We start from the raw sequence: 72089 nt of genomic DNA, 5'->3' as shown, positions 1-72089 counted from the left end.
ACAAACGGTCCTACACGAATCACTAGAGAAAAAATCAGAAAGTTTACAAGGAAATCATTCTGATAGTGGCACAAGAGAAAACCGCAGAAGTAAAAAAAATCGGGACAGTAACTAATAAACTGATTGAAGTATTATTCCATTTTCACCCTTCGCAGAAAGCTGTTAATAGTTTAATTGAACCCTGAACCACAGGAAACTAAATTAGTTCACAAAAAAACTACATAGTGACAGCACAATGACGCAATCTTATTCTGTCACCACTATAAACAAAAATAAAATTACGTCCAATTTGAAATTATCGGCACTTAGGAATTTTTGTACGAATCGGCGATTGATATTGCCCTGTTACAAGAAGTTCTAATGTCGAATTTAGTAATCCCCGGTTATGACAGTTACATAAAGGTGCCTCACGAAACAAGTGTTGGAACTGTTGTTTTGGTGAGGAAAGGGATTCCAGTAAGTGAGGTGGAACGATTGGAATCCGGAAGGGAAATAGTACTAAATATCTATGATGTGGATCATCAACTTGTATGCCCCTTCAGGAAGTTCTCACCGCGCTGACAGGGCACGTTTCTTCAAAGATGAACTGATATACTTCTTAAGGAAAAATTCAAGACAGTTATTACTTGGCGGTGATTTTAATTGTGTTTTAAATCGAAAAGATCAGTTACCTAATTTTAATTTCCCAAGTGAAATAGAACAACTAGTTACTGGTTTAGAATAAAACAACATATGGGAAATCAAATACCCCACCATTTTTGACTTCACGTATGTCACAGCAACCTCTCGTAGCAGGATTGGTAGATTATATATTTCTAAAGATCTTGAAACTTCCGTGACAAAAGTAGAAACCATTCCTACGTACTTTTCAGACCATTCAAGTGTCTTAGCTTGCATAAACCTAACAAGACAGCCAGTTCGCCGATTCAAGAATCAGTGAAATTTGAACATTTCCTTGTTAGTAAATCATGATTTAGAAGATCTGATTAAAAAAGCATGGGCAATATGTCTGCGTGCTCGTAGTAGATATGCCACTGCCATCGACTGGTGGGTTAAAATGGCGAAGCGAGGAAGGTTCTTATTCAATACAGTGCTCAGAGCGCAAGAGAAACGAAATGCACTATAGAATATTACTATTCGGTTTCGAGAGTTGTATATGATCAGGTCTCAGCAGGTTCCTCATTTCGGATAGCAGACATAAAAAAAGTCAAAGCCAAAGTACTTAATATCAAGAGAAATTAGATGGAAGGTTTGAAAATAAAATCGAAGGCTAATTAGGTCTCAGAAGACAAACTACTTCCCTGTATCATTTAGTGAAGCATACGAAAAAACTGAAGGACTCTTATGGATGAAATTCGAGAAAAATCCGGTACTATTCTCAGAACCCAGCAGAATGTCATGGACGAGATTTATCGCTATTATTGCGAGCTATATACTGTAAATCAAAGTAGTGATGCATCCTTGGAAGAATTCCTTGACATTCTAGCCCCCCAGCTGACGCAAGATGACAACGAAAATTTACTCGAGGTTGTTAGTGAAGAGGACGCGTATGACACTCGCTGCGCTTCACCACCAAAAAAATCCCCGAGGCCGGACGGTCTACCAGCAGAGTTTTACATCCGTTACTGGCCAACAGTGGGTGCGAAAATCAAGGACATTGTTAATGAGGTTATTCAGGGTAAAACGATTCCGGCTGAGTTTAAGGACAGTGAAATTGTTCTTGTGTCAAAAAATAATGGAAACAAAGATTTAAATAAATTTCGTCCAATTTCACTGTTGAACTCTGATTATACATTAAAAGCTAGAATAGCAAACAAGAGAATTTTACACATTACAGATAAAACTATTAGTAAACATCAGAACTGTGCGCAAGTCAGAACCATTTTTCAAAATCTAGCAGAATTCAGGGATATCATTTCAATAGCTCCTGTAACAAATATAAAGTGTGCCTTTTTTTGGATTTTTATAAAATCTACGATATAGTAAATGATGAAGATCTTCTACAGACGTTGAAGAAACTAGGTTTCAACGATAGGGTCATACAGTTGATAAAGAACCGGGCAACTGGAATAAATGCAAAAATAGCGGTGAATTGTCAGCAATCCAGGCCGATACAAATAAAACGAGGTGTTCTTCAAGGAAGTCCTCTGTCCATGTTGCTCTGCCCCATTTAACTAGAACCTTTCCTCCGGCATGTCCATGCTAGATTGAAAGGCTTAACATTATCAGGAAATAAAACAGTTATAAGAGTTTAAGCTGACGATACAGGGGTCATAATAAGGAATAATGAAGAGGTAACCACGCTAGCAACAGTGACTGATACATACTGTAGAGCATGTGGAGCCATTGCAAATGAAAAAAAAGTAAGATGTTAAATCTCAGAGGTTTTGATAATATCAACGTCGAGTGGAAAAAATTAGTCCGCCAAACTAAAACACTTGGAATCACCCTGACAGCATGCCCAATAAAAATTACTGCTTTAGATTGGAAAGTTGCAGCAGATTAAGTGCAAGAAGCCATTATAGAGAATTTAACTCGATATATGAACCAAGTTCAAAGGACAAAGTATATCAACTCATGCATTCTTTCTAAAGCTTATTATACTGGCCAGCTGTTTCCAATACCGAGACTGATAGCGAGGAGAATAATGTCCAAAATCACAAACTTTTTGTGGAAAGGTGAAGTGTTCAGAGTACCTGCTAAAGCAGCCACTTTAGATCCAAAAATGGTGGACTAGGATTAACTGATAAAGCCTCTGCACTTTTTATCAAAAGGCAAGTTAATTTAACAAGAGGCTCGCGAGAAAACATAACGAGCCAACTTTTCGAGATCATTAAACCTCGAAGCCTGCTTCCCCCGATTGACGTGCAGAATACCAACAGTCGTTTACAGCATGTGAGGGTTTTTTATGTTGAGTTCAGTTATTTACGTGCCGAAGTCAGACAGTCACGACACTTAACACCAAGAACCATAATGCGGAAACGAAAGAAAAGCGAAGGCAGGAACAAAATAGAACGACAGTTTCCAAATATTGATTGGACTGAGATTTGGAAAAACATTAGTTCTAGTGTACTCATGTCTAATATAAAAACATCATGGTACAAGACAGTTAACAACATAGTTAGCACCAATGAAAGACTGTATGCAATCGGACTCAGTGAAACAAATTTATGTCAACAATGCCATCTAGTTGACACAATAATTCATAGATACACCTGCAGCGGTCACATGCATAGTTGGAAGTGGATCCGAGAGCAAACAGCTCTGATTACAAGGACATCCCCTGAGAGTATATCGCTGTCATTGATACACAGGCGGCAAGCACGCTATTTCCCAGAGGCAAAAACTAACGCTGTTTGCAGGTGGCTGGGAATCTTTGTTAATTACGTCATTAACAAACTAGGATCCGGCAGCACCATAGAGTTCAAGGTATACACGCTGAGCGAATATCACAAAATTAGAAGTTATACGAATCACAAGAAGTAGTTCGGTAATATGTTAAAAATTATATTTGAAAGAATGGACATTGGTTAGTACAAAAAAAGAAGGCTCTGTCGACAGTGATGTATGGTAGTTAACTTACGGATATTATTAAAATTTTTACTGTAAATTTTTTATGTGTGCTTTTTCTACTACAGGAAGTAGTTTTTGAAATTTTATAAGCTAATGAACTTATGTGACAGTTAGATTGTGTGTCTGATAGTGTCAAAACACAAAACATTAAAGCTGCATTATAGGTTTATAATATAAATATGAAAGTTCACAGTTCTTATGGAAATATCTTTATCGATTGGTTAAAACCATAAGATTCTATCTGATATAATATTCAGTGGCATGTAAATTGTCCTGTTCATTTTTGCACTGTGATGTGTAAGTCAGTTTTCCAGTGAAAGATCCGTAATATAGGTCTGATCACTTCAGATAATTAACATTCCATTAATGTCCAGAAAGTGTAGTTGGACGGCTAGTCATCTTTATAACATCTCTCTTCTGCCATTCTCTAGTCTTTAAGAGATTGTCTAATATGATTATTTAATTGTTTTTATGTGAAAAAAGTGGCAACGTGTTTGCCTACCATGCAGCGGGCCTAGGTTCGATTCCCGGCCGAGTTGGAGATTTTCTCCGCTCGTGGACTGGCTGTTGTGTTGACTTCATCCTCATCACCGACATGCAAGTCACCCATTGTAGCGTTACCTGAAATAAGACTTGCAATCCGGCAGCCGAACTTCCCCGGATGCAACCTCCCGGCAACAATGCCGCACGATCATTTCATTTTATTTATTGTATCTTCCTACTTTAACTCACCTTCGATATCTTCCCGTACACCTCAGCATCATTAGAAAACAACAGCGGGTTGCTGCTAATCCTGTGCACGAGATGGTTTATGTATTTAGAAAATAATAGCGGCCCTATCACACTTCCCTAGGGCACTCCTGACGATACTCTGTTATCTGATGAACTCTCGTCATCGAAGACAACATATTAAGTTCTGTTAGTTAAGAAGACTTCGAGCCAGTGACATATCTGCGAACCTATTGCGTATCCACGTACCTTCGTTAACAATCTGCAGTGGGGTACTGTGTCATATTCTTTTCAGAAATGGAGGACTGTGGAATCTGTCTGTCGCCCCTCATCCATAGTTCGCAGAACATCATGAGATAAAAAGGCAAGCAGAGTTACACAAGCGCGATGTTTTTTAAAACTGTGCTGATTCGTGGTAGTAAGCTTTTCGGTCTCTAGGAAATTTATTGCATTCGAACTCACAACATGTTCTAGAATTTTGCATTAAACAGGTGTTAAGCATATTGCTCTGTAGTTTTGCTCTTTTTGAAGTAGTAGTAATAGACTACTTTAATGAAAGTAGCAGCAGTTCAGGAATGTTCTTGCTGATATTTTAATTGAGTCAAGGTCCCCTTAAGCACAATTGTTATGTAACACGGGAGCACTTACTTGGGGCAGTCTTAAGAAATAAACACTGGAATATTAATTTTATGTCATTTAACTAAATTTCAAATTTGTTTCACACAGACAGAATGACACAAAAATTTTCAGAGTAAAACATTACAGCTTCCAGCCAAGTACCCCACCTAGTAAAAATAGGCTGAGGTGGTACCGGTATCGTAGGTATACTGTGTTTGTAAGCAGCTACACGTCCAGGGGCCTTTAAAAACACCAGTATAGAACAAAATATCATTTTAACGTGATTAATTTATTTTTGCAGCTTTGGGAACATTAAAACTGATTTTCCCGCTAAATTTTTCACATAACGTTTTAGTTGATGATATCAAATTATTGACACTGTCGTAGTTAGAGCGTAATGCTTCTGCAAAACTATGGCGCCCATTAGTAAGACATGTAATGTGTTTTACATCTGGATAGAATGTATTAATTGCTTTCCCTGCTTCCAGAATGTAGGGGTCACTTAAGAGCAAAAGAACTATGCTTCTATTTAGATTATTTGACCATAGAACATCTTAAATATAAAAAGAATTTCTCAGAAAATGATTTATACAAATGGAGACTGAAATTTGAATAAAATAAGCATCTAAATGTTGTTCACTTACAATATCTGATTAAAACTTACGCAACCCATCATCAAAGAAATTAGCAATTTTGAAGATGTAAGCTTTTTGCGGGATTTTACAGCACACTAAGTGGTGTTGACCAGGTTCATCCTCAGTTAATTTTTACAATTAGATTAGCAACATATCGCCCCGTAGTACCAGTTGTTTCATCTACAGATGTTTGTATCTTTGAAGTTGCTATGTCATCACGAATTTTATCCACTACCTGGTTAGCAAAACAACAAGTATTTTTACGTGTGTGAAAATAAGTTTTTCTGTATTTTTACACAAATTTAAATTTATTTTGTCAACTACATTACATAGGCCAACCTCCATATAGGATTTTTGAACAGAATTTTCTCACAATGTTGAGGGATTAGAGACATCTTTTAATACATAATGCGCCAAAAACCCCTAATATTTTGGTTTCTGAGTTTCTCATACGATATATTTGCTCCTACAAAAGCGTCACATAAATGCATGTACAAATTGTTTTGCAGTGCCTTAGGTGAAGCAGCAGTAATAAATGACACTATTTGGTGTGTTGCAGATTCTTTGGTTTTTCACATTCTCGCAATATGTGAACTATATGCGACATGCTGTCCGACTTGAAATTATATTTTGTCTGAAGTTATAGAAAATCTTCCGGTTATATGGATATGATTTTATTAAAAAAACTGGCATTCTTATTCAATTCATCATCTAAAACTGATTTTGGAATGTTTCACAAAGACCAAGTGCCGTATAAAATATTCAGAAAGAGAGTAGTTTACCTCTTCACTACAACAGTCACAGAATACAGTCAGTTAAATAAGAGCGTGATCGGAATTACACACAGATGGTAAAAGATATTGTCTTAGTGCTTTCACAACCCAATACAGGGAATCTTTGTTCATCATGCTATGTCCATAAGGCATTAGTTCACTTTGAATCCTCAACTAAGATACACAAGAAGAGACATGAGCGCTGCTTATGCGTCACGTTTTGAGGCTTTATTTCTCTGTAGCCATCCCAGAGGTCGGAAAACGAGTCATACCACGGCGTCTGAATACGAATACATGGGGAAATAAAAGTCATTTATACAAAGGTGGGTAATAGACTATAAATTGGTTAAAAACGTGGATGACTATAAAGAACGTGGCTCAATCTGTTAAGTGATTCGAAAAGAGGAAAAAATGAATTTTAACCTTTTTTTGGGAAACCCATTCTTAACATTTCGTCTAGTGCGAGTAAAATTCGCTTTGAAACAGTTGTCAACGCAAATTGCCAAGAAATTACCAACACTGTGGGTGAATGGGCGTATTATTAATTGTAACTGCAGCTTTCTTTTTGTCATATTTGGAGTAAGTATACGTTTTAGTGTGTTGTCAAATTCTGATTAACCCGGACACGATATTACTTAACGCACTGCGCAGAATCTCCACCTGATCTGATCTGCTCTGATCTGATCATCTACGGAGCAAGGTGTACACTTCCGAAATTTTTAGTTGAAGGCATATTAGAAGTACATATGCAAACAGAATACTACAGACATTTACCACTTACGGGGTTCATACACACTCTGCTAAGACAGTTTATCGAATGATTCCATTTTTAGAAGAATCGAAATATCCAGTGAGGATTGCTCAAATTCCATAAGACCGCTCTGCAGCAGTAGAATTGTTGTGTCAGCCGCGGTAACTGACTTCGTGGGCTAAATTTCCATTCTCATAAAATGAAAGGCTTGACGGTGGTTGTTGAGGATAAATAAATCTGCTTATGACACGCATTCTGCAGATGATTATTTCCTAGTGTGAGAAACTTAATTTTCTATTTCTGTTATACCACTCCCCTTTTCTTTCTTCAGTCCTGAGTCCTGAATAAAAGAAAGGACCATAAAAACCGAAAAAGGGAGGTGTCTGCACAAAGCCATTAAAATATGCATTTACATGGAAAATAACGCATATAATATCCATAATTAAACTAAAATTCGTTGTATATGGATCATACATGTTTTTATCTCAAGAAAGGCCAACATATATATATATATATATATATATATATATATATATATATATATATATATATATATATATATATAGAGGGTGGTACATTGATAGTGACCGGGCCACATAACTCACGAAATAAGCATTAAACGAAAAACTACAAAGAACGAAACTCGTCTAGCTAGAAGGAAACCAGATGGCGCTATGGTTGGCCCGCTGGATGGCGCTGCCACAGGTCAAACGGATGTCAACTGTGTTTTTTAAAATAGGAACCCCCATTTTTATTACATATTCGTGTAGTACGTAGAGAAATATGAGTGTTTTAATTGGACCACTTCTTTCGCTTGTGATAGATGGCGCTGTAACAGTATCACGTAACATTCCGCCAGTGCGGACGGTATTTGCTTCGTTACACATTATCCGTGTTAAAATGGACCGCTTATCAATTGCGGAAAAGGTCGATATCGTGTTGATGTATGGCTATTGTGGGCAAAATCCCCAAAGGGCGTGTGCTATGTATGCTGCTCAGTATCCTGGGCGACATCATCCAAGTGTCCGGACTGTTCGCCGTATAGTTACGTTATTTAAGCAAACAGGAAGTGTTCAGCCTCATGTGACACGTCAGTTACAACCTGCAGCAAATGATGATGCCCAAGTAGGTGTTTTAGCTGCTGTCGCGGCTAATCCGCACATCTGTAACAGACAAATTGCGCGAGAATCAGAAATCTCAAAAACGTCGGTGTTAAGAATGCTACATCAACACCGATTGCACCCGTACCATATTTCTATGCACCAGGAATTGCATGGCGACGACTTTGAACGTCATGTACAGTTTTGCCACTGGGCGCAAGAGAAATTACGGGACGACGACAGATTTTTTGCACGCGTTCTATTTAGCGACGAAGCGTCGTTCACCAACAGCGGTAACGTAAAACGGCATAATATGCACTATTGGGCAACGGAAAATCCACGATGGCTGCGACAAGTGGAACATCAGCGACCTTGGCGGTTTAATGTATGGTACAGCATTATGGGAGGAAGGATAATTCCACCATTTTATCGATGGCAATCTAAATGGTGCTATATATGCAGATTTCCTACGTAATGTTCTACCGATGTTACTACAAGATGTTTCACTGCATGAGACAATGGCGATGTACTTCCAACACGATGGATGTCCGGCACATAGCTCGCGTGCGGTTGAAGCGTTATTGAATAGCATATTTCATGTCAGGTGGATTGGTCGTCGAAGCACCATACCATGACCCGCACGTTCACCGGATCTGACGTCCCCGGATTTCTTTCTGTGGGGAAAGTTGAGGGACATTTGCTATCGTGATCCACCGACAACGCCTGACAACATGCGTCAGCGCATTGTCAATGCATGTGCGAACATTACGAAAGGCGAACTACTCGCTGTTGAGAGGAATGTCGTTACAAGTATTGCCAAATGCATTGAGGTTGACGGACATCATTTTGAGCATTCATTGGATTAATGTGGTATTTACAGGTAATCACGCTGTAACAGCATGCGTTCTCAGAAATGATAAGTTCACAAAGGTACATATATCACATTGGAACAACCGAAATAAAACGTTCAAACGTACCTTCGTTCTGTATTTTAATTTAAAAAAACCTACCTGTTACCAACTGTTCGTCTAAAATTGTGAGCCATATGTTTGTGACTATTACAGCGCCACCTATCGCAAAGCGAAAACGATGATCCAGCTAAAATATTCATATTTCTTTATGTGCTACACGAATATGTAATAAAACAAGGAGGTTCCTATTTAAAAAATCGCAGTTGATATCCGTTAGACCCATGGCAGCGCCATCTAGCGGGCCAACGATAGCGCCATCTGGTTTCCCCCTTCAAGCTAGACAAGTTTCGTGCTTTGTAGTTTCTTGGACCACCGTATATATATATATATATATATATATATATATATATATATATATATATATATATATATATATATTAGGAACCAAAAAGTAATGGAATGGATAAGTACTTAGTATGAGCTATATCCAGTGAGCCTATAAAAACATACATTTGCACAGAATTCTCGTCTTTAGTCATAAACAGTTTAAAGTGAAGAAGTATAAACGTATGTCTACAAAGCTGTACTTTATTTCACTTTTTTAAAATTGAATACAGCTTGATGTATCGCAATTTAAAGAAGATACTGCATGACAATATAAAAATGTATGACTTTTTACCACTCACCACTGTAAAATGACAGACAGCACAAGGTTTAAGAAAATACTTTCGTTCACTCATGAAAATTTTGACGTGTCTGTAATACAAAATTTTTATGACTTCAGCCCCTCCCCCCCCCCCCCCCACCCCCTCCGACTAAAATCCAGGATTTGCCGCTGTCCAGTTCATTTCTCTTCGTGAGGGCTCAGTAATAATGAGCAATGATTCTAATTTTAAGCTTTAAAATCAGTGATAATTATTCATTCAACGATATATTTTTTCAAATAGTTATGGTTGTATAAAACGTTGCGGGATATATTACTCTTAACAGTGCTATATCTGACGTACTAGAGGAGTCGGCCCCCTTAACTGGGTGGTCAGCGGCTTGGGGTTTGATTCTCGTCCGGGTCGGAGATTTTCTTCGTTTGAGGACTAGGTGTTGTGCTGTCTCATCATCCTTTCATCATCACCGACATGCAAGTCATCCAATGTGGCGTCAACCCGGCGGCCGAATTCCCCCTGGTGGGGACTCCTGGCCATCAATACCATACGATCAGTCCATCTTTATTGCTAGACGATCACAAACCAGTCAGTTTGTAAACATACGTTTCGGACAGCATAAATCTTATTAAGACTATCACGATTACGCCTGCAGGTCTTTTTCTGGATTTCAGCACTTTCCTTTCCCAGTCTACTCAAAGATTTGCAGCCAAAGACCACTACGTTTGTTACTTCACTTCTATGGACAATATGTTCAAACTACTCTACTGTACATTTGCCTTTCAAATAATTGATAGAGCCCTGGAGACCCTAATAACTTCATCTTGCCATATTTCGACATACCAGAAACATCACACATGGTTCCAGGACAATTTTTTGTGAATCAAATTTTCTTTCGGTGGAAAGATTTCCACAGTTCCTAGTGGACGATGTGATGTGACACATACATCAAGATTCTCAGTACACTTTCCACAAGTAAGGTTGACGACTGTTACATCAACTTTTTTGAACATCAAATGCTTATGAGTATTGGTAAAACATCGAACTTAGTGAAGAATGGGAGTGTAGAACAGAATCGTTAAAGTACTGCTAGTGCGGGTGTATAACGATTCGTTAATGTTGTAAAACGTTTGCATGAAGGGGAGATTGTTGTCTTGCTAGTGTTGGTCAGCACTTTGCAGAGTCGCTTTCATTGATGCCGGAAGGGGCTTTTGGTCGCTCAACGACGGGGTTATCAGCGCCTTTGATGCACGAGAATTGCGCGAACTAGCAAGAGTGGAGAACGAAAACCGTATCACTAAAGATCATTCTTCTTCTGATCGAGACTGGATAGAAAACTTTTCAGCTTCGGACACGGTGTGAGACACTTACGTTCGGGATTCGAAAAGTATACTGGACTTAGTAACTATGCCTTAACATAGGATGGAGAGTTGCAGTCTGTGGCAAGTCGCGGCGTCCACTGCGCTCCACTTTCCTGGCAAGATGACCATCAGACCTGTTAAATCAACGATTTTCATGAGTCTCCGGTATGATGTAGAGGGACCAGTCCTGAGTACCTGGCTAGAGGCTTTCTATGCGACAGCCTCCAGCTTCTCAAGAAATCGATACTGAAGTTTTATGGGTACCTCCTATACCTGCAAATCTAGTAACGTTTTGACCAATTGAGCGTTGCGCAGTTGATGAAGCTCACAGCAATCGTGCTAGCGGTATGAGTTCAAATACAGCTTGTGTATTTTCTTTCAATTTCATCGTACGGGATGTCATTACCTGTTACGCAAAAGTATTCAAAAATAGTCATTTTCACCATAGTAACTTCATTAATAAACCAATCATTACAGCAGACTTTTTGCAGATGTGTATCTGTTTGTTACAGAGTAGATCAGAAAATCGTCTTACTATTCACCATTTGCAACGGTTGCTATGCGACAATAAAATTCCGGACGGTGTTTGTCGTAGAAGTAACCGAAACACAAATTCATAGTGCAACACACACATTTAATGAAACAACAATTTTTTAGAAGCGATACTGGAAAACGTAGTTCGTTTCAGTTCAAAAATATTGTTCTTTCTGAACGTATTTTTATTAAATCTGCTCTCGAAGCAATTTCTCTATTAGCGTTTAGGAAGTTGGGAGCATTCTGAATTTTTTTCATGAAAATGTTAAGCTGTCTGTAAAAATAAATATCCCAGGATTGGCAAGTGGAATACATTTGCGTGCGATAATTTTTACGGTGCAGATGGATGCTAATATTTCATCTAAAAGATCTGATCATAAAGTAAGCTATCAGTCTGTCCTTTCCACGAATCAACAATGCAAACAAACTTTTCTACTTCCACGCAAGGAAGGAACAGATGTTAAAAACGTTCCGTACGGCTTTCTCGTGGACGTTCCTGATTTCGTGCAGGTCACAATCACAGTTTTTAATTAATGTGTCAACTCGTCAACTCTTTTTTGAACAATATGATAAAATTCCCCGGATATTTGCTGCATAACAGAACGTAGAGGGATATCTTTCCTGACGCAGTTATGGTGTACTGTGACGTGAAGGAATGATTCATCTTATTCAGATCTGTTTTCGCTCCTTGTTGTGAAAGGGATCTGTTGTCGATTAGTACTGGCAGCCGGTTTGATCGGTATTAGATACATAGTCGAGTTCAAATTTTGGGGTGAGTATCTAGAATCTTTCCACAGCTGCTAAAACTTCGAGTATCGTTGCGAACTCTTTGGAGCTGTCTGAATATTTAGGATTTTAACTTTGAACCACAAACGAAATACCCATTTGGAGAAAGTGTGCTGTAATGTTTGATTTATTAATTAAATTACTATGCCGAAAATGAGCATATGAATAATATTGCATGACATATACCATTTAATGGAATTCTGTATGACGAAATTAAAAAAAAGAAAAAGCCACAGGAATCCATACCGAAAGCGTGGCAGCCGTGAACCTTAGCCCCTGCGCTAGGCTTGCTTGCTCGAAACACGATAAAACCTCGGTATCGATTTTCTCGGATGCTACGGGCCGTCGCACGGAAATCTGCTACTCACGTACGCAGTACAGGTCCCCCTCTACAGCTTAACTAAGATTGATCAAAATACATCATTAACAAATATGATGGTCCTCTTGCGAGTGCTAAACACAGCTAGAAATCACAGCTCGGGCTAGTAGAGTAAGAGAATTGGCGTGCATATCTAGGTCCCCGCTTACCCCAGGAAAATTAGCAAGAAAATCAGGAAGTGGGGGAAAAATTTATAAAGTTTTGGAACATCGGGAAAATACTCGCATAGGGTATAGTAATAAGAAACAGAAAACCTCCCCTCCGTAGGAGGGGCGCGTCCCCCTTTTATCCCCTCCAAAAGTCAATTTGTACCATATCTTAAATTTATACCCAAAAAGGCTCATTTTTCGAACAGAGCTCTTATTAGTAAAAATATTCCTCACAAAATTGTACACGAAAATGATGTTGTGCATCTTTTCCACTATACGAATGGTATTTGAGGTATAAGAACTGGAATAGAATTGTGTTAGCATAATAGTTTGCAGTTTTTGTTGCTTAGCAAAGTATTTAAATGAAAAGCGCAATTAAATTTATGGAAATATTTCGTACCCTATAAAAAATGGAAATGAGCGAATGGCATCGTTGGTCGGGGGGCCCCTGTTCTTGGTAGTTCGGCTTCCAATTGCAAGTCGTATTTCTTTCGACGACACATTGGGCTACTAGGGTGCCGGTAATGAGGATGAAATGACGACCAAGACAACACAACATCCAGTCCACGAGCGGAGAAACTCTCTTACCCGGCCGGGAATCGAACACCGGCCCGCTTGTACGGGAGGTAAGCACGTTACCACCTCATAGCCTGTTTTTTCTACTTGATGATTTTTTTTGCGATCAATATTGTTTAAATCAGGAGTACGTGCCAACAATGAAAACGTCTAGTTCCCCTTCCCACTCACTGAGCGCTCCCCTACCACTATTGTCGCTACCGTTTCTTCCTACCCAGTGTCCAGATCAGTTAATTTAATGTTGTGAACTGTCAAAGTAGTGCCCCAGTGTTCTGTTTTTGTGACAGTATTCATCAGTTTGTGGTGTTATGAAGTGCTTCTCTTTAGTCTCATTTCTCATGTCTGAACTGAGAAAACAATAACGCTGGACCCCACTACCTGTTTTACTTGTTGTAAATCTGTTTCGGAAGGGGAGACATCAATAGTGACAAAGGGCTTGGAAATTCTGATACGCATCAGCAAGGAACGTAAGGATGGGGCTCATAATCTTCTACAGGACGCTGGACTGATTGAAGTGCATAAGGTATGTCGACGTGAATATATTAAGGAACGTAATACAAGGAAACTAATTAATCACAATGTTGCACAAGCAGATGATAAAAGTTTGAGATCCTCTTCCTCTTATGTATTCAGTTTCAAAAAAGGCTGTTTCATATGTGCTGAAAAGTGTGACATAGAGGCGGAAACAAAAAACCACTCCACAAGCGCCGGGGAGATTTTGAAGTTCGCTCTTTAACTGTGAAGCATACGTTGCTTCAGAAAGCAGAGAAACGCGACGATGATTTCGGTAGAAAGGCTGCCGAACGCATCAACAGTGTTTTGTGTTTAGTAGCAGCAGAAGCCCGTTCTTATCAAGACTGATATGCTAAATTAGTGTCGAAACCCTCCTCTGTTCGAAAAAGAGGCCGCCCTCAAGATACCGTACCAGCTTTGATGCCGCTTTTCTAGAATTATACAAATTTGTAGACAGTTCAGAGGAATGTTTATTTTCACTGCTCGACTTGTTGCAGAAAGTTATAATATGTATACAGGAAGGAGAGATAATGACTATAAAAACTCTGAAAAGTAAACTGTCTGAACACTTCGGTGGTGGGGTGTTGTTTGCCACAATGCCAAAAATTCCCCCAGTTGTTGTTTTCGTGACAGTGACCAAAAACTTTTGAATCAGTGGTTAACGAGCATTTAATGAAAAAGACGAGAGAAAGAGAATAGTAGAAGCAGCAGTAGCTAACATCCATGAAGATATAAGAATAGCTCCTTTCAATATTGCCGATTATCCAGATAGCAGCGACTTGACACAGAATTCTGAAGTTATGGTTCCCGATACTTTACACTAATTTGTGGAGGATGTGGTTTTGCCAAAAATGAAAGGTAGTGACAGCCCCGTTTAAAAAATGTAGAGCAGTATCCCATGCGATTGTATCAGCTACCAGGCATCGTTCTTTTATCTCCCCACTGCAACTTAGTTTGGCAGTGCACATGTTTCGTAAAGTGGTATCAAAATGCACTGTTGAAATTGTCTCGAATATGGGTTTCTGCTCTTGATACAGCACTGTGGCTTTATTTGAAGCTCTTTCCGTTCAGTTCTGGAAAATAAATGATTCGTTTTCACAGTTCGTTTTCGATAATGCAGACTTCAATATTGCAACAATGACAGGCAAATATACATTCCATGCTATGGGTGGAATCTGGTGTGTGACTCCAGGGAGAGTGATAGAACATCAGAAAGTAATGAAACTCTCTGTCGTGCCGAGCTCTACAGAAACAGCAAGTGTCCAAAAAAATTAGTCTCTAACGTACTGAAGGCATAACAGAGCTGGAATTGAAGAAACTGTTCTGCTAAATGTCTACTCAGAACAGTCATTCACTAAAGCAATAGTGCCTACCAATCACGATTTTACTTGGATGAAGGGAAAGATTTTACAGCTTTCTATTCCTGCATGGCAAGATTTTATGGAGAAAATCACAACTGTAGTACCTTATACGCAATCAAATGTATTAGCGCTTCCATTCATCAACAACCTGCCCACAGATATTTTGGTTTCTTTAACTTATGCCGTCATGGAGACTAAGAAGACCACACAGCACACATGTATAGAGAGGTCTGATCAACCAGTCTATATGAAAGCTAAAGATACAGTTGAAGTGGAGGCTAATGGAGGGAATGAGCTCTTCACTAATGTAGTTACTCGATCAGGAGGCTTTCACTTCATAATGTCTTTCCTTGGAGCAATAGGATCCTTAATGAAGACAGTGGACTCTCAACTTTTGCAGACTGTATATGCTGCAGCTTCTGTTCCCCATATACTTTCTGGTCGTGCATACACGAGGGCAATTCAGGCTCACTCTGCAGTCATGTATGCTCTTTCCATTATAATACTGGAGGAAATTGCAGTCATGAAGGAGGAGAAGAAACATATTAAAGACTGTATTTCTAATGTGAGTGGAAACGGTGCATCTTTCGTCGATTTGGGAAAAGATCAAGCGATTGTAAAGCTGTAAAATAAAATTGTCAACATAATGGATGATATTAAGCAAAGGGGGAAAAACTTCCCAATTATGGATGCAATACATTCTCCTTGTCATCTTGGCATTATATTTCATCCAAGCAGAGCTTATGGGGAACTGGGAGCTCCATATAGAATATGTGAGAGCTATGCTCCCAATATTCAATGCAACCGGACACTTTCTTTATGCTAAGGCGTGTCATTTGTACCTCCAGGACATGCAAATGCTGAAAGAAACCATAAGCCCGCGGAGTTCGATAAATTCGCCAAAGACAGCTTTTTCACAGTTCGACGCTCTGATAAGTATTGGTGTGGAGTATGGACCGACATGACGGTAGAACAATCGCTTATGATGAACCTGAAGAGTGTTGGAGGTGTTTCACACAGAAGAGGTTTCACCGATAGTTTGTTGAAACGATGGATTTGCGGTATACCAATAGCCCATCACATATGTGAAGCTATGGAACAGTTCTGCAATTTACATTCGGTTTCGAGTGTTAAACGTGTTGAACTGAGGAGCGGGAGGATAGATATTGACGAGAAGATTCTCAGAAGATTTCAGCTATGGTTGCAACAACACACTTCATTTGCTTATAAGGAGCAATTGTATTCATTAGGGTCTGGATTAGTAACTTCTCAGGAAGTAAACAGCTACAAAGCTGTGTCTGTTTATGAAGGAGCTCTTCGAGTAATAGTTACTGTCTCGCCAAAATTAGGTTCCCTGAAGCTTAAGCGATCCAGCATGGTTAGGCCAATGTGCATGTCAACTGTTAGGCTTGACAAAAATGTATCTGAAGTAGATACAACTCAGTTATTTCAGAGAATACTGTGCACGTTTCATTCACCTGATCATTTAAAGGTTTGCTTCACGTACGAATTATAGTGTGTACCAATGTTTCTGTTTGACAGCAGTGGGTTGATGAAAAAAACAAAAAAGTCGTCGCTGTACGATCTTTTCAATAAAGTATCTGAAAGGAATATTGACAGTGATGAAACGAAGTTCTTTGTTATAGATGGAGGGTTTCTTACCCACCTTGTCGTGTGGCCCGAGAATGGAACTTTTGGTGACATTTATAAAACCTTAATAGCCTATATTCAGAGACATTATAAAGATGATGTTGCTGTTGTATTTGAGAGATATTCAGAAAGCTCTCTGAACATAAAAACTATTGAACGCCAAAGGCAAACGATGAAGCGGACCTGACGAGAAAATTTTTTTAATTAGGAGGTGTTATGCGTTGAATCACAGTCTGCCTTTCTTAGTAACTTCAGCAATAAGTAAATGTTTATTACACAGCTTGTGCAAAAAGTAGACAGTTATGGTACTGAAACCAATGACGATGCAGATGTTCAAATTGGTGCAAAAGCAATAAATGCCTCAAAAGTTCACCACCAACTGATTATACGTAACTCCCCACTCGTTCATGAAAGCAAGAATTCAATACTATTTCTCCATGCAGTAAGTGGTTGCGACAGCATTTCAGTCTTGTTTGGGAAGGGAAAGCTGCAAGCTTTCCAACTATACAACCGGTATCCCCAACTTCATAATATTCCACGGGTATTCAACGGTCCTGCTTCCTGTCTTGATACCATTGCAAAATCAGGAGAGAAATTTATACTCCCTCTCTCTCTCTACACAAAAACAGTAGAGAGTCCTGACGATAGCTTAGATGCCATTCAATTTAAATGTTGCAATGTACTTGTGGATGAGGCAAACAATGTTGTCATACTCTCTCGTTTGCCACCCGCTACTGATTCCTAACGCCTACACTCTTACCGAGTTTACCTACAAGTCCAGCTATGGCTGGGGAACAACTTGGGTCTCAGAAACTGGGGCTGGAGGGAAACAAACTCAACCCTCTCTCCGATTTACATGAAACAACCACCTGCTCCAGAGAAAATACTGCTACTGATTTCATGCGGCTGCACTCAAGGCTATAGAAAAATGGGGCTGATGTGTGAAGGCTGACCTACATTGTACAGGGTGTGCAAAAACTGTCGTGGACAAAGCTGCACTAATGTGCCTCGCAGCGATTTGACCGAAGTTTTGGATGATGGTTTTATGTAAAAAAAAATTTACAATAATTAATTTGTTTGATAGGTACTGGGGTATTTTCATTGTCTACATGCTGTACATATGACTGTAAATAAATTACAACAACAGTAATCGTTGATTAGTTTTACAGTAATTCTTAATTTTCATGTAAAATTGTTTTCATTCCAATAATTTAAGTTGCATGAATCTAAAGTGAAAGACAATAAATTGTTTCGCATAAATGAAAGTGTTTTAAAAGAAATTTCACTTTTCTTTTACCTACAAATTTTAGCACTCGTAAACTAATTACCTTGCTTAAACATGCATTTGACATTCTCTGGGTAGAATTTCACCAGAAATATTTTCTGTCATATAGATAACTTCGTTAAATGAACCGTTTTTCGTAAACTTGGAAAAAGGAAAATAAATTACATTAAGGGGTGGAGGAGGGGAAAGCCTTCCCTATAGGGAATGGAACTTCTCCGTGTTTCACTTCTTCATCCCATAAGAGTGTTCTCCTAAAGTTCAAAAGCTTTAATAATTTTTTTACCAATTTTTCATAATTTGCGCCGGCCGAAGTGGCCGTGCGGTTCTAGGCGCTGCAGTCTGGAACCGCGAGGCCGCTACGGTCGCAGGTTCGAATCCTGCCTCGGCCATGGATGTGTGTGATGTCCTTGGGTTAGTTAGGTTTAACTAGTTCTAAGTTCTAGGGGACTAATGACCTCAGAAGTTGAGTCCCATATGCTCAGAGCCATTTGAACCATTTTTTCCCCTAATTTGGCTGGGCTAGTTAGGATAAGACACATTTCGGGATCCAGTGCTTTCCAGAGCAGATTAAAGACTCATTACGACTAAGCCAGAAAAATGGTTTGAATATGAAACAGAAAACAGCCAAATGGTTTAAAAATGTTTATTTGAATCAAACTATGACCGCTTTCGGGTTCATTAAAAATCCATCTTCCTATGGGTTCCGTTGTTTCAGTAGTTTTGATTCACGTTGACAGTAGATAATTTTCTTGTTCTCTGAATTTCTTGTGATCGAACAGACCGTTTAATAATGTGTTATGTATGCTAGTAGGGAATTTTGTAATGATCGGGGAATAAACTGGACCACTGTTTCATTTAGTAGTTAGCTGAATATCCTGTTCGTTATCTTTTGTGAGGTGCAGCACCCATGTCTCATATTTATTTCCTATGAGTCTCTGGGGAGCAATCTGATTATCGGTCAGCCCTACTGATTCGTATCATCTTGACATCCACAGGGGTATTCCGAAAGCTCAGCTGTATCGTCGCACAAAGAACTGGCGACGTCTGTGCAGGATTTCGGTTACCATAAAAATTCCGATACGCAGTTAGAACGTTTAGCATGAAACATACATTCCTGTGCAGATTCATTGGTTTAAATGTGTAGGTTTTCTTGAACATTTTAGTGTCATTGACATGAAATTTTTAATGAATTCTAATTATGGTTTTAAAAGTCGGAAGAGATTCTGGAATAATTTTTGTTGCTTGTGCTTATAATTAATCAATGTAGTTTTCTTGCAGTATTTTTTGATTCAGCGGTGGTTTGTGTAAGCCTATCTGTGAACGGCACGGAAATCTGCGCGGTAGTTTTGGAGGGATAATTGTTTCAGTAGATATTATTAATGTGGTTTTTGTGTGTGGGGTAAGGAAATTTATTGGCACCTTCAATTTTTTTTGCGATTTTTATGGTCTAGTGTTAGATGGTTTCAGATAGTAAACCTCTGTATATTTGATAGGGAATGCTAAGCTGTCACAGCACGAGCTAGGAGCGTGCAGTTGAACGAGATTATGACAATCTGGTGAGCATAGATACATAGTGGATTTAATTGGAGAGACAGCAAGAGTCTGGCAGCGGGCTACCTTTAACGAATTGCAGAGAGGTAACATTTGGAACGTTGACATTGTGAAGGCCGACGTGATAGGAACGCACGATGTAGGAGACAATTTATTACCCATTTCAGCATTTGACGAGGACTGTGGGTTAGCTTCAGAGGGTAGGGCGGAACCTGCCGCTATGGTAGAGGGGGAAGTGATGCCCAGAGTGGTGGGTTGCAGGCCAGGTCTACCTGCACATGCATCATTTCACATAGAAGCATTTTTAGCATGCATGTATAGGAAGAATAAAAAAAATTCAAAAAGAATTATCAACAATTCACAAACGTAGATACAAATAATTTCAAGTGAACTAAAAGGAGAGAAGAACAGTTTGCAAAGTTGGGTAAAAAGGTAGTTGCGGAAACTAAACTGATCCATTATAATTTGTCAAAGAAAATTGAGAATCAACCGAAAGAATCTAATAAAATGTTATCCGAGAGGGTAAGAAAACAGTGCCAAGTAACAAGTTAAATTTTGAAAACACTGCCCATAGTTGCCGGGAATTAGCAACGGATACCATGCACAAATTCCTCAGAGAAAGGACAGAGCAGAAACGGATGAACAGTAAATAGTTCAGAATGAAGCAACAAGTGTAAATTAAGAACCACGAGCACTTTTTCATCTTCGGTGAAACACATATCCTCAAACAAACAAGTGCTCACAGCACTTGAGGTATGAATTTTAGAGCCCATGTTTACTAGACATGTTTTCTTGTTTTGGTGTAAGAAATCTGTTCTCAAAGTCTGTAAGAAGGATTCAGTTACACCCTGTATATGATCAGTCAGAGGTATGTAAGATGACCTGTGACCAAAATGACCGGACATTATGTATGGAAAACTAGAAGGGAACTTAATACGAGGTTCAGTGAACATGGTACTCATAATCACAAATCAGATTTGAGTGTCCACCTAAAACACAGAAGCATGCAATACGGCATACAGAGAAAAATATCTAAGTGGTACCTAAAACAGGAAAAGATATTCATACGAATATTCTAGAAGAAATGGAGATATATGCTAATCTTAAAGAAGCCGTAATAAGATACTTAACGAACAAAAAGACCTCAAGAACACTAAATATTTACATAAGTTCTCTGAATATTTCGCATTATTGTAAGTGTAACTATTTAACAATAGTAGACACTTTTTTTTTTACCTTGTAACACAAGTGAACCATTTGTCATCAACTGTATTATGCTGAGCTCGAAGGGGCAATCCGTAGTGGTTACTTAGAAGAAGAACTTCTGAACCTAGATGACTATAAAAACTTTTTTGCATACAACCGATTTCGGTATAAGTAAGTTGCCATCTTCATATCTACAATAAAATTAGACGAAGTGCTACAAGCTATTATGCAAATAATGCACAGAACCACCGATGACAACATACCTTCATAAAGGTTACTACAAACATCATGTGCAGCTACCCACAAAATCTTTCCATTGAATTTCCAGATACATAAAACATGAAATGAGTACTGCGTTGGCACGTCAAAATTACAATTTACTGTGTACGTAACGATTCGCCACAATATCGCTCCCATAACGTACTACGTCATGCCTACCAAGGCGACACAAGACTGTCAATAGACAATGCATGAGTCGAACTGACCAGAAGTACAACGGAAGTCGCTGCAGAAGACCTACAGAGATTCTATGTTTAATAAACCCTCGTCGCTAGTTCTGTGAAGGCCTCGTCGCTACTGCTGTGGAGGCAGAGTTGCCACTGTTGTTACGGTAGGCAGAGTTTGTGAGTATTGAAACGGCTTCTGGTGCAGTACGCCGCTAAGACAATTTCTCGTTGCCATTATTATACAGCTATACTCCACTGTCACGTAACAGGATAGGAGAACGAACGTTCTATAATACTCCAACAAATTAGTAACAAAGTCACACAAATGAGATAAGAAAGGTTTCCTTATCTTTGTTAATTTTTGAATAAAGAAGTCTACAACACTGTAAGATAACACAAAAAGGCTCTCAAGGTAATGATCTATAACCAAGTGTGTGAGAGCTGCTCTTCTGTCTTCCGAGTAGGGTTCTGTCCGTGGTCGTCCGGTCATTGGCGGATGGTACTCTGCCGACAATTGGCCGAAGCGAAGTCATCGTAAGCGCCGCGCGTGGCGCTGCTGGAACTCGAGCAAGTGGCGAGTCTCAATGGCACTGGTCACCAGCTCGCATCTTTGCGCCTGCGATGCTTTTGCTCTGCCTACGTCTTGTTCGGACGACACAGCTCTATGAGTAAAAGTCAAATACATAATTTAAAAACAACCAAGATTCCAAATATACATATATAAAAATATTGAAATGTTTATAAACTACTTTTGATGATTTCTTCATGACAGAATACTGTAAAGAAACCCTATACATCATATTTACAAGACTTGCGTTACATCACAACAAAACTGCAATTAACTTTCCTTTGTCAGTATCGCTAGGTATGCAACAGTAGTTACAAAAGAAACAGAAATTTTTTATTTATTTAAAAGTTAGACTGTATGCAAAAAATTATTAGTAAATCATTAAAATGTAAAATATAGCGGTGTTCAACTCAATATTGAAGCCAGCGCAACCAGTCTGAAAATTGCACCATCATACAAATTTGCTAAGGCTTTCGTGGCCACTTGTTGACAAACTGCCTATTGGCTTCTGTCTTGAGGTCTTCGGCCGACGTTCATCTGATGATTTTACTGACTTCTGGCCAGCACGAGTGGCTGGCATTGTCAAAGCTTCACCCTCCATTGCCGGTGATGAACTGGAGTCGAGCTCGAGGCCGCAGACTACATGAAGGGCTCATTTCAATAGTGGTACTAGCCCATTACCTCCACTTTTCTGCCTATAATGCTTCTGAAATTATTGATCCAGACAAACAGAAAGAAAGGTTCATCTATAGCAAGAAGCCATATGCTTGAATATTTCTGATATCTCAACTGCAGATTATTCAGCACTCATTTAACTGTAGGTCTCTGTAACTCAAAATGAACAAAAATTGACTTATACCACGATTGAAATAAGCCCTTCATATGTATCTGGCGCGCCAACGTCCGAGGGCTTCTCCGCGGTCATTTCCTGTACGGTCGTTCGCTGCAGTTCGAATGGTTCAAATGGCTCTGAGCACTACGGGACTTAACTTTTGAGCTCATCAGTCCCCTAGAACTTAGAACTACTTAAACCTAATTAACCTAAGGACATCACACACATCCATGCCCGAGGCAGGATTCGAACCTGCGACCGTAGCGGTCGCTCGGTTCCAGACTGTAGCGCCTAGAACCGCTCGGCTACCGTTCGCTACAGTACTGGAAACCAGGATCCGTGTACCTTAAGGCTTTCCTCTTTCATGTTAAAGCTATTCGCCTGTTTTTGTATTTCTACAGCTTCTCTGAACAAGCGCGTGTGATAGTGCTTCTCTACAGCGGATTTTATTACGTGATTGATCTCACTCAGTGCGTGCTCTGCCTCAACAACAGCGTGTGTTACCATCTGTCTACACAACGAGATTAAATAAGATATTAAGAGAAATTCAATAATATTTCATTTGTACAGCAGTGCAGTTCAAGGTCTACGTTTCCCAAAGTAAGGGCGGAACTATTAAAGAACTAGCAAATTGCATCTGTACGCAATAACCTCTGTCTGAAAGGCATAAAGTAGACCATCTTATACACAGTAACGTAGCACGAAGTCTATGTGAAACCACTGTCCAATAATTCCTGAAGGATTGAAGTTTAGGAACTGAAACATTTCCACTTCCTAACAACTGAATACCATCCTCCATCTGAAGAATAGGTGGCGAAAGCTTCGCTAGATCTCTACATATTAAATATATCAACACTTACACGATATATGCAGCACTATGTAGCCTGATGTTACGTTCAGACTATACTAGATAACTAGCACCCGTATACAATAGGACAACACCATCCTCTATTCGAAGAACAGATAGCCAAAACTCTGCTAAATATCTACCTATGAAATATATCGTACATCACTGTTACTGTACAACAAACACTGGAGGAGTATTAACGAAATAAGATATACCCAACTGCAAATAAACAGCCTGCATTAGGAAATTACGTTCAAAACTTTGCTAGATATCTACCTATGAAGTATATCGTACATCATTATTATTGTACAACAAACACTGGAGTAGTAATAACGAAATAAGAGCTACACGACTCCAGAGAAACAGCCTGCATTAAGAAATTGCGTTCCTCTGTCTACAAAATGAGCTGTAAAAATGTATTCAGAGATATTCAATAATCTTTCATTTACACAGCAATATTGCTCGAGATTAACATTCAACGAAGTTAAGTGGAAATATTAAATAACAGAAGCATTAAATATGAAACACATGACACCCTAGCTTCTGTGTACAACCAGGTATCACTGTCCACTAACTACACAGTGTAAAGAAGACGATTAAGTACACAACAGCGTAGCCCAAGGTCTATGTCCAAACCATAATCCAATAAGTACTGAAAATTATTAGGATATGAGTAATTTCCACTTCCTACTGACGCATCTATGAGGATAGTCCCTTCCTCTATCCAAGAAATAAGTTTCAGTAGAATATTTAGATATTACGTTAATATATGACATTAGACAAAAATATTTGTTTTGGTGTCCCATGCAACCCGCCAGAGTTTGTCGGTTTAAATAATTTTCATCCTGTATACAACAACATCGTCGTGAACAACGTCATGTAGCGTACTATGTTACCTACTAAATTTTTATCGCGTAAAATTTCGAAGTCAGAAAGGCTGATACTTGGTAGCTCAAGTTTTGTTCGAAATCGTTCCGAATGCCCTCATTAACTTTTTATTAGGGACGACACGAATCTGAGTAGTGAACTCACTAGGTACCTACTGTGTGCAGTTGCAAAGTGACCAATAGTGAGTCAGTTTGTGCTCATAAGGGCCCCTAGTGTAAAAGTTGCAGGGTAGTTTTGATTTCTTACATTTCACTTGCTTTTTGGAGTGCTAAATCCGAATCTGAGGTTTCCCAACAAAATTGCATCGAAAAAATACAAAAAAGGTAAAAATCCCCTGTTTTGGCGGTTTCTTGTCTAATGCTCGGAAAATATTAACTTTTTGTAAATAACCTCCCTATTCAGAATGAAAGTACATAAAACCTAAATCTTGAAATTCGAGGAACAAATTTCAAGATTTAGGTTTTTATCTCCGACGAATCGTTGGGCCTCAAGCGCTAGTTGAAAATTGGCGTATTTCGGCTGCCTCGGTGGAAATCCACTTTTTCCACTTTTCCACTCCACAACAATAGTTTATTACTAAAGGTTGTAATTTTGCGAATTGTAGTTTTAAACTGAATACGGGATGCAATGTAGATTGGTTTCATCTGTTGTGCCAGCTCCAGTACCAAAAAAAAAAAAAAAAAAAAAAAAAAAGCTTCACAATTTCAGTTTCCGTGCGAATATAATTTCGTCTTGTACGTCTCTTCAATTTTATGTGTTCTCCCCCTACACGAGGGCCGATTGGAGAGCATTTTTCCACCCAAGCGGTTTATCATTTTGTGCCCTCTCGGCCTCTCCTTTCCCCTCGCACACTTTCAGGTATGTCAGTTTTCGCTACTGATTGTGAAACCAATATTGCCTCATGTGGTGTCACCGCCAGACACCACACTTGCTAGGTGGTAGCCTTTAAATCGGCCGCGGTCTCTCCTAGAGAGACTTCCTAGCACTCGCCCCAGTTGTACAGCCGACTTTGCTAGCGATGGTTCACTGACAAATTACGTTCTCATTTGCCGAGACGATAGTTAGCATAGCCTTCAGCTACGTCATTTGCTACGACCTAGCAAGGCGCAATTATCAATTGCTATTTATCTTATGATGCATGTACCGTCAGAACGATGTTCACCAATTATGGATTAAAGTTAAGTATTCCAACAGCTACGTACTTTATTTGCTAGACTCAAATCCTTTAACTGTTCCAGACCTCACGCCAGCCTGTGTGAGCTTAAACGCGTGCCTTTCGGCTTCACCTCCTAGTGGCTTGGCTGTCTTGCCAAGTCACAACACTTCACTACCCACTACCAAAGCTGCTGCACCACAAAATTCCCCGAGAGTTTACTTGCGGGTGGAGCAGTAACACTCGATTATCAACAAAGAGAAGTGATCGAGTGGGGAATGGAAAGCATCAAGAAGTGGGCTCGTTCCCGTGACAACTATTTTGAACTCTGCACCTGACTCGATAATCAGGCCATTTCTTGTAAATATTGAAAAGGCTACCAACACAATTTCGAAAAAGGAAGACTGGCCTTCATGGTTCCTCAATCTCTACATCATGCGAAGTGCTGTGTGAAATCGTCGAGCACACGGAATACAGCGCTGACGTCGATAAAGAAGAGACTATAAAAAGAGACTGAGAAAAGATTGAAGAAATCCGTTTATATGATGCGGAAGGTATATCTACTCGCAAATCTACTTCATAATTGTGGTGCCGCTCGATTCCTAGCTCAGAGGTTGACACTAGACTTTCAGAGTACCGCCGCCAGGGAGAGTGTAAGGGGTCCGTAGGCCCTTACTATAACTTTGCACTCGGCACAGGTCGATAGGGCGAACAATCGATTGTGACGCGTTGCGAGAGAGAGTGTCGAGATGCGCCAGAGTGGTTGGCGGGAATGGTGTGTGTGTGGAGACCATTATCGGAATACAGGGTTTTTAACCGGGAAGGGTGTCACCATCGCCATGGTTAGACCCCTAAATAATAAATAAATACCGGGAAAGTGATGAAGTATCTTTATAAAAGTGATCAGTGACGTTAGTAGTGCCGATATTTAGTTTCGCGTCTACCGCGCCGGCCTAACCTTGGATTGCAGTGTTGGATGCAGTGGTGGACGATAATGGCAAATGAAGAAAGCCTGTGCTGAGATTAGCCGTAATTAGATATGTATGACGAAGGCACTGGCTGTCTCCTTTTTGTGTTTTGAGAAGAATATAAGTTCGTAATTAGTAAAACTGTATTGGTGTTCCTTATTACCATACATTCAGTATTATAGTATTGAACAGGACGAACTGGGAAGTAACAACTTCTGTAGCAGTCAGTTCCGATTATCAGCCCCATTAGGTTCACGGTCATGTTAATAATAAATATTGGGCTGCTATTCCATCAGATCAGGTCGGGATAAAAACGGAGATGTTACAACAGCCACGCACCATAAGCGATCGCCAACCAAGGTCTGTCCACCGCCCACGCCCGCCTCGCCCGCCGCAGGCAGATCCGCTATCGAAGAGGATAAATACCCGCCACATGTTATCAGCTGGGATTCAGTTGCGCATACTACGGACTTACAATGGACTTAGTTTATTCTAGATTGTATACTGGACCTGCTTGCACTTAGGTCCCGCTGCATCTCATTAGAGTAAACTAGTCTTACCTAACAACTGTTGTGTCTTTCGTTCTCTGATTTCTGCTATGGAACCCACGCATCTCTACAAGAAAAAAGTAATCATTCATATCTCCTTGAGATATGATCAAAAGTTGTTTTTTCACCACCTCTTCCATTTTCGAGATGAACGAGCCCCGATGCTGATGATGTAGTCATCCACATGAGTACTAAAAAGAACCCGCTAATATCAGTTACATGATAAATCACACAACTCCAAAGGCTGTAAACTCAACTAAATACTACGGATTACAAATAACTTAAATTGGAACTATCACATAGATAATGTTGAAGGGAAAGCAAACCAAAGACTACGTTTATTGGCAGAACACTTAGAAAATATGACCAGTTTACTAAAGAGACTGCTTACACTACGCTTGTTCGTCCTCTTCTGAAGCACTGCTGCGCGGCGTGGGATCCGTATCAGATAAGACTGACGCAGGACATCGAAAAGTTCAAATAAGAGCAGCCCGTTTTGTATTATCCTGAAATAAGGGACAGAGTCATACGGATGTGATGCATGAATTGGGGTGGCAGTCATTAAGAGAAAGGAGTTTTTCGCTGCTGTACGACCTTCTCACGAAATTTCATTCACCAGCTTTGTTTGTGCCACCTACATAGGGAGAAATGATCATCAAAATAAAAATTTTCCCTTTCAAAAAATCTGGGAAACAGAAGCCATACCAGAAGTTAGAAAAATAGCATTAATTCACCCACTTCACAAAAATGAGATAAAACTGACTCTAGCAACTATGTAGGAATATCCCTCCTTCAAATAACTTACAAAATTCTTTCAAAAGCATTACAAAACAGGCTGGAAAGCCAACTGGAGCAGCAGTTAGGAGGTACAAAGGAGGGTTTACAAAAGGACGACGCTGTATGTAACAAATTTTAGATCTGAAATTCGTAATCAGTTATAGAAGAATGAGCCGGCCGAAGTGGCCGTGCGGTTAAAGGCGCTGCAGTCTGAAACCGCAAGACCGCTACGGTCGCAGGTTCGAATCCTGCCTCGGGCATGGATGTTTGTGATGTCCTTAGGTTAGTTAGGTTTAACTAGTTCTAAGTTCTAGGGGACTAATGACCTCAGCAGTTGAGTCCCATAGTGCTCAGAGCCACTATAGAAGAATGAGATCTAAAAACAGTTATAAAACATTTGTAGATTTAAAAAAAGCATATGAATCCATTTACAGGAAAACATCGTTCAACACCTTAAAAGAGTTTGGAGCTGACAACAAATCAGTGGCAATCATAAAAGGTACACTAACAAATACAAAATACAAAATTAAATTTTTAGGCGAAACCTTCACAGTCTTTGAGATCAAAACTGGCGTAAGGCTGGGAGATGTACTGTCACCACTGCTGTTCAGTCGTGTGCTAGAAAATGTAATCGGGGACTGGAAGAAAAGAACAGAAGGAGAAGGAATTAGAATAATCACAACTGGAAGGAAAGAGGAAAATCTGAGTTTCGATTGTCTAGCTTTTGCAGATAATCTTGCCATCTTTGCTGAACCTGTAGCAGACGCAACGATGCAGATAAATCTCCTAAGAGAGACAGCTTCAAAAGCTGGCCGACATATATCTTTTGAAGAGAACAGAGTACGCGACAGATGTGAAGGATACACCGAAATATATGTAAACTGATTATGATAAATTAAGAAAAGGCTACAAAATTTAAATATATAGGTGAAATAATACAGCCAAATGCTTCAGACAAAGAAGCTAACCCAACAAGCGCAAGGAAACTTGTATAACAAGAAATCTCTTTCCACAAATACTAGACTTCTACGCTACAATACTGTCATTGAACCAGAATACCTGTATGCATCAGAATGCCTTTCCTTAAACACAACCAAACAATCAGGTGAAATAGAAAAGAGGGAAAGGTAAACAATCGTGAAAATCTTGGGACCATAATATGATAACAGGAAATATAAATTAAGAAGTAATAAACAAGATTATGAAAAAATAGAGCGAATATCAGACACGATGAGAAAGAGAAGAGTTGCATTCTATGAACACTTCGAAAGGCTGAATGATAACGGGATAACAAAAAGAATTTTTAACTTCTTTGACAGTAACCCAAAAATACCAATGGCGTGCATAAAAGAAGTTAAAGCAGGCCTGAGGGAAGTGGAAATAATGGAGGAAGAAATAGGAGAAAGAGAAAGGTTCAGAGCAAAAGTGGAAGTTTTCAAGATCTTCCAGAAGAAAACAAAGAAAAAGACAGGTGCAATATGGACAAACGAAAGAAGAGAAAGCATAGGGAAAGAATAAAAATTGCTGGAAAGAAAGAAAGCAGACAACAAAGAATACAAAAGTTTTTAAAGAAAGAGAGAGAGAGAGAGAGAAATCAGAGCTCGCACGGAATGATTTAAGTGTTCGTTTTTCCCCCCACGTGATGTTCGGAAGAGTAACTGTAGAGAAATAGCTTAAAGACGTTTCGATGAATCCCTTGCCACGCACTTAATTTCCAATCGCAGAGTATTATGTAGCTGTAGCTGTAGATGTAGATAAAAGAATCCGAACTTGTCCCAGGATCCTCCGCCTTCGAGGCACTTCAGCCAGAACCCTCTAAACGACAACGGCATATACAAGTTTTGCTCATTTAACAATGTAATATAAATCACATGTAGTATAATGTAATATGCAATAACTGTCTACGATTTTTCTTTCGAATTTCAACTTTTTTGTAACTCAATTTGTACAATTTCAGACTTAACTAAATAACTTGAACATTACATAATTTTTGAAAAACAAAATTACCTGTGCCTTTACACATACGATCTCTATGAGGTAGGCTATGTGCAAAGAATATATTTTAATAATAAATTAGAGGTTTGGAGTGGCAAAAGACGGTTCTTGCAAAGACAGCCGAAATGCATCAATTTTCGACCAACGCTCGAGCCCCAACGGTTCAAGGAAGAGAAAAATTTTAATAGCGAAATTTGCAGGAAATTTTATGGACCTTCTTTTCGAATGGGGAGGTTGTTTACGAAAATTTGACAGTTTCGCCAAAAATTAAGATTTTTTTACTCTTTTGCGTCTTTGTCAATGTTGTGCCAAGGAAATTTTGTTGGCAAACCTCAGATTCGAATGCAGCACCCCAAAAAACATCTAAGAATGGAACAAATCAAAACTACACCACAGCTTTCGTGGTGAAAACACAAATTGACAGGATTTAATATGCTAGCAGAACGTCCGAGACGTACCTGGTACAAATCTAAACGGGGAGTAAAACATATCAAAACCGAGACTAGACACTAAGTCCTCCAAAGTGAACAAGAGCAATCGTCAGAGAAAATTCCGAGCCTGTCGTATCAAGTCAGGTGTACAATATTACCGAGATCACAATTTAACGTTACCGGAAACCTCCAGCAAAGGCTTTACACTGACTGACTTTCCCGCTATGCGAAAGTGACTTACTAGCACGGTCACGACCAGAATTGCGGTCAGCTTAACAACGGAAGTGCCCGCGCAAAGCGCACCGCCTCGCATATGAGCACGAATTATTCGTCTCGCTACCTAGCTCCTGGAAGTTAGCTGCTGCGGTCAAAGTTATGTTCAGCGCCATCTGTACGGTATTGCTGGGGATTCCGAGAACCAGGAGCAGAGAAGTTATCAATTCCGACGTGTCCTGGGGCTTCTCGAGAGTAACGAGTATTGAAATAATCTGTAAGCAACACCTCCAGTTGCACGCTGCAGATCGGCTCGTTTTGGTAGAATTCGAGACTTGATCAAAAACGTCGCCATTAGTTCCCAGCTAGCTCTGAAATTCGAACAATATCCCTCGCTTGCTATAAAAGAAAGAGCGTTGCATTGAAAGATGCATTTAAGGAAACCGTATTGGATCAAGCAGATTTTATATTTGCATTAAAATAACCTGAAAGATGTGACTAAAAGATTTTAAAAACTGATGGCGAAAACAAAAGAGACTGACAAATTTTGAAAACAAAACCTTATGAATGTAAGGAAATTATTAAATTATTAATTTTATTTTGGAGTTAAGTTTTCAAAAATTCTTTAACCGCTGTAAAAGCAAAAATTCATAAGGCTATTTTCTCTATAAACAAACGTGCTTAAAATTGTAAATTTAAAATGGAAGTCAACTATAGGTAACACTAATTGTCAGACTGTCAGACTATAATGAGCTACAGAGTACAGAAGCGATTTCATAAATTCACTGTAGCTCCATTCATTGACATATGGTCACGACACACTACAGATACGTAGAAATACTCATAAAGTTTTGTTCGGCTGAAGCCGCACTTCAGGTTTCTGCCGCCAGAGCGCTCGAGAGCGCAGTGAAACAAAATGGCGACAGGAGCCGAGAAAGCGTATGTCGTGCTTGAAATGCACTCACATCAGTCAGTCATAACAGTGCAACGACACTTCAGGACGAAGTTCAACAAAGATCCACCAACTGCTAACTCCATTCGGCGATGGTATGCGCAGTTTAAAGCTTCTGGATGCCTCTGTAAGGGGAAATCAACGGGTCGGCCTGCAGTGAGCGAAGAAACGGTTGAACCGCGTGCGGGCAAGTTTCACGCGTAGCCCGCGGAAGTCGACGAATAAAGCAAGCAGGGAGCTAAACGTACCACAGCCGACGGTTTGGAAAATCTTACGGAAAAGGCTAAAGTGGAAGCCTTACCGTCTACAATTGCTACACGCCCAGACACCCGATGACAAAGTCAAACGCTTGTGGGAGGAACTTGATTATCGGCTTGATGTTTACCGAATCACTAAAGGGGCACATATCGAACATTCGTGAATGCCTAAAAAAACTTTTTGAGTTTTTGTATGTGTGTGCAAAGCATTGTGAAAATATCTCAAATAATAAAGTTATTGTTGAGCTGTGAAATCGCTTCAATCATTTGTAATAACCCTGTATTTGTTTGCTGAATGGTTTAAGTCGTCTGAGACAGGCTGCATAGCAACGAAAACACCCTCACGCAAATCCAGTTTTGTTTTATTTTTGCAAATAGTAAAACTTTATTCGAAAAGCTAACCTCAGAAATGGATGTATGTTGGCTTCGTTTAAGCAGCCAATGAAATTAATCAAATCGTTCAAATGGCTCTGAGCACTATGGGACTTAACAGCTGTGGTCATCAGTCCCCTAGAACTTAGAACTACTTAAACCTAACTAACCTAAGGACATCACACACATCCATGCCTGAGGCAGGATTCGAACCTGCGACCGTAGCAATCGCGCGGTTCCGGACTGAGCGCCTAGAACCGCTAGACCACCGCGGCCGGCTGACATTAATCCCACATTATGCATGCAGCCCTACAAGGTGCACACCTGAGAAGCTGTGTAGTTGCTAATGTGCCCTTGGTGGCCAGTTCGGTCCCGTAAAAGATTTCAGTTGGCGAATGTGTTCAAATGGCTCTGAGCACTATGGGACTTAACTTCTGTGGTCATCAGTCCCCCAGAACTTAGAACTACTTAAATCTAACTAACCTAAGGACGTCACACACATCCATGCCGGAGGCAGGATTCGAACCTGCGACCGTAGCGGTCGCGCGGTTCCAAACTGTAGCGCCTAGAACCGCTCGGCCACTCCGGCAGGTGGCGAATGTGTAATCGACTCCATTTCACTCTTAAGAACAGAGTTCTGGAATCGTTGAAGTTTTTGATTCTACTGATCACGAGAGTACGGCAAATCGTCGACGTACTTCCTGTTATAGAGGAGAGTTCTGTACCTTGGAACGCTTCTCAGGTTTTGGCTTCTAGCCACCACTGTAACACAAATTTAATTTTTTAAATTCCTTTTTTAAGTGATGGCATTCACATTTTATGTGGCTCAGCCTGCTCTTGATATTACCCATAATTACTCCAGAAAATCAAGATTTTTCCAAACGTGAAAAGATGTCCCAAGGTGCAAAATAATTATGTACCTAGGGACAATTATTCTACAGAATTCAAAAACCCTGCAATCGAGAAAATCTTGTCAGTACTGTATTTCGTCGTCTACCTGTTACATAACTGGTCTGTTACACTCCAATAATCAGTAAGTAAAATCGAATTCAGGAGCAGTATTATAAAAAATAAGTTACAAGTTATAAAATTTTAGAACTAAAGTTATCGGAAATTAACACAAATTCCAATTTTCAATACAGGCAAAAGCGCAAAGGCATTAACTAAACTAAGTTAACTTGCGAATACTACTTATTGCATCGTGAAAGACCTTCGTCTGTTTCAAGTTATAAGACCATGCACGACCAGTCAAGTATGGCTCAACTGTCCACAATTGTATAATTAACTTTAAAAATAAGTAGAATTTTACTTGTTACAAAAAATATAACTGAAGAATAACCAATACATTCCAAATAGCTTTAATATTGCCTACTGTACAGAACTTAAATGTGTAAAACTGGAACTATGTACAAATGCTGAACAAATCAGCAGGTCATGTTCAAAACCAACAAAAACTTTGCGAAAATGGCAGAAACTGCTTATGGCAGTCCTTAGTACACGTTCTTCATGTGATCCCAAAATCAGTCACTTGACTGACGTACTGATGGAGAAACGTCAAGTACTCCCGAGTACACTACCCTCTACGTATAACACTCCCCCCTCCCCCCCCCCCCCCCCCACACACACACACACACTGATTTCGATATGAGGAAATTTGTATTAAAATTAGTGAAATAGCTGCTTTTGTAGACTTAGAGACTAGGCAACAGCACTACTTCATCTATTAATTTATTGTCTCTATGAGTGAATTAACTGATGTTAAATAATCTGATGTTCAGATGACTTCCGAGAATGCAGCCCATTGATGTCTTCGACTACTGTCGTTATTTTGACATACCGCGCCATTTTCAAGGCATTTTACGCACTGGGAGTGTAGCATCCTGCCCACTCGTCTAATATAGCGTGCCTAGGAAGCTGTTTTCTCGAATCGCTAGACAACAATTCATACAAATCGTATTAATGGAGTTTATTAGAGTAAGTTAAATTGACAATACTTTACTTTGCGTATTCACAAAAGTGTGTCGCAAGCAAATGGTGACACGCAAATAATCATTGTCCTTCGGTACATACAGCTTCAATGGAAGTAAAGAAAAGAGTTCATCACTCACTGCTGTGGCGTTTGTATGATGGCTCTTCTTCATCTCCGGGTACGGCTAGGCGTCGCGGCGCTTATGTTCTCTTCGTATACATGAGGCTCCTGTCTTGGTGTCGTCCTAGTCAGCATCCTATCACAGCCCTCTCTGGTCTTCCGTTCTTCATCATCGTGCCTGCGCTTGTCGTTATGTCGAAACATTCCTCCTCCTCTGCCCTCTCCTCCAAAGCGACGGGCCGTCGTGGTGTAGGGAGCGCGACAACAGCGGGAGAGGCCGGTCGTACCCCGCCATCCGACCTTCGCTCTGGCGGAAACGTCTCCCGGAAAACGATCAGGAGGGTACGCGTCACCTTCTGACGCCAGTAACAAGATGTAGAAGGAGGCGGCTGCTGCGGTGTGGGCTGGTCCAGCTCCATCGGTAGGACGAGAGGAGGCGGAGGAGGCGAAGGTTCCGTCTCCATAGGGTCGTCCCGCAGTGTCGTGACGACATCCTCTGGCGGTTGCTCTGGCCACAGTGTCCTCAGGAACCGTCAATCCGAGCGAAGAGACATAGAAAGATCACCGTGCACATGACAGTGGCTAATGTGATTGTGATGTCGGCGCTTCATGAAGTTTGGACCTGAAATGAGATACAGAAAAACGCCAAGTCGACGAACGATCTCGCCTCGCGCCCACCGTCTGCTGCCGCTAAAAGCCCTGTGAAACACAATATCGTGCGGCGCGAAACGATACTTGCGGCGCCGGCCGCAGTGACCGAGCGGTTCTAGGCGCTTCAGTCTGGAACCGCACCACCGCTACGGTCGCAGAGTCGAATCCTGTCTCGGGCATGCATGTGAGTGATGTCCTTAGGTTAGTTAGGTTTAAGTAGTTCTAAGTTCTAGGGGAATGATGACCTCAGATGTTAAGTTCCGTAGTGCTCAGAGCCAGTTAAATCATTTGATACTTGCGGCAGTCCTTCGGCGCAGGATGCTGGAGCAGGGGTAGCACTGTTCGATGGCGACGGCCGCGAAGCAGTTCCACCGACGATGGTCCATCTCGTGGATACCAATGACAGGAGGCGAGAAACAGTTGCAATACTTGATCCCCGTTGTGTGCGATGTGAAGTTTGAGTACCTACTGCCAGAAGGTTCTGACAAAAGGTTCCGCTTCGTCGTTTGACTGTGGATAGGATGGTGCACTAGTTAGATGATGTATGCCATTGCAGAATGTTTCAAATTCATTTGACGTGAACTGAGGGCCGTTGTCCGACGCTATAACTTCGTTGTCCGAGGCAAAAAACAGAGGACAACAGCCGAATTGTGTTACGTGATGTTGTCGAGTTCATTGGCACAGCAAAAGGAAACTTGGTACACGGGTCAACCACAGTCAACCAACGAGTGTTCCAAAAACTTCCCGCAAAGTCTATATGCACACGTTACCATGGTGCTTGTGACTAAGGTCAAGCAGAGAATTTTTGTGGTGGAACGGACTGATTTTCCGCATATGCGTGACACTGTGACGTCATCTGATCTATTTGGCTGTCCATACCCTGCCAAGTACAGTGTCGACGCGCCAACTGTTTCGTACAAACAATCCCTCAGTGTCCTTGGTGAAGTAGCTGCAACACTTCTTCTTGCAAAGCTTTAGGGGTCAACACACGTGACTTTCCATTATCATTTTGAACAAGAATCACACCTTTCTGTATATCGAGGCTACGCAGACATGCGAAATATCGGCACACTTCAGTGTTCTTTATGCTACGCAAGGAACAACGGCAATACGTGCGAATGTATGTTAGCAAAGTGTTCAGATCTGAATCAAATTCCGCGGCCTGTGCAATGTTCCTATAGTTCAGCGGAAAAGATTGAGCATCGATGTGACAACAAGATGCAGCAGAAGCGTCGAAGTCAGTGTCAGGGCCAAACGGAAGACGTGAAAGTGCGTCCGCATTACCATGTTGAGCTGTTGGACGATACACAATGTTGTACTGGTATTGAGACAAAAACAAAGCCCATCTTGGGAAATGTTGGTCAGTTCGTACAGGAACCGGCTTCATCGGATGAAACAAGGACTGCAATGACTTGTGATCCTTTACAAGGAGAATTTTCTGCCATACAAATAGTGTTGGAATTTAGTGACACCATACACAATACCCAGTGCCTCTTTTACCATTTGTGAGTAGTTACACTGAGCTTTAGACAACACTTTTGATGTGAAAGCAATAGGCCTGTCTTTATCACCAATTCTGTGCAAAAGCACTTCACCGATGCCGTAAGAGGAAGCGTCAACTTGCAACACAGCTGCTTTGTCAGGATCAAAGTGAACCAAGCATCGATCACTGAGCAAGAAAGTTTTTCAAAAGCTTCTTTGTACTCACCTTTCCAAACAAAGGGGACGTCCTTGCGACGCAAGAGATGCAATGGAGCTTCGATTTGTGCAGCGTTCGATATGAACCGAATATAATAGTTCATTTTCCCTAAGACTGACTGCAATTCTGTGACATTGAGAGGAACTGGCAGGTCACGTATGGCTAACAAATGTGACTGAAGAGGATGTACACCTTGACTGTTTATGACATGACCAAGATACTGCAACTCAGGTTTAAAGAAATCACACTTGTCCAATCTACACTTTAGTCCTGCATCAGATAACACACAAAACAAAGCACGCAAATTTGCATTGTGTTCTTTAGGTGTGCGGCGTGCTAGACAATGTTGTTGTTGTTGTGGTCTTCAGTCCTGAGACTGGTTTGATGCAGCTCTCCATGCTACTCTATCCTGTGCAAGCTTTTTCATCTCCCAGTACCTACTGCAACCTACATCCTTCTGAATCTGCTTAGTGTATTCATCTCTTGGTCTCCCTCTACGATTTTTACCCTCCACGCTGCCCTCCAATACTAAATTGGTGATCCCTTGATGCCTCAGAACATGTCCTACCAACCGATCCCTTCTTCTGGTCAAGTTGTGCCACAAACTTCTCTTCTCCCCAATCCTATTCAATACTTCCCCATTAGTTATGTGATCTACCCATCTAATCTTCAGCATTCTTCTGTAGCACCACATTTCGAAAGCTTCTATTCTCTTCTTGTCCAAACTCTTTATCGTCCATGTTTCACTTCCATACATGGCTACACTCCATACGAATACTTTCAGAAATGACTTCCTCACACTTAAATCTATGCTGGATGTTAACAAATTTCTCTTCTTCAGAAACGCTTTCCTTGCCATTGCCAGCCTACATTTTATATCCTCTCTACTTCTACCATCATCAGTTATTTTGCTCCCCAAATAGCAAAACTCCTTTACTACTTTAAGTGTCTCATTTCCTAATCTAATACCCTCAACATCACCCGACTTAATTCGACTACATTCCATTATCTTCGTTTTGCTTTTGTTGATGTTCATCTTATATCCTCCCTTCAAGACACCATCCATTCCGTTCAACTGCTCTGCCAAGTCCTTTGCTGTCTCTGACAGAATTACAATGTCATCGGCGAACCTCAAAGTTTTTATTTCTTCTCCATGGACTTTAATACCTACTCCGAATTTTTCTTTTGTTTCCTTTACTGCTTGCTCAATATACAGATTGAACAACATCGGGGAGAGGCTACAACCCTGTCTTACTCCCTTCCCAACCACTGCTTCCCTTTCATGTCCCTCGACTCTTATAACTGCCATCTGGTTTCTGTACAAATTGTAAATAGTCTTTCGCTCCCTGTGTTTTACCCCTGCCACCTTTAGAATTTGAAAGAGAGTATTCCAGTCAACATTGTCAAAAGCTTTCTCTAAGTCTACAAATGCTAGAAACGTAGGTTTGCCTTTCCTTAATCTTTCTTCTAAGATAAGTCGTAAGGTCAGTATTGCCTCACGTGTTCCAGTGTTTCTACGGAATCCAAACTGATCTTCTCCGAGGTTGGCTTCTACTAGTTTTTCCATTCGTCTGTAAAGAATTCGTGTTAGTATTTTGCAGCTGTGACTTATTAAGCTGATAGTTCGGTAATTTTCACATCTGTCAACACCTGCTTTCTTTGGGATTGGAATTATTATATTCTTCTTGAAGTCTGAGGGTATTTCGCCTGTTTCATACATCTTGCTCACCAGATGGTAGAGTTTTGTCAGGACTGGCTCTCCCATGGCCGTCAGTAGTTCCAATGGAATATTGTCTACTCCGGGGGCCTTGTTTCGACTCAGGTCTTTCAGTGCTCTGTCAAACTCTTCACGCAGTATCATATCTCCCATTTCATCTTCATCTACATCCTCTTCCATTTCCATAATATTGTCCTCAAGTACATCGCCCTTGTATAGACCCTCTATATACTCCTTCCACCTTTCTGCTTTCCCTTCTTTGCTTAGAACTGGGTTTCCATCTGAGCTCTTGATATTCATACAAGTCGTTCTCTTATCTCCAAAGGACTCTTTAATTTTCCTGTAGGCGGTATCTATCTTACCCCTAGTGAGACAGGCCTCTACATCCTTACATTTGTCCTCTAGCCATCCCTGCTTAGCCATTTTGCACTTCCTGTCGATCTCATTTTTGAGACGTTTGTATTCCTTTTTGTCTGTTTCACTTACTGCATTTTTATATTTTCTCCTTTCATCAATTAAATTCAATATTTCTTCTGTTACCCAAGGATTTCTACTAGCCCTCGTCTTTTTACCTACTTGATCCTCTGCTGCCTTCACTACTTCGTCCCTCAAAGCTACCCATTCTTCTTCTACTGTATTTATTTCCCCCATTCCTGTCAATTGCTCCCTTATGCTCTCCCTGAATCTCTGTACAACCTCTGGTTCTTTTAGTTTATCCAGGTCCCATCTCCTTAAATTCCCACATTTTTGCAGTTTCTTCAGTTTTAATCTACAGGTCATAACCAATAGATTGTGGTCAGAGTCCACATCTGCCCCTGGAAATGTCTTACAATTTAAAACCTGGTTCCTAAATCTCTGTCTTACCATTATATAATCTATCTGATACCTTTTAGTATCTCCAGGGTTCTTCCATGTATACAACCTTCTTTCATGATTCTTAAACCAAGTGTTAGTTATGATTATGTTGTGCTCTGTGCAAAATTCGACCAGGCGGCTTCCTCTTTCATTTCTGTCCCCCAGTCCATATTCACCTACTATGTTTCCTTCTCTCCCTTTTCCTACACTCGAATTCCAGTCACCCATGACTATTAAATTTTCGTCTCCCTTCACAATCTGAATAATTTCTTTTATTTCATCATACATTTCTTCAATTTCTTCGTCATCTGCAGAGCTAGTTGGCATATAAACTTGTACTACTGTAGTAGGCGTGGGCTTCGTATCTATCTTGGCCACAATAATGCGTTCACTATGCTGTTTGTAGTAGCTTACCCGCATTCCTATTTTCCTATTCATTATTAAACCTACTCCTGCATTACCCCTATTTGATTTTGTGTTTATAACCCTGTAGTCACCTGACCAGAAGTCTTGTTCCTCCTGCCACCGAACTTCACTAATTCCCACTATATCTAACTTCAACCTATCCATTTCCCTTTTTAAATTTTCTAACCTACCTGCCCGATTAAGGGATCTGACATTCCACGCTCCGATCCGTAGAACGCCAGTTTTCTTTCTCCTGATAACGACATCCTCTTGAGTAGTCCCCGCCCGGAGATCCGAATGGGGGACTATTTTACCTCCGGAATATTTTACCCAAGAGGACGCCATCATCATGTAATCATACAGTAAAGCTGCATGCCCTCGGGAAAAATTACGGCTGTAGTTTCCCCTTGCTTTCAGCCGTTCGCAGTACCAGCACAGCAAGGCCGTTTTGGTTATTGTTACAAGGCCAGATCAGTCAATCATCCTGACTGTTGCCCTTGCAACTACTGAAAAGGCTGCTGCCCCTCTTCAGGAACCACACGTTTGTCTGGCCTCTCAACAGATACCCCTCCGTTGTGGTTGCACCTACGGTACGGCTATCTGTATCGCTGAGGCACGCAAGCCTCCCCACCAACGGCAAGGTCCATGGTTCATGGGGGGGTGCTAGACAATATCGTCCAAATTATTTGAACAGTTTGGCACACGAGCAGTCAGCTGTTCCAAATACCATTGGAAAATGGCGGGTGAGGAAGCACTGCCAAAAGGCAAACGCAAATATTTAAACAAGCCCAAATGAGTATTCACTACACACACTTTTTGTGATTCTTCATCGAGAACTATTCGAAGATACTCGTTACGCAAATCAGTTTTTGAAAAGTAGTGACCAGCACCTAATCTGTCCACGAGATTCTCTGGGCATGGCAAGGGGTAAGTGTCAATCACAGTTTGTTGGTTGACCGTAGACCTGAAGTCAACACGGAGGCGACTGCGACCTGAAGGTTTGGGGAGCAAAACAGTGGACTTGCCCATTGACTAGCTTGTATGGGCGCAATAGCTCTGCTATCTAGAAATTTCTTAAGTTCAGCAACGACTTTGTCCCATAATGCAATGGGAACAGTTCTGGCCCTGCAAAATTCACGCTGAGCATTGTCTTTCAAAGTAATATCTGCCCGCATCTCGTGGTCGTGCGGTAGCGTTCTCGCTTCCCACGCCCGGGTTCCCGGGTTCGATTCCCGGCGGGGTCAGGGATTTTCTCTGCCTCGTGATGGCTGGGTGTTGTGTGCTGTCCTTAGGTTAGTTAGGTTTAAGTAGTTCTAAGTTCTAGGGGACTTATGACCACAGCTGTTGAGTCCCATAGTGCTCAGAGCCATTTGAACCATTTGAACAATCTTCTCTGGCCGTAATAACGGCCTTGATACGCCTGGGCATTGAGTCAAACACAGCTTGGATGGCATGTACAGGTACAGCTGCCCGTGCAGCTTCAACACGATACCACAGTTCATCAAGAGTAGTGACTGGCGTATTGTGACGAGCCAGTTGCTCGGCCACCATTGACCAGACGTTTTCAATTAGTGAGAGATCTGGAGAATGTGCTGGACAGGGCAGCAGTCGAACATTTTCTGTATACAGAAAGGCCCGTATAGGACCTGCAACATGCGGTCGTGCATTATCCTGCTCAAATGTAGGGTTTCGCAGGGATCGAATAAAGGGTAGAGCCACGGGTCGTAACACATCTGAAATGTAACGTCCACTGTTCAAAGTGCCGTCAATGCGAACAAGAGGTGACCGAGACGTGTAACCAATGGCACCCCATACCATCACGCAGGGTGATACGCCAGTATGGCGATGACGAATACACGCTTCCAATGTGCGTTCACCGCGATGTTGCCAAACACGGATGCTACCGTCATGATGCTGTAAACAGAACCCGGATTCATCCGAAAAAAAGGACGAAGATAAGATAAGAGAGATTAGGGCTCGTACAGAGACGTATAGGCAGTCATTTTTCCCTCGTTCTGTTTGGGAGTGGAACAGGGAGAGAAGATGCTAGTTGTGGTACGAGGTACCCTCCGACACGCACCGTATGGTGGATTGCGGGGTATGTATGTAGATGTAGAAATTGCTGTCTGTTCAAATTCATCGGCTGACAGGGCACCTGAATTGCACTGAAGTAGTATTTGCAGTATTTCCTGAAATGATAGATCGGACTGGTTAAAAATCTGTTCTCTGAATTTGACATCAGTGACACTGTACACGACTGCATCACGCAACATAGCATCTGAATATAAAGCACCATAAGAACATTTGAATTTGCATTTTCTCGTCATACCCTGCAGATCTATTACCCACTTGCAATAAATTTGTTCTGACTGTTTTTTGCAATTAAAGAATTGATACCTAGTGGGTACCACATTCACTTGTTGGTCATAATAGGTAGTTAGCGAATCTACAACCTGCTCATACGAAAGTTCACTTGGAGTGACGTTAGGAAAAAACTTCCTATCGCAGAAAAGAAATAGGGGATTTTCGCAGTAACTGGTAAGTTGTGAGCAATTATGTAGGCTTCATACTGTTGCAACCACTGAAGCCATTCCTCTTGTTGTTCATGAAACTGGCAAAAATTACAAGAATTAAAGAAAAAGTTAACATTAATTGTTATTCAACTTACAAAATTAAAAACATCTGTTTTGAACGATTTAATAGAATGATTGAAGAAAAGATGTGGAAAAAATTTGCCCTTCAAGGAAATTATAAATGGCTTGATTTAGTTTCGAAATTAGTAGAGGAATACAATATCACAAAACATTCAACTACAAAAATGAAACCAGTCGACATAAATGAAAAAAATTATAGACCCACTACTATTGTGTGTAATGAAAAAGCGAAATAAAAAAAAAGACATGAAATTAGAATCAGTAGACTCAAAGGACTTTCAGAAAAAGGATATGCAGCCAATTGATCAACAGAACTTTTTAAAATTGAAGATTTCGTTTCTTTCATGTAAAATTTCTATAGCTCTATCAACTTGTTCATCTGATATTTTACATAATTATCCCTGATTTTATTGAGTTTTCTTAAATGACTTATTTGAGTTTTGTAGAGTGGTTTTCCACTAATGCTTATTTCATATTCGCCATGTTTTCGAATTGACAGTAAAACATCATGAGTAACCCATTTTTAAATTTGTTTGCTTCTTCTTTTTTCATGTTAACATTAAAGAATATGATGCAGATTCATTAATAAATATGGTGACTTTTTCTTTTCTTTTTAAAGGTGACTTAAAGGCAACTTTAATATTTGCTAATGTCATAGAATCATCTCCATCAGTATTTCTTCTAATAGATTGTTTTGTGTCTTTATAAGCTGGAAGTTCAACCACATTTCTTGCTTTAAGCCGTGGATTACTAGTTTCATCAATAATCATAAACACTTGCTTATCATTGTATGCAAGCTTGTTATTAACTAGGTCTATGACTGACTCCATTTATATAGAATAAACATATATTAGGTAAATTAAATTCTATAGTGTGCACATTCCAAAATTTTTCATAAATATTTTTCTCTTCTCATTTATTTCATGAACAACATCAATGGACAGATCACATAATTTCTCATCGAAGCAAGATAGATTGTTACAGAGAATATTGTACAATTCTTTACTCTTATCTACTCTGTTTACACCAAAATAAATATTGTCACGCAGAAGAAAGTGTCATTGGATGAATGACTAACACAAACTTTACTTAACAAAGATTTATTCAGCACTTGCACATACAAGAACGTGGAGGGAACTGCCTCCGGCCAGAAGACATGTGGTATATATACAGTTACAGAACATTTCAGTACAATGATCCTTGACAATTGTGGATACTTCTAGAATGTACTCGAACCGAATATAGGAATTAAAATTTCACAGTTAAGGTGAATTTTGAATTCACGACCCTCCATGCGACAGTCTAGTATCACAACCTCTACACCACGGTGACTGTGCTACTCAGCTTCTTCTGCGACATTGCCCCCTCCTTAAGGGAACAGCGTCTCGGTGTTACGTCCTCCTAGTCCGGGAACGAGTCATTGATCCTGCATACTCCAACTCCCGATTACTGATGTTCGCCCTGGTGGTGATCTTCTTAGAAGTTCCTTTGCCGCTACGCTCTTCCTCGCCTTTCCGCTTGTTGCCTGTCGCTGGAGCTTCGAATTTAGCCTGGGTTGCAGGATACTTATAGGGCTTCATTCGAAAGACGTGGACCGTATCTCTGATCTTTCGTCGTTTTGTGTCGTGGTCGAAATCTTCAACTTCATAAGTAACATCAGACAACTGTCTTACAACCTTATAAGGTCCAAAGTAGTGCCTGAGGAGCTTCTCGGAGAGACCAACCTTCCGAATAGGAGTGAAGATCTAGACGAAGTCATCAGGATGGTAGACAACACGGCGGTGGCTCGCGTGATACCTTCGGCGATCGTTTTCTTAAGCTTGCAGCGTGGGGAGTCGAGCTAACTGCCGAGCTTCCTCAGATCTGCTTAACACGTGGCCGCTGTAGTCGTCGTCCTCAGGATGTAACGGAAACACAGTGTCCATCGTCGTAGTCGCCTCACGCCCATGCACCAAGAAAAGTGGCGTAAATCCTGTGGTGTCTTGTTTGGCGGAGTTGCAGGCAAACGTCACGAAAGGTAGCACCTCATCCGAGTTGCTCTGCTCAACATTGACGAACATTGATAGCATGTCGGCCAAGTTCTTATTAAGGCGTTCAGTAAGCCCGTTAGTTTGCGGATGGTAGGCAGTCGTCATGTGATGAGTAATATTGTACCGACGGTTTATCTCTGTCGCCAGATTCGACTGAAAAACTTTCCCTCGAACCGTAATTAACGACCTCGGGGCACCGTGTTTTAATACAATGTCTTCCACGATGAATTTGGCTACCTCGGATGCTTCGGCTGTTTTCACGGTTTTTGTAATGGCATAGCGTGTCAGATAATCAGTGCAAACAATAATCCATCTGAAACTTCCTGGCAGATTAAAACTGTGTTCCCGACCGAGACTCGAACTAGGGACCTTTGCCTTTCGCGGGCAAGTGCTCTACCATCTGAGATACCGAAGCACGACTCACGCCCGGTCCTCACAGCTTGACTTCTGCCAGTATCTCGTCTCCTACCTTCCAAACTTTACAGAAGCTCTCCTGCGAACCTTGAAATTCGTATGAGTCGGCCAGGTGGTTTCTGAGGAACTGCCTTTCTTCTCTGACACTCTCGACAGTGCGACACATAGTAACTGACACTCCTAAATAAACCTGGCCAGAAAAATCTCGTGCGGATCCCATCGTATGTCTTAATAAATCGTGAATGTTCGGCCTCTGGTGTGTCATGGAATTTCTGTAGACCATCTAAGCGCATGTGTTTATGAATCACTGGTAGCCACGTCTTTCCAAGTGAATCGAAGTTTTACTTGCAAAGTAATCCATTAACTACCATAAATTGTCCTTTCACATCCTCTGACCGATTTAAGGCAAGCACAATTCGAGATATCTTGGCGTCCTTCTTCTGCTCAGCAGAGAGATCCTGGAGTGCAGTGAAACAGTCACTATTTTCATCAAAGTCTTGATGGTCTTGCACAGGGTTTCTTGAGAGACAGTCGGCATCCTGACGTTTCCTTCCATTTTTGTTCTATATGGTAATGTCATACTTTTGAAGACATAGTGCCTACCTGGCGAGTCGACCTGTTGGATCCTTAAGATCTGTCAGCCAATAAAGCGAATGATGGTCTGTAACAACTGTGAATGGCCTTCCATAAAGACACTGTCGAAGTTTCCACATGGCCCAGATCACAGCAAGAAATTCTCTTTCTGTAGTTGAGTAGTTTCTCTCGGCTTTTGTAAGTGCCCTAGAAGCATAGGCTATAACCTTCTCTTTTCCATCCGAAATTTGCACCGGAACAGCACCGATCCCATATCCACAGGCATCTGTGTGTAGTTCTGTAGTTGCTCTCTCATCATACAGACCACGCACAGGGTCAGTCGTCTGAGCTTTTTGCAGCACATCGAAAGAATCTTGTTGAGCACCACCACAGATAAATTTAGCATCGGTTTTTAACAACTCTTGGAGTGGCCGGTCTTTGATACAAAAGTCTGTGGTAAAACAACGTTAATAAGAATATAACCCGAGCAAACTTCTCACATCTCTAATACCTTTAGGAATAGGAAATTGCGTTATACATCTCACCTTTTCTGAGTCTGGCCGCACACATTCGTTTGACACCAGGTGACCAAGTATTTGATTTCTTTTCTCCAAAGAGACACTTTCTTGGATTAAGTTTCAGTCCGCCTTGTTGGAGACACTTAAGAACGGCCTTCAGTCTTTTTACATGTTCATCAAACGTCTCTGAGAGCACTATAATGTCATCTAAATAACAAAGACACATCGACCACTTCAGGTGCCTTAGAAGATTAACCATCATCCGTTCAAAAGTTGCTGGTGCATTACACAAACCAAACGGCATTACATTAAACTCATACAGGCCCTCAGGGCTGATGAATGAAGTTTTCTTACGATCAGCCTCATCTACTTTAATTCGCCAGTAGCCCAAGTGCATGTTCATCGTTGAGAAAAACTTAGCCCCCTTCAGACCATCTAGTGTATCGTCATTTCGTGAAAGGGGGTAAACGTCCTTTTTAATTATCTTATTAAGTTTCCTGTAATCAACACAAAAGCACTAACTGCCATCCTTCTTCCTGACGGGAACCACTGGTGACGACCATAGGCTCTGCGAAGGCTGAATGATGGTATTCTTCATCATTTTCTCTACCTCGTCGCGAATGATTCGACGTACCGTTACTGACAGACGGTATGCTCTGTGCCTTATTGGTTGATGGTCTCCAGTGCTAATCCTGTTCTTCACAGTCTATTTGTCTAATTTGCTCTTCACCTGTGGATTGAAGCATTCAGAGAACTCTTGAAGACTGGCAAATAACTTCTTCTGTTATTCCTTAGTGAGATCTTGTGATAGTCGAGCTAGAAGATCTTGTCTCGTAGTGGTAGCGCCAATTTCGCCCACAGACTCGGCATGGGAGGTTTCTATGATGCTCAGCTGTTCGGCAATTAACGGCTCAGTGTTTGCTATGTACATGAGTCTTGGAAGGATCTGCGGTTCTCTGTGACAGTTAACTATCCACAATTCACCGAATTCGATCTTAAACAAGATGGTAGAGGCTGGGATGACCATATTATTCTTCAGTGGTATGCATCTCTTATATACCACTACAAGATCCGTTGGTTGATGCATGGCATGACACATGACAGTTACCTTTCTAGCGCCGACTGCAGGAATGATAACTTCATCCAGCACACATAGTCTCCACACACTCGTATGCGCATCTTCCTGTCCACAGTATCTCATCTCGAAGCTCTCAAAAAATCCCAACCGAGAATGACGTCATGACTACACTCTTGTAGGAAGATGAATTCTAAGGGCTGTGTATGGCCACTTATGCACACACGAATGACACATCTTCGTGTAGGTTTAACATATTTCCCATTAGCCACCTTCAGCTGAGATGTTTTGTAGTCGACGAATGCTGTTTTCTGCAACTGGCGACGGTACTTCTCCGAAATGACTGAATATGATGCTCCAGAGTCCACAAGAGCTTGGGCTGTTCAACCATCCATGAGGATATTGACATAGTTTCCTATCATTTTTATAATGATCGACGGCGGAGGATTTTTCTCTCCGGCGAGCTCACATCCAAGGAAGGTCGCATACTTTAGTTTTCCACGTTGCGGCGGCTAGGTGATCACCTGGAGCTTCTAAACAGTAATGGAGACCTTGATCGGCGTGTTGGGGAGCGTCCTCTCCAAAGACTAGCTTGCAGCGATGGTGACCTACGTCGTCCTGCTCCCACATCTTCCTGTTCATCTTCGTCGTCCCGAAGTTGGCGTCGGCTAAGATCGGTCTGCTGTCTTCTGGCGCGGGCGTCATCAGATATCCGTCGCCTTTCTCGAGAATAGCGCACCACATGTCCCGGTCGTCCGCAATGGAAACATACTGGTTGGTTATCCTGGGTCCTCCAGGCGTCAGTCTTTCTTGGTGCCCAAACAGGTTCCTCATGCGGCATTGTAGGAACGTAACTTCCTTTGGGTCTCAACTTTTTCACCGTTTTAAATTGAAATGAAGGACGAGAGATTGGGTTCAATGTCTGTTCTACTTCCTCCCTTATGACCTCTTGAAGCGTCTCGGTTTTTTTGCTCGTCGTTCAGTTCAAGTGCCTTCTGAACTTCCTCTCTCACTATCTGACGAAGACCACTTGTGAAATCAATTTCTTCCTCCATCACAGACATCGATACGACGTTTGGAAACCGTTCAAACTTCTTGCGTCTAATTATTGTTTGATGCATTATCTCGATATACTGACACCATTTTATGAAGCCTTCTGCTATCGAAACCCCCTTCAGGAGTAAGGCTTGATACATATCCTCAGCAACACTCTTCATGAGATGTGCAACCTTATCTTCATCCTTCATTCTAGGATCCACTATTTTACACAGGACCAAGACATCTTGAATGTAGGATGCTGTAGTTTTTCCTTGACATTGTGCGCTGCACTTTAATTTATCTTCAGCCTTGAACTTCTGTCGTTGTGTGTCGCCGAAATACTTGCGCAGTTCCGCCTGGAATACTTCCCAGCTTGTGAACTTCTCCTCGTTGTTCTCATACCATTGCTTGGCAGTGCCCTCCAAGCAGAAAAATACGTTAGCCAAATACACGGTGTCCTCCCATCTGTTAAATTTGTCTATACGCTCATATACCTTCAGCCACTTGTTTGGATCTTGGCCATCGTCACAAGAGAACCTGGAAGGATGTCTCATGTGGTGGCATATAGTTGCTGTCATCGTAACGTCCTCTTCTTCTTATGTCTCCGATAGAGTGCGATCTGTTGAATATGGCTACGTAAACGGCGGCTCTGTCGTAGCCTGATGGGAGCCACTGTGTCGTCGGTAATGTGCGCTATCACAAGTTGGAATACCCAGCGTCTCCACCAGAATAATCTCATGTAGAAGAAGGTGTAATTAGATGAATGACGAACACTAACTTCACTTAACGAAGGTTTGTTCAGCACTTGCACATACAAGAGCGCAGAGTTACCTGAGGTAATGTAAATTTTCTTATTTGTTTACATTGTTTTATATTAAGTGTTACTACCGAATTTTTTAAATTTTCAACAGTTAATAATATCTAATTCCTTTGTACAAGAAAATTCAGTTTGAATGTTTTCATTTCGTTTTGAATATATTTGTGCTCTAAAGCACCTGGTATATTGTGTTGTACTTCTGCGACTGGTGTCTCCATATCTTTAAGAATTGAATATAATTTCTTTTATTTTTTGATATGTTTTCAAGTGCTAAGTAGGAATTCCATACAGAAATGATAAAACATCATTTGCAGTTAACCCTTCCTTCTCTTCAAACAATGGAAACCCAATATCTTTAAACAAACTTCCTAAATTCAGTGATAACTTTTATGGTTAATAAGTTCATATATATTCATAGTAGATTCTTCTGAATTGCAACCATCAATAGATGTACTTGGAATCAACTCCATCCATATAGAATAAAAAATATATTAGATAAAAATATTTTGCCAGGTTTCAGTAATTTCCTTAAGTGGTTGTCATTCTGTATCACAGTTTCTATTTCATGAAATGTGTATTGCACTGCAAACTCATATATGAAATAGAAAAGTCACACAAAAAGCCAAGTGACAGTAAAATGATGAAGAGTGTAAATATTTTATCTATAAAACTATTTAGACCACAGCAGCACGAAAGAGGATTCATTTATTAATATAAAATTTTATTTAGAATAGGAAAAGAACTCAATTGCTTGACTGTAAATGTCAAATTCCTGCTCTAAATCTTCTAATTTTTTTGCTGATAAGCATTTTTCATCCAGTTAGAAAATAATCTGCTAAATCATAAAGTTTCACCACAATGGAGATGATTATCCTCCTCTTTTGCCCTAAATTCAATATGTTCTATGTATCACTTAATGTTATCTTCATGATTAATTAACATATAACTGTATTCATTTTTTCCAAATGTTTTCTGAAAATGTTATCCAGTTTTGTTTCATCACTAATATAGTGATGCTTTTTTAATGTATATCTCCTTGGATTCTTTTTACCAGTTGTAACAACTTTGCAATTTCTGTTGTATTTATTAAATAATAATTTTAATTAATCTAATAAAAAATTGTCTTAAGAAATAGTTGTCAAGAGGTGTAAGAAATGTGAACTGTAGAAGTCAACTGATAACTTTCACTCACATAAAAATACAAAGGATACACATTCACATATATGTAAAGAATGTATTAGAAACTATCAAAGAGATAATATGATAATAAACAGAGCTCTTTTTGTATGTGGGAAACATATTTCATCTGACTACTACAACAAGCATTTAAAAAGAGTTTCCAAACATGGACATTCTAAACTGTTATTATCTATGAAAAGTGACATATGTGATAAATCAACCAATAAATTTATAAACTGTCAACAATTTAAAAAATTTTATTGTTTTTACTCGAATCCTGTATCTAAAAGCAAACTGCCCGATGCAAGATTTGTATTAAGAAATTATTATAAACAACAAAATAAAATTAATACACTTTCGAGTGATGATGACGAAGAACAAAGGTTGCACAGAAATTTAAGATTTTAGTTGTTTTTGCTTTAATCGTTCAACTAGGAACAAGCTATCAAGTAAATGTAATATTTGTCAACTAGAAGATAAGCTAAAAAGTGGTGTTTAAATGAGGAAAAGAAATAAGAACAAGCGATCTCAAAAAAAATTTAGAGTCAGCCACACATATAGAATTAATTGAAGGTAAAATTTAATTAAATTAGGCTTCTCATTTTTCACTTCTCATTATTTCCAAACCTAATGCTTTTTTATCTCTATTAAATAGGGACTAAAATGGAATATTTGCTAAGAAAGTTTATAGTTGTTCAGCTTTGTGATTATTGCAGGAGTAATATAAGGGTCCCCCTCCCATGAACCATGGACCTTGCCATTGGTGGGGAGGCTTGCATGCCTCAGCGATACAGATGGCTGTACCGTAGGTGCAACCACAATGGAGGGGTATCTGTTGAGAGGCCAGACAAACGTCTGGTTCCTGAAGAGGGGCAGCAGCCTTTTCAGTAGTTGCAGGGGCAACAGTCTGGATGATTGACTGATCTGACCTTGTAACATTAACCAAAACGGCCTTGCTGTGCTGGTACTGCGAACAGCTGAAAGCAAGGGGAAACTACAGCCATAATTTTTCCCGAGGGCATGCAGCTTTACTGTATGGTTAAATGATGATGGCGTCCTCTTGGGTAAAATATTCCGGAGGTCAAATAGTCCCCCATTCGGATCTCCAGGCGGGGCTACTCAAGAGGACGTCATTATCAGGAGAAAGAAAACTGGAGTTCTGCGGATCGGGGCGTGGAATGTCAGATCCCATAATCGGGCAGGTAGGTTAGAAAACTTAAAAAGGGAAATGCATAGGTTAAAGTTAGATATAGTGGGAATTAGTGAAGTTCGGTGGCAGGAGGAACAAGACTGTTGGTCAGGTGAATACAGGGTAATAAATACAAAATCAAATAGGGGTAATACAGGAGTAGGTTTAATAATGAATAAAAAAATAGGAGTGGGGGTACGCTACTACAAACAGCATAGTGAACGCATTACTGTGGCCAAGATAGACACAAAGCCCATGCCTACTACAGTAGTAAAAGTTTAGATGCCAACTAGCTCTGCAGATGACGAAGAAATTGAAGAAATGTATGATGCGATAAAAGAAATTATTCAGGTAGTGAAGGGAGATGAAAATTTAATTGTCATGGGTGACTGGAATTCGACAGTAGGAAAAGGGAGAGAAGGAAACATAGTAGGTGAATATGGATTGGGGGAAAGAAATGAAAGAGGAAGCCGTCTGGTAGAATTTTGCACAGAGCATAACTTAATCATAGCTAACACTTGGTTGAAGGATAATAAAAGAAGGTTGTACACATGAAAGAATCCTGGAAATACTAGAAGGTATCAGATAGATTATACAATGGTAAGACAGAGATTTAGGAACCAGGTATTAAATTGTAAGACATTTCCAGGTGCAGATGTGGACTCCGACCACAATCTATTGGTTATGAACTGTAGATTAAAACTGAAGAAACTGCAAAAAGGTTGGAATTTAAGGAGATGGGACCTGGAGAAACTGATTAAACCAGAGGTTGTACAGAGTTTCAGGGAGAGCATAAGGGAACAATTGACAGGAATGGGGGAAAGAAATACAGTAGAAGAAGAATGGGTAGCCCTGAGGGATGAAGTAGTGAAGGCAGCAGTAGGTAAAAAGGCGAGGGCTAGTAGAAATCTTTGGGTAACAGAAGAAATATTGAATTTAATTGATGAAAGGAGAAAATATAAAAATGCAGTAAATGAAGCAGGCCAAAAGGAGTACAAACGTCTCAAAAATGAGATCGACAGGAAGTGCAAAATGGCTACGCAGGGATGGCTAGAGGACGAATGTAAGGATGTAGAGGCTTATCCCGCTAGGGGTATCACAGATACTGCCTACAGGAAAATTAAAGAGAACTTTGGAGAAAGGAGAACCACTTGTATGAATGTCAAGAGCTCAGATGGAAACCCAGTTCTAAGCAAAGAAGGGAAAGCAGAAAGGTGGAAGGAGTATATAGAGGGTCTATACAAGGGCGACGTACTTGAGGACAATATTCTGGAAATGGAAGAGAATGTAGATGAAGACGAAATGGGAGATACAATACTGCGTGAAGAGTTTGACAGAGCACTGAAAGACCTGAGTCGAAACAAGGCCCCGGGAATAGACAACATTCCATTAGAACTACTGACGGCCTTGGGAGAGCCAGTCCTGACAAGACTCTACCATCTGGCGAGCAAGATGTATGAGACTGGCGAAATACCCTCAGACTTCAAGAAGAATACAATAATTCCAATCGCAAAGAAGGCAGGTGTTCACAGATATGAAAATTACCGAACAATCAGTTTAATAAGCGACAGCTGCAAAAACACTAATGCGAATTCTTTACAGACGAATGGAAAAACTAGTAGAAGCCGACTTTGGGGAAGATCAGTTTGGATTCCGTAGAAATATTGGAACACGTGAGGCAATACTGACCTTACGACTTATCTTAGAAGAAAGATTAAGGAAAGGCAAACCTACGTTTCTAGCATTTGTAGACTTAGAGAAAGCTTTTGACAATGTTGACTGGAATACTCTCTTTCAAATTCTAAGGGTGGCAGGGGTAAAATACAGGGAGCGAAAGGGTATTTACAACTTGTACAGAAACCAGATGGCAGTTATAAGAGTCGAGGGACATGAAAGGGAAGCAGCGGTTCGAAAGGGAGTGAGACAGGGTTGTAGCCTCTCCCCAATGTTATTCAATCTGTATATTGAGCAAGCAGTAAAGGAAACAAAAGAAAAATTCGGAGTAGATATTAAAATCCATGGAGAAGAAATAACTTTGAGGTTCGCCGATGACAGTGTAATTCTGTCAGAGACAGCAAAGGACTTGGAAGAGCAGTTGAACGGAATGGACAGTGTCTCGAAAGGAGAGTATAAGATGAACATCAACAAAAGCAAAACGAGGATAATGGAACGTAGTCGAATTAAGTCAGGTGATGCTGAGGGAATTAGATTACTAAATGAGACACCTAAAGTAGTAAAGGAGTTTTACTATTTGGGGAGAAAAATAACTGATGATGGTCGAAGTAGAGAGGATATAAAATGTAGACTGGCAATGGCAAGGAAAGCGTTTCTGAAGAAGAGAAATTTTTTAACATCGAGTATAGATGTAAGGGTCAGGAAGTCGTTTCTGAAATTATTTGTATGGAGTGTAGCTATGTATGGAAGTGAAACATGGACGATAAATAGTTTGGACAAGCAGAGAATAGAAGCTTTCGAAATGCCGTGCTACAGAAGAATGCTGAAGGTTGGATGGGTAGATCAAATAACTAATGAGGAGGTATTGAATAGAATTGGGGAGAAGAGGAGTTTGTGGCACAACTTGACAAGAGGAAGGGACCGGTTGGTAGGACATGTTTTGAGGCATCAAGGGATCACAAATTTAGCATTGGAGGGCAGCGTAGAGGGTAAAAATCGTAGAGGGAGACCAAGAGATGGATACACTAAGAAGATTCAGAAGGATGTAGATTGCAGTAAGTACTCTGAGATGAAGAAGCTTGCACAGGAGAGAGTAGCATGGAGAGCTGGCTGAGAACTGGGCTAACATACATAGAACAATACTTCAGTATTCTGCTAGATACCCCGACATATCCATGAGAGATCTTGGTCTTTAGTGATTTCATTATTAACTCAATCTCCCTCTTGTCAGTATCATGGAGGAGCATTTCAGGTAACAGTCTCGGAACACTTTTTTCTAAGAGCGCTATATGATTCCCCATTGGGACTAGGTTTCTATTTAGTTCACATGCTATATTCAGAAAGTGATTATTAAATACTGTACATATATGCGACTTATCAGTAACACGGACATTCCCACTACGCACTGATTCTATATCCTCGACCTGTCTCTCCAGACCAGTAACTTCATTTACGACTGACCATATGGTTTTAATTTTATCCTGAGACTTAGCTATTCTATCTGCATACCACATACTTTTTGCCTTCCTTATAACATTTTTAAGCACCTTACAATACTTTTTGTAATGGGCTGCTGCATTTAGATTTTGTCTGTTTCTAACGTTTTGATATAATTGCCACTTTGTCCTACAAGATAATCTTATCCCTCTAGTCAGCCACCCAGGCTGCCTGTTTGTGCTAGTACCCTGTTTTATACGTTCTAACGGAAAGCAACTATCAAAGAGCATGAGAAAAGTCTACTGTATCAGCGCTATAAACATCTTGCCACTATTGTTCCTTTATAAGGTTTACAAAGGTCTCTACAGCAACTGGATCAGCTTTCCTGAACAGCTGATGACTATATTGTACACGTGTTGCACCACAAAAATCTTTTAAAGTTAAAATTTGTGCATCATGATCTGAAAGGCCATTCACCTTTTTGCTAACAGAATGCCCTTTTAGTAATGAGGAATGAACAAAAATGTTGTCTATGGTTGTTCTACTGTTCCCTTGCACTCTCGTTGAACAGAATACGGTTTGCATAAGATTATATGAGTTAAAGAGGTCTACCAGCATCCTCTTCCTTGCACAATCATTTATACAATTAATACTGATGTCACCACATATAACTAACTTTTTGTATTTCCTATAAAGTGAACCAAGAACCTCCTCTAGATTTAGCAAAAATGTTGTGAAATCGGAGTCTGGGGATCTATAAATAACAACACTTAGAAGTTTTGCTCCGTTAAATTTAACCACACCTGCACAACATTCAAACAGATTGTCAGTGCAGTACTTTGAAACATCAATTGACTCAAATGGGATGCCGTTTTTCACATACATGGCTACTCCCCCACACCGCAAAGAGCTCCTCGAAAAGCTGCCAGCCAACCTGTATCCTGGTAAAGGAAGCGCCTGAATTATCTCCTTATTTAAGAAGTGTTCGGATATACCAATAATTTCAGAGTCAACATCTATAAGCAGTTCACTAACTTTATCTCTAATAACTTGTATATTTTGATGAAATATACTAATTCCCTCATTACTCGGATACCTAAGCTTTGTCAAAAGTGAATCCCTTGTTAGAGAGACTTCTCTTAAGCAGGAATACCTATCAGCTGACTTCAATCTAAAAAAGGTGCAGCTCTAACACCCACTACTGCAGGAATTTTCCCATGAATGATCCCACCAACCCCCACCTATGCTGTCACCTATAAGCTTTGCGAACCTCCCCTTCCCATACCTGTTGAGGTGCAGGCCATGTCTAGTGAAACCCGTCCTGCTGATAGACTCCAACGACACCACTGAAATGTGACCCATGCTTTCTGTCATCAGCGCACCCCCAAGTCTCATGTTATTACGCCTGACGGCTGTATTGAGATGAGGCCGAGTGGGGCGTTCCCCAGTTCCCCAAGTGTCGGTGCTGGGGCCACTGCTGTTTCTTATTTATATAAATGATATGTCTTCTAGTATTACAGGTGATTCAAAAATATTTCTGTTTGCTGATGACACCAGCTTGATAGTGAAGAATTTTGTGTGTAATATTGAAACAGTAACAAATAACATAGTTTATGAAATAAGTTCGTGGCTTGTGGAAAATGTTTTGATGCTAAATCACAGTAAGACTCAGTTTTTACAGTTTCTAACTCACAATTCAACAAGAACCGATATTTTAATCAAACAGAATAGGCATATTATAAGCGAGACGGAACAGTTAAAGTTCCTAGGCGTTTGGATAGATAGTAAGCTGTTGTGGAAAGCCCATGTCCAGGATCTTGTTCAGAAGCTAAATGCTGCTTTATTTACCATTAGAACAGTATCTGAAGTAAGTGACACTTCAACACGAAAAGTAGTCTACTTCGCGTATTTTCATACGCTTATGTCGTATGGTATTATTTTTTGGGGTAATTCTTCTGAATCAAGAAGGGTATTTTTATCTCAAAAACGGGCTGTTCGAGCTATATGTGGTGTAAGTTCGAGAACCTCTTGTTCATCCCCTATTCAAAAATCTGGGAATTCTGACATTGCCCTCACACTATATATTTTCTTTAATGTCGTTTGTTGTTAGCAATATTAACCTATTCCCAAGAGTTAGCAGTTTTCACTCAGTTAATACTAGGCAGAAATCAAATCTGCATGTAGAATGCACTTCCTTGACTCTTGTGCAGAAAGGAGTGCAGTATTCTGCTGCAACCATTTTCAATAAGCTACCACAAGAACTCAAAAATCTTAGCAGTAGCCCAAACCCTTTTAAGTCTAAACTGAAGAGTTTCCTCATGGCTCACTCCATCTATTCTGTCGAGGAGCTCCTGGAAGAGCTAAAAAATTAAGCAAATTCCAGTGTTACATTGTTGATTTTCTTCATTTAAACTTACGACTTGTCACCTGAATATGTTTTTTATATTTCATTTTATCTGTTTCTAATATCATGTTATAATTTCACGTATTGACTCGTTCCATGACCATGGAGACTTCTCCTTGATTTGGTCTCACGGAACAATAAGTAAATAAATAAAAATAAAGAAAATAAACTAGTCTCAGGACTGAAGACCACAACAACAACATCAATGTAAGGGTATATAGCAGATTTGCTATTTAGTTACAGGAGTTTCAATTTCATCCAGAATTATTCCAAAAGACTAGATCAAGACCAAAATGTGTACCTAACATAAATTATTTTTGCAGAATTGATGATGTTATTAAGAAAACTCGACCACCTAGGGAAGAAAAAATAGGAAGACTAGATCAAATATGTCTATTGAGTAGCAAACTATTTGAGCCATCTCAAAAGCATTTGTTTGAGATTAAAGAAATACGATTGAGATTTAATGAAAAATGTCAAGCTTGGTCTGTTGACTATAAAATTGTCTTTAATGATGCTAATAATGCTAAACACGATACCATTAGTGAGAATACAGATTATATAATGAATGTGTCCAATACTATGCAGCAAAAAATAGGGAAAGGAAGTAATTTGAGAAAAGGAGATAAGTTGAATATAACATTCAAAAATCGAAAAAGGTTTCATCCAATTTCTACAGGATATAATGCATCAGATAATATATGTGAAACTGTTCAAGTTTTGTGCAATAAAATCAAAGATATATTAACATCTGATAATGCTATCGATATAGCAGATACCTCACTTAACATTAAGATGATAGCGATATCTAGAGGTACTAAAAGTAGGAAAATAATAAATTTAGTGGAAGACCAAAAGACTAAAAAATAGACTAGTAGTCAATAAAAATAATATTTTGGACAGAAAACTAACTATGAATAAGATTAAGAAAATTAGGGAAGGATATAAATATTATGCAATCAGTTGGGCGAGTACAATGAAGAAGGCTCTACTTTAGCTGACATTAAAAATGTTAAAGAAATTTCAGGTATACAAATAAATGTTGTATGTGCTGAGAATTTCAGTTGAGTTATCTATAGTGGCTCTGAGAAAGAAATGAAGACATATCTGTATAAAAATCACAACCATTTTGAAATAATTTTCAGTATGAAGGCTTCCTTGGAATCAGCATGTTTCTGTAATAAATGTAATAAGCAGTATGAGAACAAGTTCAAACGTAATTGCAAAATAGAGGGAAAAATCTGTTCAATATGCAGTGGTCCAGAACACGAAACTGTGGAAAACAAGATAGACTGTAAAAACTGCAATAGATACTGTTAAAATGAAGAATGCTTAAAAAATCACCAAGAAGTTTGTGATAAACTTATAAATGCGAAGAATGTAAAAAAAAAAAAAAACATTTGTTTGAGACCTGAAGAACATAAAAGAAACTTTCAACTTTGCAGAAACAGTAATCAACAAGTAAATAGTGAAAATCATAAATGTTACATGCAATACTGGTTGCAAAAAGGTGGTATTTGTGAATGAAACTTTGGTTAGTATTTTATAGTCCAAGGTTGTCCAAATTGTATTAGAGATCATTGTTATATTAATGGAGAAATCAAACATTTTTATGTTTACCCATGCTGTGAACGTAGAAAAATTGTTGCTGATGAACAGTTTGAGTGTTTTGAAGACGGATTCCCTATGAGAGTGAATTGTACCTATAAAGAAAGATACCTGTCGTGTGATTATGAAGCTCAACAAGAAACAGGTACACATTTTCCGAATCTCATAATAGTTCACAATTTTAAAGGAGATACCGTTCATAAATTTAAGACAAATAAACAATTCTGTAGTTGGATGATTTCTGAAAAAAAAACAAGTACTATAAATTCATAGCTCACTATGTAGGGGATACAATTCACAATTCATTTTGAAGTACTGTGTTGAAAATACAATAAAACTATATACTGTCTACACAGGAACTAAATTAATGTTACTGGAGATCAAACAGTTAGGTCTTAAAATTATAGATACTGGTAATTTTGTACAAGGTCCACCAAGTAGTTTCCCAAACCATTGGATTTGAAAGAATTGATGAAAGGATATTTTGCACATTTGTTCAGTACACAAGAAAATGAAAATTACTTATGGCAAATTCCAGATACTCGATACTATTGTATTGACACTATGAAAGCAAAAGACAGAGAATCAATTCTCTAATAGCATAGCTCTAGAGTTAAAGAAACTTATGTGTTCAATATGAAGAAAGAAATTAATGAGTACTGTAATTTTCATGTATATGTATTAAGAAGAGGTTGTTTGGAATTAAGAAAACAATTTGTAGAGATAGCTAATACTGATACACACTGTTATTTAACAATTGCAGATCAAATCTAAATATTTACCTGAGAGGCTGCTTTTGGCATGGCTCCTAAAAATGTTTTAAAAGTGAGTCAATTAACAATAAAAATAAAGAAACAATGGATGACCTTTATCAAAAGCCTTTAACAAGGAGTGCAGAAATACCAAATTTGGGATATAATTTAGTAGAGATATGGGAATGCGATTGGCTTAGCTCAGCAGAGTATAAGAAGCTGAATAAATTAGAACAGTTACATGCAATTGTTGAACCACTAAATCTAAGGGATGGTTTTTGTGGTTGGTCGAACAAATACATTAAATTTAAGAGCTAAAGAAGATCATGTTGGCCCAAAAAATAATATTTTATATTTATGCAGTTTTTTTCCAGCTGTACGGTATTATGATTATTATCCTAAACGACATGAAACAAAAATATATAGACCAAAATATTGTCCTAAGAAATAGTATGGATTTATAAACTGTAAAGTTTGAAACCTAGAGTATTGATTCATCCTATTTAGTGGTATGAATAAATGGAAAATTGTTGTTTCCTTTGTGTGCCAAATGCACAGAAAAAACCAAATAAATAACAAATAAATGCATTCACAGTGATGAAGAAATAAGTGTTACTACAAGCTGGGTAAATGATGCACTAAAGTTGGCTGTAAAAATGGGGTGTAAAATTGTAGATGCCTATGAAGTGTGGGATTTTAGGAATAAAAGCAAAATGTTGTTCAAAATTATGCAAAAGATTTTATGAAAATAAAATTAGAAACAGGTCCACATGATTTTGAAGCTGATGAAGAGTGTATCAAAACAGTTGAAGAGAAATTGGATATTAACTTAGGTCCTGATAGAATAATGGAAAATTCAGAAAAACCACCTGTTGCTAAGATATATCATAATTCAATAAGGGGGAAATTTGGGGAAAGGCAAAATATGAGTTGGACAGAATATGTAACAATTTTACAGAGATTTTATGAGATTTTGTTTGATGATTGATTAGATGATATAGATATAAATTTTCTTAATGCAATATGGTTGAAATAAAGTTCAATTTCAAGGATTATTATGTGGAAAATATACAGTTACAAATATTTTTATAGCAGCATTCACTACAGCAAATGGTAGGCTTAGATTGTTTCGTAGGTTAGATAAACTAGGAAAAAATATTATATATTTTGATACTGGTTGTGTAGTATATGATGGTAAGGTCAATTTAGATAAAGCCTGTATGTTGTGTGAATGGACAGATGAGCTAGGAGATAGTAAATAGATAACAAATTGGCCTTCGACTAGGCCTAAAAGTTATAATTATGAGAAGAATAATAAAAGCACAGTGATAAAGGTAAAAGGCTTCACTTTAAACTATAAAAATATTCAAAAGCTGAATGGCGAATCTATGATAAGATTAGCTGAGGGTGAAGTGAAAGAAAAGATACAATTAGAATACAATCAGATCTATAAAGATGTTGATACTAAAAGTGTAGCCAACAACCAGGCTAAGAAAGAAGTCTCGTTTCCGTGTGATCAAAGAGTAGTTCCAGAAAATTATGATACATTGCCTTATAAATGTTAAAAATTATTTGCTATTTAATAAATTTTAACAAGATTAAAATAATTCTTCTGTATCTTTTAGTGTAAGAATAAAATTCATACCCTTTTTGTTGTACCAATGATATAAATTTACTAGTTGATTTTTATTGTTTTCTCTATCTTCTATATCTCTCATTATTGAGTGAGAAACTATTCAAAATATTGAATAGGCTTTAATATAATTTTGTATTATTTTTGGTAAATTATAATTCGTTACTTTTTTACAGTCATAGGAAATAGGGAATCTGAGTTTTCTATTTCCTTCCTTATTTCTGTGTCAGTTTCGTCATAACTGTTAAATCTCATTTTGTATTCTTCTTTATAATTTTGCCTTATTGCATCAATAGTGTCAGTATGGTCTTGACTTCTCAAATTTTCTATAAATAAAGATGGTTTAAAATATTCTTTGCAAATATTACATTCGACTTGTTTCTCTCATGGTTTATTATTTCTGTCAACAAAAATGTCAAATTTAGATTCATCCCACAAATTAGTCATATTTATATAGTTAAAAAATTTAGTGGGTTTAAAAAACCGATTTAACATCATTATCTTCAAATATATGTAAATTTTTATATTTATTTATGTGGTTGGGATGGGTTTCATAATTAAATAATCCCGTAGTGTGCTGAACAAAACCACTTAATACACAGTCTCGCTACCTGCGCCTTGAGGGCAACCTGAACAGATCATTGAGGCTTTGCAGTCTGAGGCATTGCCCCCCTTGCAGGCTTTTCCAGATGCCATATTTCAGCAGGACAGTGCCTACCACAAGTGCGGAGGAATGCGCAGGCCTACTTTCAAGAACAACGCATACCATACTTCCCTGAACTGACCATTTGCGTGGCATGTTGCGTATAGGACATGTGTGGTATATGGTCAGTAGGCAAATTGTTCATTCAACTCTTCCTGTAGCCACAGCCGATGCTTTCTGGTTGCACGTACAAACCCTGTGGTAAAGTATTCTGCTGCTGCGTATTCAGGTTCTCTGAGATTCCATACCACGACATCCAACAGCTCTGATTGCAGCACGTGGTGGCGCTACTCCATACTGAATTGCGACAGTCACAGTGCCTGTAATGTTCTGTAATGCTGATCATTACTTTAATGTGATGTCCCTAATCAGTGGAATAAATTTTGTTGTGATCACATCTCTCGGACGTGGTGTTTCATTCTTTCCAAACAGTAGTGTATTTGAAAATAACGCCTTATCTGTAAAAAACTGCAATGGCTGTTCTTGAAAAACCTTATTCATCAGACTGCAACTTTACTCCGCAGTTTCTCAAAACAGCCGACTTGTCCCTTACCATTTTTAGAAACCGAGTTCTTCAATTAACTTAGTAGCTACATGTTGATGCCAGGGGCAACAACTGTGTACAATATGGCGGCGTCACCATATATAGCTGCGGTAAACAAAGGTAATAAATGAAATGGTTCATAAAGAAAGGCCTTTGTTCCATTTTGGCTACCTGATGGGAAACCAAGAAAAACTATAATCTTTTCACTACCATAACAGAAATATAAAAATTGTTACCATCAAATAGACAATGAACATTAGGATTCCTCTGAATTCGTTTCATGAATTTATCATCAGTAGTTGAATGATAAAGATTGTTTTCATCTTGTGGACTGATGACCTTTCTGTATGAATGTGTATACAACCGCATAGCTGTAATGATCTAACCACGCATGCTCACTATACAGCCATTATTTCCTAAAATATTATAAAATAACAAACCTCCTGGTCTAAGGATGGAGAACAGATACTGAAAAGAGACGAAATCTTCAGTGTCCTCCTCTGATAATCATCATATTTCTCATCTTCTCCTGTCACAGTAGATCGAGAAATCAGCTCCATGAAGCACTTCTCATACTCATCAGGCATATGCACGAATAGTTCCTTCCGATCATCAATTTTCCTCTTCTTAATAGGTAACTGTCCTGCTAGGTATGCAGAGTTTATTGGAAAACATGATATCACTCGACTGGAGCTACCTGTTCTGAGAGTGTTTATGCTCACCAATGAATGGCCTAGGAATGATAACACCCTTAAATTCTGAATTATAAGACAAATGTGAAAACGATCGAATGTTAAACTAAATTTTGTTTTTCGTCTGGATCATTCTGCCTGTATTCTCCTCTGAAACTGCAGTCTTCGAATAAAACCGAAGCCACCAGCTTTTAAAATCTAATATGTCAGGAGTCTAAATGCCCTTTACAATGAACTTGTTGGGAGTATTTGAGCTATGAATAGTCCCCTGCATTATATATCTTATTGTGTACAAACGATCTACTGTTTTCAGTGACCTCTTAATGATACTGAAATCTCGATCGCATGGCATGAAGCTGTGCCCTCTCACTGCGAAAAACTGTCCAGTTCTTAAAATCTTTCCGTATCTGTCAGTGCACAAAGATACCTGTAGAGGGTATGATGCTTATTTTGGCCTTCGCAAGTATCGGAATAAATATGCAGTTCTTCAGCATAATCCATGAGAATTGAGCAGACCTCATTGGGAGACTTTTGTGCATCCCCTTCACGATACAGATAAGTTTCCGTAGTATTCACTTTAATATCATGAATAGCAAAAACATTGACATTAATTTGAAGTAATTGGTAGGTCTCTTGAACAGGAATTACTGGTACAGCTAAAATTTGCATAAAATCTCGGCAAATGGCATGAATCTCGTTTTCAGTTACTTTCTTTTGAGGCTGTTGATTTAATCTGTTATAAAACTTCTTTGCTCTCCGCTGGTATGCTGTCATTTCACCGGAAGCAGTTTATTTTTTCGCTGCATGGCCCATATGAGAGTTCTTTGTTTTGATTTTCAGAGCCTTACAAGTACCGCAGCAATCAACTTGAAGTTGACCAGATTTAAGGATGAATTGTGTTTTGGGGTATTGGTAGCCCGATGTGAAGCCTATTTTAACGTCTGGGTACATCAATTTAAACATACTATATAATTCTCTAATGTTAAGCCTTTCATCAAAATATTTAATTACAGAGTCATAATAATAGCTTTCATACATTGGGAAACTAGTAAAAGTCTCTGGAGTCTTCTCACCGGTTTCCAACCTACACAATACAGTGAACAGAACGCTTCAAGCATACCTCATTTCGTTTTCACCCACCATTACATGGTATTTGAATGTACTACCTTCCACTCGTGTACGACGCTGGGGACCAGGAGGAAAATAAATGAGACCCTGTAAGAATGCGTCTTGTTGGTCCTTGCTGTCCAAGTTAGAAACCCGCCTAAAAATTTATAATATTTCTTGCACTTGGGATGTAACAGAAAGAAAATAGGCACATATAGTTAGTAAATTAGTGTCGGTCCCTAACCTCACTAGCAAGTTCGGATGGACATACAGTATACTAGATTGGGAAAACTAACGTTTTAGTATAGTACTGTGGTCAGGCCCAATAGTTTTGGCTGGTATAATTGTCCATTTTGCAATTATGTACTCCAAGCCTTTGGTACAACGTTCTTTTCTTACATTCTGCTTCCAGAGTGATCGATCAGACTTTCGTCGTCTTTTTGATTCATCACGTTCAACACAATCAGCATTCGTTACTGTCACATTGTGAATGTCAGACATGATAATACAAATAGTATTATAGATTCTGTATAACTAAAAATAATAAAATACTTCAGTATACAATAATGATGCAGTTACACAGTCAATACACCTCAATAATAACGCACAAAAAAAGAGAGCAGCACGCTGCTGATCGACAAACACACAGCCCCTCTCTGGGTGTTCCATAAAAGCAGGGCTTCAGTCAGGGCTTATGCCCTTCCTTTACAAAACACTAACGTTCCAATCGCAATATCACACGGAAGGAGAGGCTACACTGAACATTTTTCTTGATAAAACGGTGTAACGAACATTCAACATGTGAAATTCAATGTTAAATCAATTTCGAAAAAATGTAACTCAATCCCTTTCTTTATAAACCAATTAAAATCTAATGACTTGGTTTGGAGGGAATAATTAAGAGAAAAGTGTCATATATATAAGTTCTTCTCAAATAAATGCTACTGATTTACTAACTCCAGATGGGTCCTCAGACTTCTAAAAGGTCAATAAATCTTTTATAGTGCAGAAGTAGTTAATAGTTTTAACTCTACAGCATGATGAGTGAAAAGTCGAATATTCGGTCCGATAATCAGATTTCTTTTAATGAAAAGCGAGCAATGTATGAGCTTCGTTACACGGGAAGATATCATTTCAAGTACGAGCGCATAGTGATCGACTGATAGTCAACACATCAAGTAGTCAAAAAAATCTCTCCCTTTTCTTCATCATTAAGAAACTCCGAACCAGCTCGCACCGAAATCAGACAAAGCTAGACCGCCTCCGAAATCGCACAGAACGGAGCTTGACGAAAATCGTCGCAGAACATTGAATGCAAATTCGAACTATAGCACCTCGTGGTTCTAAAACCGAAGTATGATTCCCATTGTTGGTTGGCTACACCCACCTCCAAAGATACTAAGGGATTGTTCAAAGAGCTTATTTTTAATAACGGAAGCTGACTACAGCAGACACACGTACGGGGCTCGTAAATCAATGCAAAGACAACTACCGACTGAAGAAAAGCAAAGTTATTATCAGCAAAAAATGAAACAGCAAATGAATACGCAACTTCTAACCTGTAGTTAGACTGTGTTATGAAGCGACAGCGTTCTCAGAGGCGGCGAAATTGTGGTACGTACGTAGCAACGCATAGGCATCTGCGATTGTCATTCGTTGGTTTGTCCCCTTCCCTCAGTGGGCAGCCACAGCTGCTATGGCTGCCGGCGCATTTTACGCTTTTTTGAGGCAACGAGCAGCCTCTGGCAACGCGCCGAATGCCCTTACTGCCGTAGAATTGCGCGGTCTCTCTTTTGGCCAGTAGATTTTCTGCATCGATGCTCACAGCCACCGTTTTAGTAATGCGTAAGAGGCCTCGGTTCCCTGGTGTGACTGATAAAACTACTAGGCCGGATGATGAGTCCTGGTTGCTACATGGAAACTTCTGACGAATCATAGTTAGTGTGAAGTAATCCATTCCCTCGAGCTAAGCCTTAATAAATTATGCGAATGGTTCTAAGACAGTTTACTCAGAACAGTCTTCAGGATCCTCTCAAGTTTCCAGATGTTGTTTTCTAAATTCTTTGTTAATACAATACAATAATAATGATACAAAATAACCCACCACCGTAACTAATTAGTAGGTCTTTATATAATACAGAAACAAAAGCAGTTTATACTTAATTAACTGGCACAAAGCTATGGACAAAGTTAATCTACTCTAATGTTAATCTACTCTGCAGCGTTACAGTTGTGCCAGATGATCTACAATCCTACTTTTGTGGCCTGTTCACCGAGCTAACGCCCGTGAGCGTGCCCTCGGAACTGGTCTGGCCAAATTACTTAAAACCGCTGCAGTCCCTACTCTTGTAGTGTTGTTTGTGTTCTAAGTTCTACCTACTACTACTAATACCTACTACCTAAATTGGAAGTGCAGATTTCTGTTATTAAAAATTTGATACACCTGCCTGCCTAATCCTGTAGCGCGGCGGATCCCGGCCAATTCCGCGCCCGGCGGTATTGGGCAGGTGCATCTCAGTCTTTGTCGATCCTTGTGTTATTAACCATTTTGGTTTCTAATAAAATCCCTCGTGATCCTTTGTGATATCTCATTTGCCAAACGATTTAAGACATTTTAGGTATCAGCATGTCTCAGGACTGAAGACCACAACAACAACAACATGTCGTATTAAGGCATATGTGTCTCTGTTCGGTAGTTGGATTCTCAATTCATGCGCCACATCATCGTATAACGGGCAGTAATAGATGATGTGCTCAGGTGTACTGTCTTGAGTGCCACAGTCACACGCTGGTGTTGCCCGTTAACCAAATCGACATAGATATGTTGGATATGGTCCATGTCCTGTGAGAAAGTGCCACAGACCCCTACTTGGCTCAAAATAGGTGTTTGCCAAGTGCTTGTGTAAAACTGCAGTTGCGTAGCAGACGCTTCTCTGCCACCTTGTGGAAGTCGGTGGCATTCATCTGGCTCATTTTATAGAGATCGCGACCAGCTGTTCTGACAGTGAAGTTGGCGGTCGTCAATTGATTAATTAAGTTGAGAAGTTGGATTCGTCATTAGCGACCTACCACCCTGTTTCTTAAAGTGAGTCATCTGTTCAAATGGTTCAGATGGCTCCGAGCACGATGGGACTAAACATCTGAGGTCATCAGTCCTCTAGAACTTAGAACTATTTAAATCTAACTTACCTAATGACATCACACACATCCATGCCTGAGGCATGATTTGAACCTGCGACCGTCTGTCCTCTTAGCTGTTGTGTCTGGGTGCAGGCATTGAAAGTACTAGTACATTAGTACCCACCAACTCCTACAGCCACACACACTGTTACCCGTGTCCCTCCATAAGGATGTGGGCCATACATGCTATTATTTCCTCATATTTGGTTCTATACTTTAGTCTCTGCAGTGTTATATACATTTGAAAACATGTAAACATTTAAGGAAGCAGGAAATTATAAGAATTAATTATATAAGTTTCCAAAAGGAAAGGTATACATCATAGGAGAGAATGAGAGATATTATAACTATCACCTTAACATTATTTACAATTTTGCTCAGTAACACTAAAATTTTGTTATAAGAACAAACAAGGATGGTAAATTTACGTATGCAGGTTACAGTAACTACACAGCTACATTGTTGGTCGCTATTATTCTAAATGTAACGTTTAATTGTAAATTCTAATCGTTGCTGTAATTTCTCAGCTATGATCGGTATTCCGACCTGAATCTAACGCTATAGACTATAATCCGGTTGGTCTTAACTGTACAAGGCGAACATTAATAAAATCGACGAACTGCAGGAACGGATTCCTGATTGGAAATGGAGGAGAAAAAGTCCCATGAACATGGGTCCGGAAACGCATCGTTGCCAATGTAGGCGGCGATGACGAATGGAAGTTCTTCTGACCACGTGCCGTGTCTATAGCCCGCAGTTCTGGTAAAGCTTGCTGCGTCGGTGAAGGGGACTGATAACAAAAATCCCATAATTGTGAAGGTCTGCTGCAAAAACCATAGACAAAATTCTTCACGTAGAGACAAATCCGCTACTGATAATCCTTGCACTCGTTGCAAGTGATAGGAATAGTAGCGGTTGTCATACAGGGGCACATAATCGTACGTACTATGGCTTCCACTTTGTTGGCGGGTCACTTGCCTGGAGCTTGTACTCGTGTTCGTCTCTATATCTTGTAGGAACTGGTCCTTATATCTGGTGTACGCGCAGTCCACCGCCGCCCTCCAGGTTCGTCTCTCTGAAAGGACCCATGATCACACGAACACCCAGAAAAGACTTGAACTGTTGTGTGATATGGTTGGTATCTGTGAGGGTACTTGTTTTGGTATAGCTGTGCTGCCTCTCGTCCATTTTCATCTGATTGGGCGTACACAAACTCCATCTCGTCTTATTGCTAACATGGAACCGGACCATTCTGCTGCTTACCGTAAGCTGCGTCTATGTTACACCCTGCAACACCCAAGGAACGCACGTCACGTGGTCAGAAGAACTTTCAATCGTCAGCGCCATCTGCCGTGGCAACGATGCATTTCCGGAGACATGTTCATAGGACCTTTTTTTCATCCATTTCCAGTCAGGCATCAGCCCCTGCAGTTTGTCAGTACTATTAATGTTGACCCTGTATAAATACATAGGCTTAAATTTACTTTGTGACAGTTCGAAATAACTTTTACTTGCTGTCTTAATAATATTTATAGACAGAGGTACATGCAGTTTTGCTGAACAGTAATAAATTTTTGTTTCAAGGACAGAGTTGATAACATATAAATGGTAACTTCATTATTTACAAATCGTTCAAAAATGTTCAAATATGTGTGAAATCTTATGGGACTTAACTACTAAGGTCATCAGTCCCTAAGCTTACACACCACTTAACCTAAATTATCCTAAGGACAAACACAAACACCCATGCCCGAGGGAGGACTCGAACCTCAGCCGGGATCAGCCGCACACAAATCGTTCAAATGGCTCTGAGCACTATGGGAATTAACATCTGAGGTCATCAGTCCCCTAGACTTAGAATTACTTAAACCTAACTAACCTAAGGACATCTCACACATCCATGCCCGAGGCAGAATTCGAACCTGCGACCGTAGCAGCAGCGCGGTTCCGGTCGGCCACAACGGCCGGCCATTATTTACAGTTTATGGTGACTGTACAAGTACAGTAGCCAGTCACATTTAATCAAACTACACTGTGTAGTTACCAAACGTTGTCCGCGTTGCTTGGGAGAGTCTCTTCTGAGTTCATCTCCATGTTTTCAATGAGAAGATGATAATACATCACATGTATTCAAATCGAAACTTAAGAGTTTCCTCATGGGTCACTCCTTCTATTCTGTCGAGGAGTTCCTTGAAAAATTAAACTGATTCTCATTGTATTGCTGATAGCGTTTGCTTAAACTTATGGACTGATTTCTTTCAGGTTCATGAACATTTATTTTTATCTGTTATTACTTTTATGTTGTAAGTTCATGTATTGACACGTTCCATGACCTTGGAGATTTGCTCCTCAATTTGGTCCTACGGAACTTGACATATAAATAAATAAATGTAGCAGCTCTATAATTCAGGTATCTGATGATTCGAAGACAGCAATATAACTTTTCCGAAACTAGTAATCAGCATATGCACCAACTACGATCTGGGCAATAAAACTTCTATTTTGGATACTTTGTTGCATAACTATATTGTCATTCTAGATTATAATTGACGGTATTATTCCTAATTAAGATTGGTATATATTCTAAACTATAATTTAGCAGTCTTGCAATTTCCCGTTATCATTCTTTCGGTAGTGGTTGGTATATTAGCCAGTAGGCGCTTCTCTCGCGATAGATGGTGTCGAGGAAGGTGGACAGCCAGTCGCAGAGCCCTGTTCTGAATTCATTGCAGCTGTCAGTTGCGGTTATCGGCAGCATTCCCTCAAGCAATTGCTGCATAGTCGAGGAGAGGTCGTATGCGGCACTTACATGTGTCAAAAGTCGCCCGAGGGCCCCCTCGCCTACTTCTCGAGTATGTTGGCGCCACGTTAGACGTCTGCCGAGCATTATATCAAGGTATCAGGCAGACGGTGCCCAGTTTATGGCCGATGGGGTGCAGAGCTGCTGGCAACATCCTGTTTGTAATGATGATGGCCTGAATCTTGTTTGAGTTGAAAGCCAGTTGCCACTTCGTCGCCTAGCTGTTGAGTTGATTTATCGCTATTTGAGGTCTCTGTGCGTTCAGGCTCTTATTGCACAAATCTGTGTCATCAGAGTTTAAGATCAGCTTCACCCGTGGTGTTGTAGGGATTTATGCTGTACACAACGTATACAGGATCGGACCAAGCACCAGGCTGATAGCGGCGCCAGAAGCACCCTTTGTACCCAGGATGTATCGTAATTAGTAACGAAAACAACCTGGTTCTGCGTTCGCTAGATTTATATTTTTTTAAAGGACTCACCAAAAGCTCAAGAAACGGCAACTAATGTGAAAAGGAGATAGAGAAGCAGGGGGTGGGCACTAATGGTATGTCGGTTGTGCAGAAAAATGGAAAGCGAGAGTGCAGCAAATGATTTGTCGCTTATGTGGAAAATACACTCCTGGAAATTGAAAAAAGAACACCGTGAATTCATTGTCCCAGGAAGGGGAAACTTTATTGACGCATTCCTGGGGTCAGATACATCACATGATCACACTGACAGAACCACAGGCGCTTAGACACAGGCAACAGAGCATGCACAATGTCGGCACTAGTACAGTGTATATCCACCTTTCGCAGCAATGCAGGCTGCTATTCTCCCATGGAGACGATCGTAGAGATGCTGGATGTAGTCCTGTGGAACGGCTTGACATGCCATTTCCACCTGGCGCCTCAGTTGGACCAGCGTTCGTGCTGAACGTGCAGACCGCGTGAGACGTTTGGATGTACCGTGCACTATTCAGTGTCCCCTCAACGATCACCAGTGGTGTACGGCCAGTGTAGGAGATCGCTCCCCACACCATGATGCCGGGTGTTGGCCCTGTGTGCCTCGGTCGTATGCAGTCCTGATTGTGGTGCTCACCTGCGCGGCGCCAAACACGCATACGACCATCATTGGCACCAAGGCAGAAGCGACTCTCATCGCTGAAGACGACACGTCTCCATTCGTCCCTCCATTCACGCCTGTCGCGACACCACTGGAGGCGGGCTGCACGATGTTGGGGCGTGAGCGGAAGACGGCCTAACGGTGTGCGGGACCGTAGCCCAGCTTCATGGAGACGGTTGCGAATGGTCCTCGCCGATACCCCAGGAGCAACAGTGTCCCTAATTGGCTGGGAAGTGGCGGTGCGGTCCCCTACGGCACTGCGTAGGATCCTACGGTCTTGGGGTGCATCCGTGCGTCGCTGCGGTCCGGTCCCAGGTCGACGGGCACGTGCACCTTCCGCCGACCACTGGCGACAACATCGATGTACTGTGGAGACCTCACGCCCCACGTGTTGAGCAATTCGGCGGTACGTCCACCCGGCCTCCCGCATGCCCACTATACGCCCTCGCTCAAAGTCCGTCAACTGCACATACGGTTCACGTCCACGCTGTCGCGGCATGCTACCAGTGTTAAAGACTGCGATGGAGCTCCGTATGCCACAGCAAACGGGCTGACACTGACGGCGGCGGTGCACAAATGTTGCGCAGCTAGCGCTATTCGACGGCCAACACCGCGGTTCCTGGTGTGTCCGCTGTGCCGTGCGTGTGATCATTGCTTGTACAGCCCTCTCGCAGTGTCCGGAGCAAGTATGGTGGGTCTGACACACCGGTGTCAATGTGTTCTTTTTTCCATTTCCAGGAGTGTATTCTCGAACAGACCCTCCAGGCTGTGATGGCACAGCGTGATGGCACCACTCCATCGGTAGCACATACGTGAAAGGTACTTCCATCCACGTAATTGCGCAGTGGTCTCATGAGTGATGTTGGTACTCCATGTGTTAGAAACTTATACAGTAGTTGCTCATGCCACAAAGATTGAAACACACTGGAGATAACAAACAGCAGGGTTCCTAAGAACTCGCGGTGGCCAAAGGCCTCAGTTGCATCCTGCACTAAGGACAAAACTTGATGGGTGAGGAATGCCCTTTCCAGAATCGGAACTGCACGTCTTTTACAAGATTTTCAGCGTCAACATGGTCGAGCAGCCGTCGCAGGAAGAGCCGCTCGAGCACTCTGGATACTCCAGAGAGTAGACGTATCTGTCGACAACTGTTCGAAGATTTGACGTCTTTCCTACGTTTGGGGATGGCCACGACCTC

The 72089-nt window shown here is 40.1% G+C and overlaps 1 non-coding gene across 1 annotated transcript; it reads right to left on the bottom strand.

Annotated features, from left to right (window-relative positions):
- Positions 1 to 32852: 32852 nt before the first annotated feature.
- Positions 32853 to 32936, bottom strand: Trnap-ugg. Its single transcript has one exon. It is a non-coding gene; the product is annotated as a tRNA-Pro (tRNA).
- Between the last annotated feature and the right edge of the window lie 39153 nt (positions 32937 to 72089).

Source organism: Schistocerca americana, chromosome X, assembly GCF_021461395.2.
Source record: "Schistocerca americana isolate TAMUIC-IGC-003095 chromosome X, iqSchAmer2.1, whole genome shotgun sequence".
NCBI lineage: Eukaryota > Metazoa > Arthropoda > Insecta > Orthoptera > Acrididae > Schistocerca > Schistocerca americana.
Note: the sequence above shows the minus strand (reverse complement) of the source record. Positions and strands in the feature narration are given on the sequence as shown.